A 69,703-nucleotide genomic window follows, 5' to 3' on the forward strand; every position below is an offset into this window, starting at 1 on the left:
CACTACAGGCTGGGGATGGAGTGGCTGAGAGAAGCCAGGCAGAGAGGGACCTGGGGGTACTGGCAGATAGTAGCTGAAGATGAGCCAGCAGTGTGCCCAGGTGGCCAAGAGAGCCAATGGCATCCTGGCCTGGATCAGCAATAGTGTGGCTAGTAGGGTAAGGGAGGTTATTCTGTCCCTGTACTGGTCAGGCCACACCTTGAGTGCTGTGTCCAGTTCTGGGCTCCTCAATTCAAGTGAGATGTTGAGGTACTGGAACATGTCCAGAGAAGGACAACAAGGCTGGGGAGGGGCCTGGAGCACAGCCCTGTGAGGAGAGGCTGAGGGAGCTGGGGGTGTGCAGCCTGCAGAAGAGGAGGCTCAGGGCAGACCTCATTGCTGTCTGCAGCTGCCTGAAGGGAGGCTGTAGATAGGTGGGGTTGGGCTCTTCTCTCAGGCACCCAGTGACAGAACAAGGGGACACAGTCTCAAGTTGTGCTGGGGAGGTCTAGGCTGGATGTTAGGAGGAAGTTGTTGCCAGAGAGAGTGATTGGCATTGGAATGGGCTGCCCAGGGAGGCAATGGAGTCGCCGTGCCTGGAGGTGTTCAATAAAAGCCTGGATGGGACACTTAGTGCCATGGTCTAGTTGAATGGACAGGGCTGGGTGCTAGGTTGGACTGGATGAGCTTGGAGGTCTCTTCCAACCTGGCTGATTTGACGATTGGTGATACTGATAGCTACAGCAGTGCTGAGATAAAACAGTCCTTTGTTTCTAGAGCCAGGGCTACCCCATGGAGGAATGAAGTTTTTTCTGGCAGGTGCTGCACAGGGTTCCTCAGGTACTCAGCATGCCCAGCTCAAGGGCATGGCCAGTGTCACCTTGTGGGTGAGATCCCTGTGGCTGCCTGAGAGTGCTAGGGCTCTTACTGGAACTGCTGGACAGAATTCACGCTTGTCCTCCTTTTCTTCTAGCACCCCAAGAAGGATGATCTTGGAGTTCTCTTCCAACCTGGCTGATTCTATGATTCTTCATTCCAGCTAAAATGTGTACCATGTCAGGAACCGATTTAGGTAAAGAGGAAGAGAAATGCATAAAACCTCTCTGGTGTGTTGGGCTGACAGCTAAAACCTGTCTCTCTCTGCTTTTAAAACACCCACTTTTAAAACACAAGGTGATTGAGTTGCCTTTCAGAAATGAAGATGTGATTTTAAAGTTCTGCTCTCCAGGCCACTGCACGTTACAAAGAGGACCATCAGTCATTTCAGAACACATGCAGAAGGCACTGGTTTCTGTCCAGGGCTTAGCAAAGGAAAAGGCAAATCCCCTTGCAGTGGCACTGCCTTTGCCTTGTCCTTGAGCAAAACACGTGAGGGAATCCTCCCTTGAACAATTACATCACCTGTGATCGTGATGATTACATAAGAACCCAGAATTGTCTCAGCAAAGATAAGATCATTCTGAACAACCCACCTGAAATGTCATCTCTGTCCACCTACTGCCCACGGGGTGTGGTGGACACTGGACAGCAAAGAGGGGCAGAGGCTACTTGGTGCTAATCTCTGCAGGCACACAGAAAGACCCTCTGGAAGTCTCCCCTGGAATGTGGCCAAGGTGTGAGCCAGACGAAGCTGCAATGAATAAACCAAGAGCAGTATAAAACGCCTGAGTTATGCCTGTGTAAGGAGAGAGAAAATATCACTAGAAACACTACGAGCTGGAGCGATGCCACCCAGGACATCACAAGCTGAAGCAATGTCAGCCAGAGCACCAGCAGAACACTCTTCATCAGGAACATCTCTCCCCTCGTCCCCACCAAAGAAAGAACCCCGGGGTAGTAATGATCTCACTCTATCCCTCCTGCTCTGTATCTTTCTCCATTCTCTCCCTCCCTCTCTCTCCCTTTTGTCTTTCTTTGTTTTGCCTGCAAGACATAATTAACCTCACTTTGGTATATGACCTCGCCAGAGTCTTAATTTAACCCACCGAAATGTTCAAAAGAACTGTATCCCCTTCTCAACTTATGGATCGAGACACTGGGACATCCAGCCAAGAGCTAACGCAGTCCATTCTTCTTTGCAGAAAGAACAAAGCCAAAACAGGGTTAAGTTGTCTGGTGTGCAAGAAGGGCAAAAAGAAGTCTGGAGGTAGGGGCCTCGCTGTAGGTAGAAACGTCCCAGGAAGCAGAGACGTCCCAGGAAGCGAAGGCGGCCCAGGAGGCAGGGATGTCCCAGGACACAGGGGCAAACCAGGAGGCAAGGGCGTCCCTGGAGGCATGCGTCTCAGGAGGCAGGGACGTTGCTGGAGGCAGTGGCATCGCTGAAGGCAGGGGTGTCGCTGGTGGTAGGGGCGTTGCTGGAGGCAGAAGAATCGTTAGAGACAGAAGAATCACTAGACGCAGGGGCGTCGCTGGAGGCAAAGGAATCGCTGGAGGCAGGGACGTCCCTGGAGACAGCCGTCTCAAGAGGCAGGGGCGTACCTGGAGACAGGGGCGTCGCTTGAGGCAGAAGAATCGCTGGAGGCAGAGATGTCGCTGGAGGCAGGGACTTCTCTGGAGGCAGGGACGTCGCTGGAACAGAAGAATCGCTGGAGGCACGGGTGTCCCTGGAGGCAGAAGAATCACTAGTGGCAGAAGAATCGCTGGAGGCAGGGGCGTTGCTGGAGGCAGAGATGTCGCTGGAGGCAGGGGTGTCCCTGGAGGCAGAAGAATCACTAGTGGCAGAAGAATCGCTAGAGGCAGGGGCGTTGCTGGAGGCAGGGAGGTCCCAGGACACAGAGACGTCCCAGGAAGCGGAGGCGGCTCAGGAGGCAGGGCCGTCCCTGGAGGCAGAGGAATTGCTAGAGGCAAAAGAATCCCTAGAGGCAGGGGCATCGCTGGAGGCAGAGAGGTCCCAGGACACAGAGGCAAACCAGGAGGCAGGGGCATCCCTGGAGGCAGTTGTCTCTGGAGGCAGGGGTGTCGCTGGTGGCAGAGAAATCACTAGAGGCAGAAGAATCGCTAGAGGCAGGGGCACCAGTGGAGGCAGAGGAATCACAGGAGGCAGGGGCATTGCTGGAGGTAGAGATGACCCAGGAAACGGAGGCGGCTCAGGAGGCAGGGCCGTCCCTGAAGGCAGGGGCGTCGCTGGAGGCAGAAGAATCGCCAGAGGCAGAGCAATCACTAGAGGCAGAAGAATCACTGGAGGCAGGGGCGTCGCTGCAGGCAGAAGAATCGCTGAAGGCAGGGGCGTCGCTGAAGGCAGAGCAATCGCTTGAAGCAGAAGCGTCACGGCAGGCAGGGACGTCCCAGGACACAGAGGCAAACCAGGTGGCAGGGCCATCCCTGGATGCAGGGGCGTCGCTGGAGGCAGAAGAATCGCCAGAGGCAGAGCAATCGCTAGAGGCAGAAGAATCACTGGAGGCAGGGGCATCGCTGGAGGCAGAAGAATCACTAAAGGCAGAAGAATCGCTAGAGGCAGGGGCGTCGCTGGAGGCAGGGACGTCCCAGGAGGCAGAGGTGTCACAGGATGCAGGGGCGTCGCTGGTGGCAAAGGCTTCCTGGGAAGCAGAGGCAGCCCAGAAGGCTAAGGCTTCCACAGAGGAAGAGGCATCCCGGGAAGGAGAGGCAACGCTGGAGGCAGATTCATTGAGCTACACAACAGAAAGAAGGAAAACCATTGTGAGAATCTGGCCAGGTTGAATGCCTGCCCTGCTGGAGGGAGAAGCTAAGCAAGAGGCATGTGCCTCAGCCGTCTGCATCCTCCCCAGCAGCCTGGCCCTGCTATTCCATGTCTCCAGAAAAAGTGACCTTCCTTGGTTAATGTCACTGTCTGACTGTAAACTGATTTCTGATTGGGGGTGCTGGACTTGCTCCATCTTTCCTCTTCAGGAAGAGGAGACCAGGAGGTGGCAGCAGACACAAGGCACAGAATCAGCCTGTGGACAGCCAGCCGAGGAGTCAACAGCTCCTGCTCCAGGCCAGTGCCTTCACTGGGCTCTTTGTCTGCCACTTCTCTTGAAGCGTTCTTTAGGATCACAGAACGCTTTTGGTTGAGAGAGACCTCTCAGATCATCGGGTCTGACCGGTAACCCCCCACTGCCAGGTCACCACTGAACCATGGCCCTCGGCACCACATCTACACAACTTTTCAACCCCCTCCAAGGATGGGGACTCCACCACTGCCCTGGGCAGCCTGCTCCAGGCCTTGACAACCCTTTTGGGGAATAAATTGTTCCTCATGTCCAACCTAAACCAGCCCTGGTGCAACTTCTAAGTTCAAAAGGGAAGAGCCTCCAGGAAATACATCTTTGTGGAACTCCTATCAAATCCCTTCTGCTGGTTCCTGCTTGTGTAGTTCATCCAAAGAGTGCCCCTGGGAGTGCTGCAGACCTGCCTCTTCAGCTTCAAAATGACTGACCTCAGATGCCGAGATTCTGGCCGAGTCATCACTCTCCCCAGAGCTTCCCCTAGGCCTGAAGTCAGGATGTTCTTTGGCAGCCATGCTGTGGGTGACTGCCTCAGAGCCCATCAGGAGCCTGGTGCAGAAAAGAGAGCATAAAAGCCACTCAACGAAAGCAGAGCAGAGCTGGGCTCAGAAAAGCTGCCAGGTGCTTCAAAAGCCTTACCTATTGCTTTGTTTTCCTCTCTCAAGTAGCCTGCTTTCATTTCCTCTGTGCTGTTTGGAGGGGTTGTTACACACTACGGGGGACAATACCTTCCTGACCCAGCACAGCTACCAGCTGCAAGGCCACAATCCCAGCTCCTGCCCCACTACCAATCCTCACTGCTCTGTGCAATGTTCAGACCTAGCTGGAGGAAACGACTGAGCTGCTGTGTTTGCAGACACGAGAGGCAGCTCTGAGGGGTGGTGGCAGCTGAGTCCTCCTTAGGGACTCCCATACACTGCACTCACGTCCTGGTCCCTGTGACCAAGAGGCAGCTCAAGACCGACTTGGTCATCAGGAGTAAGTAAAACAGTGAGTGCAAGGCAGCAGATGGCCGAACACCACCACAGGTCTCCCCAAGGCAAATTCATTCCTTCACTCAGTGAAGGTACCACAGGTACCAGCCCCTCTCTAAGAGGCTGGATGGAGATGTGCATGACGAGGAGATCTCGGAAGGTGTCAATCACAGGCTTATCCTGCCCAAGATTCATTTCTAAGTGCAGGTCAAGCCAAGATAAAGGAGTGTCAAAGCAAACAGACTGCTCTAATGCATGGAGAACCCAGGCTGATTAGATGCTATGTCAGCAGCAGGCAACAATCTAGAACAAGTTAGAGAGAGGTCACTCACTGCTGCCAGTGTGAATTATGCCAGGCTGTTCTGCTTTATTAACTTCCAGAACACATTCAGGTGCAGATGGAATGATTGCTTAGACAGAGACTGCACAGTGCTAACAGGCTGACCAGGGGAAGTTACAGCAGGACTGCACTGAGCCCCAGTCAGAAACCAGAGAATAAAGTCTGGCATTTCTTGCACACAGCTTAGGCAGCTCCAAGGAAGTCACTAAGGAGAGGCCACAGAATTCAGGCATCGTCACAGAATCGCAGAATCATTTCAGTCGGGAAAGACCTTCAAGATCATAAAGTCCAACCATTCTCTAACTCTACCAAGGCTAGTGCTAAACCAGACTTTAGGGCTGGGTGATAGTTTGGACTGGATGATCTTGGAGGTCTCTTCCAACCTGGTTGATTCTATGGCCCTCAGCACCACATCTCTGCCTCTTTAAAACAACTCCCTGGGGTGCCTGTTCATATGTTTGAGTACCATTTCAGCCAAGAAGTATCTTCTAATGTGCAACCTAAGCCTCCCCTGGCACAACTTGAGGCCACTTCCTCTTGTCCTATCACTTATTGCTTGAAATAGGAGACTAGTTCTCACCTCACTCCAACCTCCTTTCAGTATGCTGTAGAGAGCAAGAAGTTCTCCTCTCAGCCTCTTTTTCTCCCGGCTAAAGAACTCCAGTTCCCCAAGCTGCTCCTCACCAGACCTGTTCTCCAGACCCTCCACCAGCTTTGCTGCCCTTCCTATGAAGGGGGAGTCCCCTTCATATCTCCTCGTCCATCAGGTTCAAGTGTCTCTCCTTTAAGGTGTTTTTACTTCAGTCATTGAACTCTGCTTTCATCCCCTGAAGCTCTCCCTGAATTCCTGCTGGCCTACTGTTTCCCACAGCTGCTTAGCTGCCTGACCCTCATCTCCAACCACCTCCTGTTTGAATCTTTGTGGCATTAGACCAAACAACTGGACTGTCTCCTCATGATTCTTTTTTTTCCTTCTCTAACTCCAAGGCAGTGAGGCAGATTGTTTCTGTTATCAATGCCTTTTTGCTAACCTTCATTTTCATCCTGCAAGGAGCTTTTGCACCTATAGAGCAAAGTAGACTAGTAACAGGCCAGGCTCTATCATCCTTTCTACAGCTGCTTTCAGAGAAGTTATGACACAATGGATACTAAATTTATAATCCAGCATCGAATTTGTTCCTTCTTCTGACACCTTGGCAAGGCTCACTTCTAAGCTCTTTCATCATAACTCTCATGACTCCTAACAACAGAACAGGGACAGCTCCAGACAGAAGCAGTTTCTAGCTGATGATGTATCCTGGAAGCCATGCAGAGGTCTGGATCCCCGGGCAGGTTTTACAGCTGTTTGTCTGATTTGTTCAGGTTCACATTAACACACCACATGCCCTTTGCCCCATCACACTCACAGGCTGAGCCTCTCCACCACACTCTGCTGACGTTTGGGTGGTGCGGGTCTGATCTTAGCAGCTGCTTCGATCTCCTGTGACAGGCGGTAACTGCAACACAGAAGCCACTGGGTTAGGATTTTTACAGGCAATGTTTCCTGCTCTATCTCTCAAAATAGCAATATTCATGACGTTCAAGAAGCCTTCAGCAATTCCCACTTCATAGAAGGTTGCAACTCCACAAAGAGGAGCACAGCATCATTGTTTTGCTTGGAAAAGACACCTAACAGCACTGAATCCAACCATTCTCTAACTCTGCTAAGGCTGGTGGTAGCCATGGCCCTCAGCACCACATGTCTACACCTTTTAGACACCTCCACAGACAGGGATTCAACCACCTCCCTGGGCAGCCTGTCCCAGTGTTTGAGAACCCTTTCAGTGAAGTTGTTTCTTCAAACATCCAACCATAATCTCCCTGTTGTAACCTGAGCACATTTCCTCTCTTCCTATCACTACAGCTCTGTCTATATTTTACCACACTAAAGGGGATCTTTCACCTCTTCCAAATGCTTTTTTGGATGACACCCATGGTTTTATTTTAAAACCCAAGAGAATAGTTCATGTGGGTCTTGGGTAAGCCAACTGGCCTGTTTCACTGTGACTCCATGCAGTGCAAATTATGACTCAATATGATGCTAATTAACTGCTGCTTCAATTAGCAGAGAGATGGTCAAAGCTTAGTGGAGATAGCACAACGCTGTCAGTAAATGCTCTTGGGATCCTCTTGCAGCACAGAGCTCAGCTCTTTGATGAAAAACCTGCCCCAAACACCCTGAAGACATCGATGTGGTGAGCGCTCAGCAAGCTCCGCATTGCCTTGGCTACCTGCCGCCCACACCCACCAGCCAAACAACTCAGTGATCTTGATCTCCCTTAGGACTGACTTCTGAGCCTGTGCCTGCACATACAGACAGCCCAGACACAATAGACTATCTCATTTCAAAGTCAAAAGCCTGATTTCCCATCTCAAAACTCAGTGCTCAACAGGTTTCCTCCAGCTGGTTAGCAGGAGGCAGATGTATTTCCACTGCCCCTGAGCAGCAGTACACACAAGTTCCTATAAGAGGACAGACAAGGGCTGACCTAATCTACCTGCGGGGGGGAGTGGGGTAAGACAAGCCTGCTTTGCCAGCTGGACTAAGAACTCACCTCTCCTCCTCAGTTAAGTGCTCCTGCTTCCTGAACCACTGGATGAATTTGTGGTTGGGCGTCAAGAAATAGCTCTTACACGCAGACTGAAGCAGCTTAATTTGGGAAATCACCTCAAACTCCTACAAGAAAACAAATAAGCAAACAGGAATTCTGATCAGAAAACAAGATGAAGGCAAACAAACTCATCCCTATACTAAACACATGACACAACAGCCCCAGGACAAACCCAGTCTGGCCTGAAGTTCAGTTTCAGTTGAGTGACTATTTCAAGAGCCACTCTGTCAAACAGCAACACTTCTCCGTCTCCCCAGCAGACCTCAGATGAAAAGGAAAGGCTCGGGTGGAGGACAAGAAACAGGTGGTTTAAATGGAAAAGGATCCCCTGCGGGGTCAGTGCCAGTGGCAGGCATCACCAGGTTGGGACGGTGCAGGAATACCACTGTCGTATCGATCAGAGGGCTCCGGTACGGCGAAAGCACCTTCGCGCCTGCCAGCGCGGCCTCTGCTCAGCCGGAGGCCGCAGCTCAGCTGCGACTTCGCCCGGCGCCGCCTTCGGCACAGCCCGATGGCAGCCGGGAACCGGGGCTCTGGCTGCCGCTAGAGCTGCAGCTGCTGCGAGAGCCGCCGGCGTTCCTGCAGCCCGCAAAGGCGCCGGCAGGGGAAGAGGCGCCCCCCGCGCCGGGACCGCGCCGCTCGGCACCGTGCCGGGGCTCTGCGCTGCCTTTAACCGAGGCTCCAGCTCAGAATTAGTTACTCGCCGCACGGGCGACCACCCATTTCTGCGCCCATGTGTCCCGCACTGCCCGCGCTCTCCGCCGCCCTGCTGCCGCCGGTGTGTGCGCGGGCGCGGCAGACCGAGACTGCCTCACTTCGCTCTTTGCCCGAGGGAAAGGGCAGTAAAATCATAACGCTCTGGCTGGAGTGGAGATGAAAACACAGACAGGCTGTATCTAGAGGTGTGCAGGGAAAGACACAGCACACCTGAATCCTTAGCACCTGATACAGGAGAAACTGCCCCCAAAATCTCCTCCCCCAAAAAACGCCACCCAGAGCCCAGTGCTCATTTTCTCCCATTGCCATTGCCTCCCATTCCGGCCCCCAACAGGCCGAAATCCACTGCAGGCCGTGGCCTCGAAGGCCGCTGGGCTACAGGATACCTTCTACGTGGTTACTTAGTTACCCAGAGGAGTTCCTGCAGAGGCAGGGAGAGAAGAGATGGAACCGACCTTGCTGCTTACTTGGAAAGCACTCTCAGGGTTATGGGACTGAATAACATCACTGCGGTGCCTGGGGACAACCAGCTCATCCCCTGGGGCAGATCTTGGTCTTTGGAGTGTTCTGGGATAACCTGGAACCCCTCAAACCATGACAGGTAGCAAAGGTTTGCAGGTTCTTCATCTCTTTAGCAGACCCTAACCACTCTCCTCTGATGGCCAGACCAGCTCTGAGAGAACAATCCTGCTGGTCCTCAGGGGGTTCTCAGGCAGCAAGCAAGGGTAAGAATTTGGGGGGTGCCTGCCATGCAAGCATTGTGGTCCTCCCTGGCTTTGCACATTGTGCAGTCACACTTGGCCCAGAGGAACATATACTGCTGCCCTAGGTGTATGTGACTAGAACACTACAAGAGTTCTTACAAGACCCTTAAAAGCAGGTTATTGACTCAGGAATGGAGTGAAATCCTTGGCATGGTTCAGAGGGCAGCTCTGTTCATACAAAGCTGGGCTGATGACCATGGAGAAGCTCACATATGGTATTAATGGTATCCCAAGCCATGCTGCCAAAGGTGCAAGGCAAGTGCAAGCAGTGGTTTGTAGAGCTGGGGGCAGCTAAGGGAAGGAAATGGCTCTGTCACAGACAAATCCAAGTCTGCTTTTGAACCCCAGAAGGGAGATTTGGCAGGACTTCACTTGGACAGGTGTCACTCTAGTACCTTTTCTCCTACACAGCATTACTTGTCTCTCTCTGACCAACGAGGCTCAGGCTGAAAGGGACACCTGAAAGAATTGATTTCTTAGTCCCATTTACCTGGCTTGTTCTCTGCAGCCTTTTATCTACTAATTGTTTACTGCAGCAAAAGAACAAACTGTATCTGTGTGCCACCAGGTCTGATTCAGCACACTGGACACACACGACATGTATTCCCACGGACACCAAGTGGAAGGAATGACCATGCCCTGAGGTAAATCCCAGGGAAGTCAGTGGTCCAAAGCTCTTCATCCCCTCCTGCACACATCTAAATCAGGCTCTCTCCCTCTGCCACCCCACAGTGTTTGGCAGGGCCTCAGGGCACTTCAGAGATGCAGTTTTCCCTGGCAAACTTGCATTACAATGAATGGGTTTGCAGATGCAAAGACAGGTACCCTTGGCAAGAGAAGGCTCCAGAAGGAATCACAGAGCAGCCAACTTACCCTGCGCCTCTTCTCGAAGTTCAGCAGCCCGCCCTGTTGGGAGCAAAGGGAAGGGATCAGAGCAGAAGAGCAGTGCTCAGCTGAATGCCATCACAAACAGGATGAAGCAGTAGGACTGATGTAAAGCACAGACCTGCCCTGAACAAGTGCCTTATGAAAATACTTGCTCCCAGACCTGCTGTAAACCCCAGCACTCATGCAGCCAGGTCCCCAAAGGACATCTGTCCTCAGGGCCTACATGGCCATCTGTCCAAGGAGAAAAGCCCAGCACAAGAACACTCATAGAAGCTGTGCTGAGATCAGGCCTGGAGAATGCTGGTGGCACTTTGCATGCAAGGAACAAGCTCAGCTTTGGTCTGCTCTGTGAGGCTCGAGTTCAGCAGTGCTGCCACTGACTCTCAGGAACGCCAGCTGAGCACAACCCATGGGCAGAAGGGAAACGGCCAAAAAGAAAACGGACATCTAACAACCTTACTGATTTAGTGCAGTCTGGCAAAGCAAATGACAGCCAAAGAGACCAGAAGCTATTGCCAGCCCAGAGAAATGTGTAGCACCAGGAAAAGGAAGGCTGAGTGCCTGCAGCATGGCTCCTCAAGTGTCTCCATGAAAAGGGCCACGTTTCAGAGGTGTTTGAAAACCTTTCAAACAAACACCTTGGTAAATTTGCCCTGTCTTCAGTCTCTGCTAAGAAACCAGACTCTGGCAATTCTTTTTAACTTCCTGTGCCAGATTGGTTCCCTCTGCTTGTTCAGCTTAAAGAGAAAGGGAAAAAACAAGTCTTTAAATCATTTCAGGGCTCAGACACACCTGAGCCAATACTGAGGCACTTCAGTGATCAGTCTGAAGAGCTGAATTCCTGATCCTGGGTAAGTTACCAATTATGCACAGAAATCCTTACAACTGAAATGCTGCTTTCAGAAAACCAAAACAGAATACTGGAAAGCCTCCTGTCCTCCTGTTTTCAGCTTAAGGAAACAATCATAACATCATAGAACCATTTTGGCTGGATGACTCCTTTAAGATCACAGAGTACCATCGTTAACCCAGCACTGCCAGGTCACCACTAAACCAGGTTCCTCAGCACCACATCTCCATGGCTTTGAAATCCCTCCAGGGATGGAGACCCCAAAGCTACCCTGGGCAGCCTGTTTGATGCTAAGGTTGTCCCTTGAGATAACTGCACACAAATTCACATAAGATTCTTGTTGCCGAGACTACTCTTCTTTGTGATAAAAGATTTTCATGAGCTGCACCAGAATCCAGCAGAAGATACAAGGAAGGGCAGACTCAGAGCTGAATGATTAGGAGGATATTTAGGATTCAATGATAATCACCCCAAATTACCTCCACAGAGTCTCGAAGGGCTGTGTCGAGCATGACAAGATCAGTGAGGAAAGCACCGAGGTAAGGTACCAGGACTTGCCCTGTCCCCTGCAGAAGATCAGAGCAAGAATAAGGACATGGAAGAAGCAGGCAGTGGTCTTGTAAACCATGTTTTCTTTCATTCCATCATCCTCAGTATCTCATCTAGACCTTAAATCAAAGTCTGAACAGGATGTTCTCACCAATATTGCCACCCTACCTTGATTTCTAACAGTGGGTCACCAGGAAACCCTGCTGGGGGAAGAAACCCTGGGGAGGGGCAGGGTCCCTGGTTACCTGCTGCCAGAGAAGGAGCAATTCACTCCCCAGCCATTCCCTTCATTTTAACAGTAGTGATTCACATTTTAAACCTTCTAGGCTACTAGAAGCTGCAGTCTGAGCTCTACAGTTTGTGTTTCTACACACTTGTGAAGCAAAGCCTTGTCTCCACCAGCCAAAAGGATATGTATTTTCCCCAGTCAAATAAAAAATTCTGCTCAACACTTTTGCCTCCCTATTCCAGAATTCTCTTCCCCTGTCCTTTGCCAACTTGGAGACAAAAGCCATTTGCATCAGCAGACTGGAAAGTGGACACATTTTATGAAGCCATCTCTGGAGAAGTCTGTGTAGCTTTCAAGCTGGTACATCAGAAGCTTTGTGACCTTGTTCAAAAAGATTCTTGCTCTGACTAGAGCCAATTTTCTTTATCACAAGAATTCCAATACTTACAGTACCTACTTTACTACACAGAACTGTCTGGGCTTCCACCTATTTCTCTTTAGCAAGAGCAGTTAATGGGATTCTTTCGTGTAGGGCAGAAAGTAGACAGCTGAGCACATGTTTGTATTCATCAATCGTTCCACAGAATCACAGACTGCCTTGGATTGGGAGGGACCTTTAGACCTCATTTAGTTCAACCCTCAGCAATCAGCAGGTTGCTCACAGCCCTGTTCAAAATCACCTGAAATGATTCCAGGGATGAGGCATCTACCACCTCTCTGGGCAACCTGGACCAGCATCCCACCACACTTTTAGTGTGAAAAGTATCCTTGTAGCCAGTCTAAATCTCTCTTCTTTAGTTTAAAACCATCACCCCTTGTCCTGTCACAATAGGCCCTGATAAAAAGTGTGTCCCCAGCTTTCTGACTGGCCCCTTCAAGTCCTGAAAGGCCACAAGAAGGTCTCCCTGGAGCTTCTCTTCTCCAGGTCGAACAACCCCAACTCTCACAGCCTGGTCTCACAGCAGAGGGCTTTCAGCCCTCCCATCATCGCAGTGGCCTCACTCCAGCAGGTCCATGTGTCTGCTGTGCTGAGGACTCCAGAGCTGGCCCTGGCACTGCAGGTGGGATCCCAGCAGAGTGGAGCAGAGGGGCAGAATCTCCTCCCTCCACCTCTTGGTTCTTTGAGGAACCACAAAATCACCTCTCAGCCCAGGAGAAAAGCCTAAGCCTTACAAGAAGAGCTTTGGCAGTTGGTTAGAGAAAGGGCTAAGCTCAGCTGTGATTGTGATCACAAGCACTGCAATTCAAGCTAAGTCTCACCTTTGCCACCAGCTCCTTAGCTGCCAAGTAATTGTTACGGTCTGCAAAGGTATGGGCCAGCTCCTCCAACAGCAGCACTGCCTTTCTGTAACACGGAAAGATCCAATCCTTTGTGTCAGCAGTAAGCTCTAAATCAGACCAGATCACTTTTTTTTCACTATGGATCAGTTGGGCATATAAAAGAGGACACCACCAAAATGTATCCAATGAGATGCTGCATGTCTACAAGAAACCCTGCTGGGAACTTTTGGTGCCCCAAATAAATTTAGGCTTTATTTTACACCATCACAAGGAAATGCCATATAGGTATGCCAGGGATCTCAATCACACTGCAGGGGATGAGACTAAGCTTGTTCTAAGAAGGTGGTTAAATGGATTTGAAGGAATAGAAAAATAGCAGAGAGAGATTCTCTCAGGTGCCTTCCAAGTCAAGCCATTCCATGATGGTCCTACGATTCAAAGGAGAGAAGACAACAGGCAAGCACCATGGTGCCCTTGTGCTGGCCTTGTGAGAATGGTGGGCATGAGCTGGGTGAGTAGCTAGTCCCACAGCTGTTCAAAATAGGTTGTGGAAGACCCAGAATGCTACAAAGGACAGAAGAGAGCTGGTACCCCCAAGGGCAAGTTGCCCCCTTGGTATGAAAGAGGAGCTCACATCTTAGCCTTACAGGAATGTCTGTGAAGAAGCAGGACAAGATGAAAAGACAGAGCACTGAGTTTTAGCCTTTCTTTGGGGCTAGGCACAGAACGGGAGACTTACTTTGGAACACGTGCCCAGGAACTCTTGAGCCGAAAGACAGCACAGGATTGCAGTGCCGAAACAATGGCCCCCAGGGCAGAAAAATTCTTCAGCACACGACACTCCTAGGAAAAGAGTGGTCAGAAACACAGCAGCTTTAAATGTCAGCATCCCCATTGCTCAAGTGCTCTTCTGTGAGAGCGCTGTCATGCCTGGTGCACCTCCCCACTGCTAAGCAGGCAGCTGTACAAATACTGAGCATCAAAAACATCACTGCCCATCCTCAGGCACCAAACATTTTATGTGCTTTGATGCTTAGATGTTGCTGCCCTCATTTTCATGCCTTTGTGCTACAGCTTCCAGTTCTAGAGAAAAGAAAAGTGGAACAGAGAACTACTTGAAAGGAGGTTGGAGCAAGGTGGGGTTTGGTCTCTTCTCCGTGTTAGTAAGTGATAGGACAAGAGGAAATGGCCACAAGTTGCACCAGGGAAGGCTTAGGTTGGACATTAGAAGAACCCTTCTCCTTGGAAGGGACAGGGAGGTGGTTGGATAACTATCCCTAGAGGTGTTTAAAAGAGGCAGAGATGTGGTGCTGAGGGCCATGGTTTAACACCAGCCTCGGTAGAGTTAGAGAATGGTTGGAATTTGATTCATATTAAAGGTCTTTTTTCTAAGCAAAGCAATTCCGTAATTCTGTGGTGTATGTGAAGGTATGAAAACAGAAACACTTGTGCTGTCCTCTGCCACACCTGATTTCAGCTCCCACTGCATTCATAGACACAGCAGAAGGAGCACGATGCTCATGGACTGAATGTTAATGGCCCAAGGCAGGTGACCACAAGGCTTATTCTGCCTGCACCACTGCCAGTCCAACTCCACTCTTGTCAAATGCTCCTCTGAAAGCAGGTCTAACCTCTGGATGTTGTTAACTACCATGTCACTTCTTTCACTGCTAGCAGGGAAGTGGTTGAATATACCTGTGTCTTCCCATAAATGTATTAGCAAGTGTACAGCACTCCCCATTCACCTCACCCATTCATTAGAGATCCCAGCCCTGTGAAGACCAGCACCAACCCCCATTTCCATGGTGGGGAAGGAACAGAGGAGAGGAAGGGGAATACTTCACCTGATAGTACACAGAAAGGCAGTCAAAAATAGAAAGATTTAGCGCTAAGATGTTCACTGGCCTGGGACCAGTGCACACAACCCTTTTCTTCCCTCCACCTCCCACACCAGAAACACTGAAGAATACAAAATAAAAGCTTTACATGGGCAATATGGATCCATCTCTCCATGATCCTGGCTCTCTGATGTGTCTTTAGGTCCTTATTCTTCACGATGGTACTCACAACGCAATTGCAAATGGCGTTGAATTGAGTGATGGTGGCTCTGATGCTAAGCACCAGCTCTTTGTTTTCATCCCTGTCCCTTCGTGACCAAATGCTCCCCAAACAATGCTGGGAAACAACTTTCTGGAACAATTTCTAGAATGAAATAGAGATGAGTTAAGTCAGCAGGACTCTCCTAGACCTATGCTGTCCACAAGCAGTGGACAATCTTTACAGTACAAATTGGATCTAAATCTAAGGCAATATTAAAAGGTAAAGATTTGTTTTCTCTTAGTTTAAAATATACACTTTGGCACATTATTTATAGGCTTGATGCCCTAGAAAAACTGTCAGCTAAACAGTCCTGGGAAAAGAAGAGACAACTTCAGATCAGTTGCAGGACCAAGGGGAAACAAAAGTAAAAAAGATCAAGTGATACTCTGAAGGAGGTTAATACAGACAAACCAAACCGGAACGCTACAGACTACCTGCACATCTTGAGGCCAGGCAGCAATCTGGTCAAAATGTCCTATTTCTCAGGTGTCAAACTCTGAACTTTGCCAAAAAGCCTACACAGATTTACAGTCACACCTTAGAGAAAACCAACCAAAGCTTCACAATGACTGAAGGAAGAAAGCCCAGTGAAGGAAGCTGGTTTGGATAACCAAGTAGAGCAGTGTTCTGTGTCCCAACAACCCAGGCCATCCCAGCATGGTGCGGGCTGGGAGGGACTTCTAGAGCTATCTAGTCCAACCCCCCTGCTAAAGCAGGGTCATCCACAGCAGGCTGCCCAGGAACACAACGTTCACGTGGATTTGGAATCTCTTCAGAGAAGGAGACTCCACAACCTCTCTGGGCAGCCTGCTCTTGGGCTCAAGCATCCTTACAGCAAAGAAGTTTTTCTTGATGTTGAGATGCAACCTCCTGCACTCCCATTTGTGCCCACTGATCCTGGTCTTATAAATGGGCACCACTGAAAAGAGTGTTCTACCTGTTGTGCAACACTATACTTATACAGACAGAACTTTAAAAGAAGGGAGTGCTGCAGAAACCCAGCAGAGTTTCCCCTCTACGTACAGAGTCCATGTAGGTCAGCTGTTCTGCTACAAGGGCCTCAGGGAAAGAAGAAAATTTTAGTTCTTCATATTGGACCTCCAGGACATGGCAGCTGGTATTAAGGAATTCATCACCTGCCCAGGACAGAAAACATAACAGTAAATGTGTGCAGCAGGCAGTGAATGAAAGCACTTTGGGCACTCTGCTGCCTGACTTCGTGGTCCCGCAGTGCTGCAGGTTTTAGCAAGAAAGATGTTGACCTGTAGATTAAATTGGCAAAGAAAAGGTGCAAGAAAAAGAAACAGTTAGAATTGAGCTGTTCAGGGATTCTTAGCAGAGAAATGGCTTCATCCATTTGCTAACCTTTCTTCTGCAAAAAGAACCACCACCACCCCACAACAAAAATTCCTCATTAGCACTGCTGAATTTCACTAATCTACATTTTTGGTCTTTATACACTGTTATAATCTGCAAACAACAAAAAATAAACTGTAGAGGAATGAGATTGCAGTTATATCCCCAAGATACTGCCTTAGGAATGCTCTTAAATCCAGATTTCATCTGACACAGAGATTTTGGGTTTCAAAAAGAAGGAAATAAGAAGGCACTGGTGAGCCTCTCTGTAGTGTCCGTTAAGCAGCAGAGTTGATGAAGCATGCTCCACACACCCCCCTGTGGTACCACACAGTCTGGCAGAGCAGAGAGGCAGAAGGTAACTCACAGTTGTTCTCTGTTCCTTCACTCTGGAATTTTTCCAAGAGTTTCTGGGCCTTCTTCTCTGTGTCAGAGCCAGGCAGGTTCCTGTTCAGGTAGTCCAGAACCTTCAGGAGAGAAGGGTAGTTGGGAGGCTCTCGGAAGTCCTCGGAGCACTGACTGAGCCAGGCACTTAACACTGATGCTACAGCCCTAAGAGCAAACAGAGAGAAGACATGGATTGCACACAGAACATATGGATGCAATCAGATCTTCCTGCCTCTCACACAGCTATAAAGACAGCGAGACAGTCACAAACCACCTGAACCCACTGAGCAAGGAAGTTAATTTGTCCTTTTCATGTATGCAATCTTATTAAGATACTACTCAGGTTTTGCCAGAGACTTCAGTGAAGCTGACCCTGATTTGCACTCCCACAAGTTATAGCCTCCCAAATACAAACTAACAAAGAACCAAATCTATGTAAGCTATATTGAGATCTTCCTACTGAATTCAAGACATCAAATCATGATGGCTAAGGCAACTACCACAACAGAATAGCTTACTTCAGTTGGAAGGACCTGCACTGATTATCTAGCCCAACTGCCTGGCCACTTCAGGGCTGGCCAAAACTGAACGCCTGTTGTTAAGGGCATTGGCCAAATGCCTCTTCAACACTGAAGACTCAAGGCATTGACTACCTCTCTAGGAAGCCTGTTCCAGGGTTTGACCATCCTCCTGCTAAAGAAATGCTTCTGAACGTCCAGTCTGAACTTCCCCAGGCACAGCTCCAAACCATTCCCATGCATCACAGAACATCAGTGGCCAAGCTTTTACCTGGAGCTTTGGGACCATTACTCTCAGCCAGGACAGATGTCACACAACAGCCAGTCCAGCCCCACAGCCCAAGGTGCAAGAAAGGCCACCAACAGATGTGTGCCCACAGAGAGGCTACCAAGCTCCCACTCCACCCTCTCCTTTCCTCACACTTTTAATCATCTTTTCCAGCTCAGCACACATCCAGCACCCTGTGTCACAGCACCATTTAAAAACATCACTCTCCTATGTCCAAAGTATTTCCATCTCTTTCCCTTTTCTCTCCATCAGGCTCCTTAGGGTCCATAAGTTGGCTGTGAAATGATCTTTCACATCCCCAATATAAATCCTTAATCTGTTTTGCATGACTGGACTGACTGAGACAGGGGGAGGTCAAATGGTTTGCTCAGAGTTGGGGGTTAGAGGAGACCCTAGAGCTCATTTTGGATGGGAGTGTGGGAACCCACTGGCTGTCTGTTGTTGCCTCTACCTACTACATTATACTGTCTTCTTGCTGCTTGTGGCCAAGTTTTAACTACTTGCCCTTCTTTGATGAGTTCTCATGTTAAAACAGGAGGAAAAGGCTCCAGGGAGACCCAAGGAAGATCTAAGGAAGAAATCTTTTAAAGGTGGTGAGACCCTGGCTTAGGTTGCCCACAGGGGTGGTACATGCCCCATTCCTGGAATCAGTCCAGGTCAGGTTGTTTGGAGCTCTGAGCAACCTGCTCTCCTTGCAGATGTCCCTACTGACTTGCAAGGGAGTTGGGCTAGTTGACTTTTCAAGGTGCCTTCCAACCCAAACCATCCTGTGAAAATAGTCATAGCTCTCTGTTACACCAGCCAGGAAAGAACGGAGGAGAACTGAGCTCCCTTGTTGACTCTCACAGGGCAAGAGAAAGAGCCCAAATCAGCAGAGCTTGCAGCTTTCTATCCTGCTTTGTTTCTAATTAAAACCGTTGAGAATCCTTTTACCATTTGCAGACATTAATTAAGCTCTCCTGCAGAGACAGCTACTGAAATACTCATAGCCAAGGAGCTTCCACCCATTGCTCTCTGGGGGTTAAACACAACAGATTCTTTGCAGGTTCTTTGTCCATTCAGGCAATGGAGACAGAAAGGTGTCTGGTATGCTAATGGAAACCATTTAATGCCAGACTTAAAATTCCCTTATCCCAACACACAAGCCATCAGAAAAACATGGGGGTAAGCAGAAGACCAAGAAAAATGTGCATGGAACAGAATGTGCTATGAGTCGACAGCCTGCTTGAACTTCAGGAATGGCAATGCTGTAGTGTACTGCTCAGTCTTGACTGCATCTCTTGATAAGGAAACTGAACGCTTTTCTTCCATCTCAAAACTAAAGGTGGCTTCCTCAGGGACAGAGAAATCAGTGCACTGGCAAAAAAAAAAACCTTAAGCTTTTCCTAACTGGTGGAAGTTGAGATAAATTGTTAGAAAAACAGTCTTCAGAAATGCTGAAGAAGATCCTATAGCCAAATGTAGTGATGCCACAGTGCTGCAAACCACAGATCCCACAGGTGTCAGGCACTGATTACCTAAGGCACTGATTACCTAAGGCACATTTTACACCCAGTGTCTGAAGATAAAAACACATATTCATATGATGCTATGAGGTTAACCGAACTACTTTCCCCTTGCATTTCAAAATAGCTTTGCTATCTCTCTTGAAAATTAGGATGACTTCCGACCAAGAGCAGCTGTAAATCACAGAGGCACTAATGGAAAAGACTCATGCATGCAGATGTTGCCAGAGACAACACCAGCTTTGGTTTGCAGACACTGCTGTAAGGCACAATAAAAACAGTCACAAGCAATAACCATTTACTGCCATCGATAAGGCAGGGGAAACAAACACTCCTTGTCTGTTTCAACAAAATGCTGGCCTAGATGTGTTCATCTCATGTTTAATTCTAAGATGATTTCTCTGATGAGAAGATCTCTGGGTTATATTATTGTCAACCTGCTCTAGGTGAATCTGATCACCAAATGTCCCTTCCAAACCCCGGTATTCTGTAACTCTGTGTGATCCTCTGATATGAGACAGTTTAGGCAAGCAAACAGCACTGTGGCCTTTGAAAAGGAACAACATCTCTGATGCCCATGTGCTCCCCGACAGCAAGTCCTGGCCAAAGCCACACTTACGTTCTAGGCAGAGCTTTGTGCTCGGAGCAGTTCTTGCTCTCTGTCTCCTCGAAGGTTGGGGTCTCCAGGTTCTCCTTTCTGAAAAATGAGATGGGTGTTTAGAGAAACCTCTACTGAATATCCCAACAGCAGAATTGATAAACTACTACCATAAACACCTAAAGAGTGTTTCTAGCTCAAAATACAAATCTGTTGAGATTATTTCATTTAGGAAGGAAAAAAAAACAGAGGCAGCAGTGGCTGGTTTCTTCCAACCTAATTTATGTGAAGCAATCCATACATGGGAAGAAGCAACCCAAATCATTTGCTCACAGCTCCAAGGCAGGCAGGCTTTGGCCACCATCACCTGTGGGACACTTCAGTGGTCTCCTCTGGGCACCCAAAAACCTCCCAAAGCTTCCTCGGGCCATTGTGGCCAGTAAGCAGTGCTGCCAGGCCAGCTCAGGGACTGAGGTCAGGCTGGATTTGCCATTGTGGGCATCTTTTCTGCCCATTTTCCCTCCATCCTTTCCCAGAGCAATGTTCCAGTGACACAGTGACTGTAATACAAGCACTTTCTCCAGCACAGCTTCTGTTTCTGCAGCACCTACAGGATGGCCAAGGGATCAGACCCAGCCAGCATGGGTTTAGGAAGGGCAGGTCCTGTCTCACCAACCTGATCTCCTTTTATGATCAGGTTATCTGCCTGGTGAATGTGGGGCAGGCTGTGGATGTAGTCTACTTGGACTTCAGCAAAGCCTTTGACACTGTCTGCCACAAGAAGCTCCTAGCCAAGCTGGCAGCTCATGGTTTGGACAGATTCACTCTGTGCTGGATTAAGAACTGGCTGGATGGCAGAGCCCAGAGAGTGATGGTGAATGGTGCCACATCCAGTTGGCAGCTGTCACTAGTGGTGTTCCCCAAGGATCAGTGCTGGGCCCAGTCCTGTTCAATATCTTTATTGATGACCTGGATGAGGGGATTGAGTCCAGCATCAGTAAGTTTGCAGATGACACCAAGCTAGGAGCAGGTGTTGATCTGTTGGAAGGTAGAAGAGCCCTGCAGAGGGACATGGGCAGGCTGGATGGGTGGGCAGAGGCCAATGGGATGAGATTTAACAAGGCCAAGTGCAGGATTCTGCACTTTGGCCACAATAACCCCAAGCAGCGCTATAGGCTGGGGACTGAGTGGCTGGAGAGCAGCCAGGAAGAAAGGCACCTGGGGGTACTGATAGATAGTAAGCTGAAGATGAGCCAGCAGTGTGCCCAGGTGGCCAAGAGAGCCAATGGCATCCTGGGCTGGCTCAGGAGCAGTGTGGCCAGTAGGACAAGGGAGGTTATTCTTCCCCTGTACTCAGCACTGCTCAGGCCACACCTTGAGTACTGTGTCCAGTTCTGGGCCACTCAATTCAAGACAGATGTTGAGGTGCTGGAGCATGTCCAGAGAAGGGCAACAAAGCTGGTGAAGGGCCTGGAGCATAAACCCTATGAGGAGAGGCTGAGGGAGCTGGGGTTGTTTAGCCTGGAGAAGAGGAGGCTCAGGGGTGATCTTATTACTGTCTACAACTACCTGAAGGGACATTGTAGCCAGGTGGGGGGTGGCCTCTTCTCCCAGGCAACCAGCAATAGAACAAGGGCACACAGTCTCAAGTTGTGCTGGGGTAGGTATAGGCTGGATATTAGGAAGAAGTTCTTCACAGAGAGAGTGATTGGCATTGGAATGGGCTGCCCAGGGAGGTGGTGGAGGCACCGTCCCTGGAGGTGTTCAAGAAAAGACTGGATGAGGCACTTAGTGCCATGGTCTAGTTGATTGGATAGGTCTGGGTGCTAGGTTGGACTGGATGATCTTGGAGGTCTCTTCCAACCTGGTTGATTCTATGATTCTATGATTTGTCATCCCTCCTGGCTCCAACTGTGATTTCACAGAGTTTTCTAGGTGGCAAGTGCCCACTTGTGCCAAAGCTACCGAGGCAGTTGTCACATATGAGAATAGCCTGTGGAGCTGGGAAAATGCCACTGGGAAAGAGGAAAACATGGGCACAACTCCAACAGAGCAAAGCAGCATCTCTTACCTACATGGGCAGAGCATGTACCTTGAAGGTAGGACTATGAATTTCATTTTCCACAGGACAAGCAAATTTGGTTTTAAACTAGAGAGTATATTTAAACTGGACATTAGGAAGAAGTTCCTTAATATGAGGGTGGTGGAACACTGGAACAGGTTGCCCAGGGAGGTGGTGAAGGCCTCATCCCTGAAAACATTCAAGGTCAGCTTGGGTTTCCTCAGCCTTGAGAGTGCTGGTCTAAGAACACTTGCATCATCTGAAACTGCTCATTTCAAAGTAGCTCTTGCTGCTTCGACTGATGGCTCAGTTCTCATCATAAATGGGCTCTTACCGGTCAAGGAGAAGCTCCAGGACTCTCTTAGTGGATGTAAATGACTTGTATGTTGAGAGGAAGATGTCTGTGTAGGCAAAATCATGGTCTCCAAAAGATGTCAAAAGGTTTTCCACAAGCTTCTCCAGCGTGCCAGCTTTAATTGCCCGGATCTTGGTCACCTCCAGCTGGCTGACAGCATGTTTTGAAGACATGGTCCTCTGCTCCTCTTCTATCTACAACGTTAAAGCAAAAGCAAACTGCAAAAATCAGAGAGAAGTCAGACTCCTGACACAGCTTTCACAATAGAATAAATTCAGTGCCATCCTTTCAAAGCCACAGTCCACCTGCGGTTACTGAACAAGTCTGTCTTTTTGTTTCTCCACATTCTTTGTCTCTTCAAATCAAGCAAGGGTTTTAGTAAGTTTATCTTTAGGATGTTCCTCTGACACACCCCACAAAACATTTCACAGTCTGGCTGCTATCAAGTTATCTTATGATCCCATCATGGATTGGAATCTAAAAGGACAATCCCGCAGAGAATACTGTTACTGCAGGGAACAAGAGTGCTCATTCGGTGTCCCACTTCAGCTCTGAAAAAACATGAAAGCCAATCCACACCTTCAGCAGCAACACTTGTGATCCCTCTCCTGAAAGTACCCATTTTGAGTTGCCACACAGAACCTAAAGTCACAAACACATTTGGATTTGCAGCATTTCAGGATACTCTTGCAAGGAGGGTGTCAAAGTCATCCTCCAAACATATAACATGTCACTGTCACATTACAATGTCTCTTACAGTTTCTGTTTGGCACAATATTTGCCAACAAAGTCAGGTTTGGTGTTGTGGCTCTGTGTGGGTTTTAAACATCTGGTTTTAATACTTACAGCCTGTTGTATGCCTAAAATAACCAGAAACACTCCTTTGAATTGGGTCATTATTTTAGAGGACAGCTCAGACAACTATTTCTGTGACTGGTCCTTAAAGTATTTACTTCAGTGAGTGTGAAAAATGGAATTACAAATACAAAATATCAGTAAGAGCAACCTAACAAAATTTCCCTCAGCCTTTTGAGTTGGCTGTCTCCAAGAAGGAACCCAGACCTAACATTTGTCTGTCTCTGAGCAGGAACCCTGACCTAACATTTGGCTGTCTCTGAGCAGGAACCCAGACCTAACATTTGTCTGTCTCTGAGCAGGAACCCAGACCTAACATTTGGCTGTCTCTGGTATGGAACCTAGACCTAACATTTGGCTGTCTCTGGTATGGAACCCAGACCTAACATTTGGCTGTCTCTGAGCAGGAACCCAGACCTAACATTTGGCTGTCTCTGGTATGGAACCCAGACCTAACATTTGTCTGTCTCTGAGAAGGAACCCAGAACTAGCATTTGACTGTCTCTGGTATGGAACCCAGACCTAACATTTGTCTGTCTCTGGTATAGAACCCAGACTGAATCTAAGACCACTAACACAAGAAACATGGAAATGTGCTGTGACACACCTGCTCTTTTCATAGAACAGAATCATAGAATGGTTTGGATTGGAAGGGACCTTCCTGACCTTGAGTATCTCCAGGGATGGGGCCTCAACTACCTCCCTGTGCAACTTGTTCCAGTGCTTCACCACCCTCATGGTAGATCACTTGTTCCTGGCATCCAATTGAAATCTTCCCTGACTTTCAAACCATTTATCCTTGTCCTATCACTGCAGGCCTTTGTAAACAGTCCCTTTACAGCCTTGTGCAAGTCCCCTCAGGTCCTGAAGGCTGCTATTAGGTCTGCCCTAAGCCCTCCCTTCCCCACCAGGCTGACCAGCCCCAGCTCCCTCAGCCTGTCCTTGTAGCAGAGATGCTCCAGCCCACCCACATCCTTGAGGCCCTCGTCTGAACCTGTTCCATCAGGTCCATAGCCTTCCTGTGTTAAGGGCTGCAGAGCTGGACCTTGATTGTAATGATGTGACATGGTTGATTACTATTTAATCATTATAATCACATATAACCAGCACTAATAAAACTCCAGTAACAAAAAATCATTTTCTTTGAGAGAAATGAGTGTATGAGCCTGATCAAGCTTCTATATACAGGAGGGAAAAGAAAAAACAGGAGTTCTGAGAATTAAGGTCATTATGCAAAGGAAAAATCTGGCCATTGTGAGCTATTTCAAGACTATGTGAAAAAAACATCTTCAATCCTCTTAGGTTAGGTAAAAAAAAAACAAAAACAAAGAGACAGCAGGTAAGCAGAGGTCTTAGGGTACTTGCAGCCACATCTCAATTGTAAAATGACATAATTTCAGATTGAATTTAAGCCAGTTAAGCTGGTGGAATTTACAGGAGCCCAAAAATACTAGTATTTTTCCTGGCAGAAGACAGCAGGCAGACTGAAGACTGGAAGCTGCCATTGTGGTGCCCATCCACAAGAAGGGTCGGAAAGAGGACCCAGGAAATCACAGCCCTGTCAGCCTGACCTCAGTGCCATGCAAGATAATGGAACAGGGCACCTATAGGATGGTCAGGGCATCAGACCCAGCCAGCATGGATTTAGGAGGGGCAGGTCCTGCTTGACCAACCTGATCTCTTTTTATGACCAGGTGGATGTGGGGAAGGCTGTGGATGTAGTCTACCTGGACTTCAGAAAGGCCTCTGACACTGTCTGCCATAGCAAGCTCCTAGTGAAGCTGGCAGTTCGTGGTCTGGATGGGGGCACTCTGTGCTGGGTTAAGAACTGGATGGAGGGCTGGGCTCAGAGAGTGGTGGTGAATGGAGCCACATCCAGTTGGGAGCTGTCACTAGAGGTGTTCCCCAGGGATCAGTGCCAGGCCCAGTCCTGTTTAATATTTTCATGATCTGGATGATCATGATCTGGATGAGGGGATTGAGTCCAGCATCAGCAAGTTTGTAGGTGACACCAAGGTGGGAGCAAGTGTCAATCTGGTAAAGGGTAGGAGGGCTCCGCAGAGGTACCTGAACAGGCTGGAGAGATGGGCACAGTCCAGTGCCATGAGTTTTAACAAGGCCAAGTGCCAGAGTCTGCCCTTTGGCCACAACCCCATGCAGCACTACAGGCTGGGGACAGCGTGGCTGAAGAGCAGCGAGGCAGAGAGGAACCTGGGAGTATCGGTTCACAGACGACTGAACACGAGCCAGCAGCTTGCCCAGGTGGCCAAGAAGGCCAGCGGCATCCTGGCCTGCATCAGCAGGACCAGGGAGGTAATTCTGCCCCTGTACACAGCACCGGTTAGGTCACACCTTGAGTGCTGTGTCCAGTTCTGGGCTCCTCAGAAGATTTAAGAAAGATGTTGAGGTGCTTGAACATGTCCAGAGAAGGGCAACAAGGCTGCTGAGGAGGCTGGAGCAAAGCTCTGCGAGGAGCAGCTGAGGGAGCTGGGGTTGTTCAGCCTGGAGAAGAGGAGGCTCAAGGGGCATCTCATTGCTCTCTACAACTACCTGAAAGAAGATTGTAGCCAGGCAGGGGTTGGTCTCTTCTCCCAAGCATCCAGTGACAGAACAAGAGCACACAGTCTCAAACTGCGCCGGGGAGGTTTAGGTTGGATGTTAGGAGGAAGTTCTTCACAGGAGTGATTGGCATTGGAATGGGATGCCCAGGGAGGTGGTGGAGTCACCGTCCCTGGAGATGTTTAAAAGGAGACTGAATGAGGCACTTGGTGCCACAGTTCAGTTAATTAGAAGGTGTTAGGTGACAGGATGGACTCAATGACCTCAAAAGTCTTTTCCAACCTGGTTAATTCTGTGATTCTGAGATGGGTAATCTGCCACTCAAAGGAAGCAGATTTGAAATTATCTGTTCTGATTACAACTCAGTGTACATCTTGGAACTGTGGGAATGCAGAATGCATAAGAGCTGTGTGGGGCAGGTGCAGGACTGCTGTGGGAACAGAGCGAAAAGAAGAGACAACAGGCAGATCCTTGTAATAACAGCCCTTGGTTCTCACATGCAGCCGGATACCTTATCTCAGCAGGGGTAGATAACAGACCTCGCTAACGAGAACAACAAGGTGTGTACTCATGCAGATGTGCTGGGTCGTCCCTGACTGATTATGCTAATGTGTAGGCCTGTGCTCTACTGGCTGAGTGTATAAATTCAGGCTGTCATGATCAATAAATGGCTTCAGCGTAATTCACATTTGGATCTTTCTGGAGCTCAGGCAGCTCACCCGAACCATCCTGGGTTATGGGCCTGTTTACCGCTGTCTCGCCGGCAAGCAGTGATAGCAGGCACGCAGCCTGCAACATTGAACCATGGGACGGGGTGCTAGTTTGAAGCAGGCTAGAATGTTTTGGTGCAAAGAACTAGCTCATAGGCTGTGAAAGGAAAACAATGGTGATGTCTACTCCCCTCAGAGTCTTGCTGAAGAAGAAAGTAAACATTAGATAACACTCTCACCATTTGGTGGCACTTTCACACTCTGGCTGGGCACTGACTGAGCTGCAGCTCCCTAACCTCACCTTCCACTCACCTTTGCTTCTTAACCTCTTGGCTGAACCTCTATTCTTCCTTAGGACTGGGGTAAGGTTGAGAGGGGCAGGGGGAAGGTGCAGAGGTGGTTGAGAGCCCCTCCTGGGGACTCAGGTTTCTGGGAGGGGAGTTGTGCTTCTGTATTATTTTTACCTTGTATATTTCTGTATATCATAGTATCATAGTATCATAGTATCATCAGGGTTGGAAGAGACCTCACAGATCATCGAGTCCAACCCTTTACCACACAGCTCAAGGCTAGACCATGGAACCAAGTGCCACGTCCAACCTATATAATTGTATATACTGTGAATATCTGCTTGTATATTGTGCTAGCTGTAAATAAATAGCTTAATTTATATTCCCAGAGCCGGCTGAGTCTAGTTGGGTAATTTCTAAAGTGTGGGGGGCAGGGAACACCCAAACCATCACAGATGGGGAGATTGTAAGCACCATCTATATGCAGGAGAGACTATGCTTAGTTTTTTGGACTGGTTTCAGCCCTGCTGTATTGCTTTTATGTCACAGAACACTACTGGAAAAAAATGTATATAAACCTCCAAGCACTTCTAAAAGTCTTTAAAATACCAACCTGGACACTACATGAAAACAAGTTCTGGTTCTACTGCCTTGAACCTTGAAGAAAATATGTAAACAGAAACTAACATGGAAGCTGCAGCCACCTCCTAAAGATCTGGCTCTAACTCCCACAGCCACAACAATTCCACCAAAGCGAGGGCATTTTTTATCAGCTGGGCACTTGGTCTGACAAAGGTGAAGGCACTCAGCAACGAGCCAAACTGAGCATGTGTGCATTGAAGCTCATTTTACTTACCACTAAAGCCTCCCTGCTTTGAAATAGATCGTTGAGAAACAACAGGGAGTGTAATTCTTGCAGAAAAAAAGTGAATGTCTCTGCTGGCTGAGAAAGCAATACAAACATAAGAGCCAAAAGCTTTGAGGGAGTTTCTGCTAACTCTGCAGAGCCCATCACTAATCTAAATGCCACAGCTACTGGTTTGGGAGCTGTGAGAGAGGCTCCTAGCAGCAGAAATGAGCTACAGCCCAGTCCAAAAGAACTGTTAAATGTTCTGGTTTCTCGGGCCAGAAGCTAAGTGCTATTTCTGCACTAAGGAACACCTGAGCCATGGCCACAACTGGGAGCATCTTTTTCACGAGTCAAGAGGATGGGGCAACACAAGGAGAGAGTTATTTCAGACAACCCTGACAGATGACTTCAGTGGTCAGTTTTTAAATAGTGAGCCAGTGAGAGCTAGAAGTGGGTGTTGTAATGACTGGTGTGGAATTCAGCTCCCTCTAACGCCCACGAGCAGCCTTCCCAAGTGCCAGCACAGCAGCCTCACTTACCCCAGATTCTCTTGCTGCTGCGTCGGCATCCTCCTCAACCTGCACTGTTTTCAGGGTGACACGGTAAACTGCCCCGTCTTCTACTTCCTCACCTGCATCTTGTATTATGGTCTGCCAAGGCAAGGGGAAAGAAAACACGTAAGAGGGAAAGGAACACGCTCCCTCTTCTGCTAGCCACAACCTAGCCCAGGTGTTCTACCGCTGAGGGCAGGAGATGGACTGCACACCGTAAACGCAACAATCACGACAGCACAGGACTCTTTCAGATGGAGGGAACACTGGAGATGTTCTCGGCAAGCTGTCCTTTCTTGTGGCATCCAGATACCCTGACTTCCCATTCAACCATTTTTCCTAGGCTAGCACCTAAATAGTTGTGTAGACTCCTGCAAGGAAATAGGTTGGTTCCTCTTCCCTCCCAAACCCACTCTCACCCGCCTCCGCTTTTCCAAAGCAATTGATGTCTTCGATCTTTTATTTACATAATAACAGCGCTTTTAAAAGCTAATTACTTAGGCAAGGCAGCCTTTAAACTCTGAAGCTACCAAGCACTTCAAATACAGGGACCCTTTATTTCTTTTGCCAGGAGGGATCTAGAGGGCTTGTGGTTGGCTTTTCCAAAATCTTTTAAGCTACAAACCAAACGCCCAAACTTGCCAAGGTCGAGGCTTTAAAACGCACAGCTAATCTAAAGTGGATGAAAAAGACAAGAAAGGGGAACGGAAGCCTCCCCAGCGTTAACCGAAGATGTGCTGCAGCAGTGCCTGCTCACCGCCGAGATGATGAACCGAACAAGAGAGCACAAAGCCGCTGCAGCACGGACACAAAACAGGCTGTGGGTATCTCCAAAAGGCAACCAACTTCCCACTCTCCACCCGCCTCTGGGCGACAAGCACCGCTGGGGAAGCGATGGAGAGCGGCGAGGCTCCGGGGAGCGGCGCGCCCGGCCACCAGCACCCCGCGGCAGGGGCAGGGCTGGCTGGGACAGGGACACGGCACGCCCGGCTGCCGTACGAACTCCCCATAGCAGCTTTGTTACGGATGCGTTCCCGGGCGCCACGGCAGGGTACGCTGCCCTCCGCCATAGCCTCACCGCTCCGTCCAGGCCGGGCAGGGCCGCGCCGTGCGGCCCCGCGGCTTCCGAGGGCGGGCAGCAGCGCCAGGCGCCGCCGAGCGGCTCTCTGCGGGCGGCAGCCGCGAAGTCGCCCAGGGCTCGCTTGCTCCGTGCCGGGAACAGCGGCGGGGACGCAGCTCGCTGCGGGGGACAGCCCGAAGCGGGGCGCGGAACCACGCTCGTCCCGGGTGTCCCTGTGAGGGGAGCAGGGCTCCAGCGTCCCGCCCGGCTCCCGGTGGGCCGGGCACGAAGCAGGTGCCACCGCCTCCGGCCGGCTGCGGCCCTGCTGCAGGCCCCAGTACGGGAGCCGGGAGCGGGCAGGCGGTGCAGGGTGGGGCACTGAGAGCCGACTGCCTGCCGGCACACTGCCAGCCTGAGCCCGGGGGCACGGCAGGCGGCAGCTCCCAGCCGTGTGTGACTCTAGAGCCTCCTTTCTACGGTGTGAAAGTCAGCGTTAAAGGAAAGCCGACACTGCACCGAGTGCTAGTCCTGCCTCTGCAAGAGCCTGGCTCTGCCTGCCCACCGCTTGCGAAGCTGTGAGATAACCTTCCTCAGCCCCCACCTCCTGCCCCTGCCAGCCAGGCTGTCCCCCTTGTGCTGGCCGGGGGTCTCCTGCAGCCTTCTGCAAGCCTGTGACCACCATCGCCTGGCCGGGAAATGCGAACAGCCGGGACAGGGGTGTGTGATAATGGAGCTTTGGCTTTCGCACAATGAAGTATTCACAGCACTTATTAAGCGGTAAAATAACGAGAGAGACGGAGATGTTAGGAGCTGCCAGCGCGTCCAGAACCGAAGATAAGGGCGCTGCAGTGAGCGTCGGGAGGATCCAGGAGGCCCCGCTGACTGATGTGCGAAGGAAACACAAGAGGGCAAGTTCACCTTGTGAAGAAGAGCAGCTGTTGTTTTGATGGAAAGGACTAAGGCGTGGGGGCTAAGGGGGGTTAGGAGTAGTGCTTAAAAGACATGTAAAAGAATATTCATGAGTATGTGTCACACTCATACAGTGCTCTCTAGTCCTTATCCTATATAAGCATTGGCACATGTTGTTAGTGTGTGCCTCTAGCAGTGTTGTTATTTGCTATGCACCCAGCACTGTTTGCCTTTGTTTATAATAAACCTGTTACACTTAAATTTTACACTGAGTTCATTTCTCACAGATGTGCAGCTGTGTAGCAGCAGGTAAGAAACAGGTGATAAACAGAGGAGCCGTGAGGAGCAGAGCCATGGGCTGTGAAGTCAGGGATGGGAAAGAGAACAGGGCTGAGGTCCTGGTCTGAGGACATGGAAAACAGGAGGCAAGGGGAAAGCATTCCTACACATTTTACCATTAGCAAACAAATGCTGAGTATTTTTACCTCTGGAATAGGAAGAGAATGACTCTTCCTATTCCAGAAGAAAAGGTTCTTATATGGCTTTTGTAACCAAGAGGTTATGGCCCATTATATTTCCCACCTACCTCCTTGGACACAGACTAAACCCACAACCCTTTCTTTTTCTTCTGTGGATTTCTTTGCTCACAGACAAGCCTGTATGAGCCATGACCACCTTCTCAAACAGGCTGTAGACATCAGCATGTGACCATGAGGATCTCAAGCCAAGTGGTTTCAAAACCACTTGCTTTCTGAGCTATATCCATAGTTCAGGGTTTGGGTTTGGGGAGAGAAGTTGAGTGCAGAGATTACCATTCAAGGAGTAAGGCTTGGAGCAGAGAGTTCAGACCTGAACCTCCATGCTAACAGCCAGTGCATTACATATCTACACACAATGCGTTCCTACCAGTTATCTCAGGAGATGGGCTGGCTCGAGAGGCTGTTACCACTTGCAGCTGTTAACATGAGGAAGCATGTGAAAGCAAGGAACGTTATTTTAAGCTAAAAAACTAGGACTGAGCTGATGGTTTGCCCCGCCATGCACTTAGGTTGTCTAAACCAAAATGTGCTGAAACAGAGAAAGGCTTTCAGTCTGACTGACACGTGTCATAGCAAACAAATCAAGGTCTAGATTTTCCAATCTCTTGATTTCTCCTGTGAAAGTGAGCAGAGCAGTTTGAATGCTTCAGATTTTGCAAAATGCCTTTCCACGTCATAATTTTGAGGTGCAAAACTAGAATAGCCTTCACTGAATTCATGTAGCTAGCCCAGCAGGCATGTGAAGCAGTTCCAGAACAAACTGCTGTTGAAAAGGACAGACATGAAATGGGTATCCCCCCACAAGGAATGTAACACCAAAGACAAATCTTCTGTGTTGAAGTAAAAGCTTTATCGTGGTGTGGTGCACCAGGGCCACTATCATTACATGGGATGGTAGTCTCCAAAGAAAAGTTCTTGAATAAAAAGAAGAAAGTGGCAGTAACTTAATGCAGTGGGATACAGTGGGAAAGAGCACATGCATTTGACTCAACTGGAGTTGTTTTTACTGCTCCTGCCTCTGAAATACCCCACACTCTGACAGACCAGCCTGTGCAATGGTGACTTGCCTTCTCCAGCCTCGATGGACACTCCTCTTCTTGCTGCAGTTCTGCTGCAGTCTTCTGCCGTCCTTTGTGAGGCCTCCGCCACCACACCTTCCGTGGCTGTTGGAAAGCAACCCACTTGAACCAATGTAGATCAACACTTGTTAAAGACTCCCTGTTGCTATACCTGCACCTATTGTGCGCTATGTTGATTCAGAGCCTGCCTGTCTCAACACGGGGAGATGAAATGCAAGCTGATAGACCACGAGGTGACCATGGCCACAGATGGGCCAAAGGGGCCTCAAACTGTGGAACCAGCGGCTATTTATTGAGAGGTTTATACACACTTCACTTTCCCACAGCCTACTGACCCTCAACCCTGCTGCTTCATCTTATTCCAACAGACAGTCACTTCCCCAGCTGCTTTTCCCATCTACTTCAGCCATGCAGCACTTTATCTCCACACTCCCATCCTGTCTCACGTCTCCGAGGTACAACAAGACCTCCCATCACTTACCACTCTTTGGGCTCCCACACAGACGTGGAGGCCAGCTAAATATTCCCATAACTACTGCCTTGGGTTCCCTCCACTCCCAGCTTTGGGGCGAAGCATGCCCCAGCTAAACAGAAATCCCTCTGACTACTGCTCTTGCTACTTGGCTGCTCTCATAGTCTCTGTATGAATTCCTCGAGGAAGTGCTGCTTGTGATCAGAGTTGTCATTTTTTTGACTCTTTGTTGGGTAAAAAGGGAAATAATTCAAGTGAAGCAAGAATTCAGCTGATCTCCTGCTTTCCTGAATGCTACACTCATTTTAACTGATTTCACCAAATCCTGCAAGGATTTTATTACCCTGCTACAGAGGAAAGTAGGCATCACCAGATCAGACTCCTACTGCCACTTTCTTTTGAGTGCTGTTTAGATTTGCAGAGAGGAGAAGAGAATTGTAAATAAATAGGGGACAATTAACCTTAGAAATAGATCAACTGGTCCCCATATTATGTTTTTTGAATCATACATTCCACTGAAACAATTAACATTCCAGGGCTTTACTGCCTACCACAGCAACCTCTAAATGAGATTTCTATCTTTCAAATGCAATGAAATCCAGGTTTGGGGAGGCTGGGATCTGGGGGGGTGGGGAGGGGCTGAGTTGTTTGTGTGCTGGTTTGAGTTGTTTTTGCTACTTCTGCCTCTGAAGTACCCCAAACTCCAACAGACCAGTCTGTACAATGGTGACTTGCCTTCTCCAACCTCGCTGGACGCTCCCTGTCTTGCTCAGGTGTTGTTATGCAATGGAATATCTTCCATGGCTGTTTGAAAACAAATATGAAATGTAATTAGCAATACATTGACTTCTAATGTCCATTATGTTTCTCTGTTGTGAAGCACAGTGACAGGATAAGGCTTATGCTTAGTCAGGTTCATTAGATGCAGTGCAGCCCCTCACAACCGCAGCATGGTGGCACACACCCAAGCTCCCTTTCTAGTTCACTTGAATTCCTCTTTTCTCTGACGTTAGAGCTGTAGCAGTGTGCTAAACCAGTAATCTAGGCAGCATGTCTGCTTCTCCTGCTTGACTACACTACACACCCAAAGCTCCCTCAACGAGGATACCTGTAGATGAAGAAAATCGGTGCTGCAGGTGTTTCTGGACATGACCTAGTTCAGTGCCACACCCTTCAAACCTAACCCCCAAACCTCAGTATCTTCCAGTTACCTCCTGTGATTAATTCATTTGTTGCCATTAAGCCAGTTTCTACCAGTGAAATACAAACAGTCCACAAGTTACAACCACGACTGCAGCGGGATTGTAGCTTCTCGGCTGAGGCAACTGCAGTGGAACCTAGGAGTTACTCTAAATTCCTCCTGCCAGGAAGGTGGTTAGTGCTGACACAGGAATAAAGCTTTGCCACCAGACGTTTCCTTAACAATAGGGGGGTTATGTACACATACATATGTGTATGTGTCTGTTGTGTGCTGTTTGTTGTCTTTTCTTCCTAGGGCTGTTGCCTTCCATTGAGAGAAGCCTCACAAAGCTCTGTAATTTTCTGATGAGTAAGAAATATCTAATAGGATAACAAAGGTTGCAGGGACCTACACAGCCCAAAGGTAACTTGAAAAAGAAGCTCCTGTCCTTTAAAGCAGTGCTTTTGTTTTCACTTGGTGAGTCAGTAGAGAACCACAGACAGGTTTGGGTTGGAAGGGACCTTTAAGGGTCAGCTAGTTCAATCTCCCTGCAGTCAGCAGGGGAGTCTGCAACTAGAGGAGGTTACTTACGGCCCTGTCCAACGTGACGGGGTTCCAGGAATAGGGTATCTACCACCTCTCTGGGCAACCTGGGCCAGTGTTTCATCACCTTTCTTGTTAAAAAAATGGCTGAACATCCCCAACTTTCTCAGTCTGCCCTCATAGTAGAGGTGTTTCAGCTCTCTGATCATTTCTCATGGCCCTAAATGTATTTGTTACTATACTAAAGGTCTTCATTCCCCCAAACCCAGACAAACTCCTCCGCAAGAGGCAACTAAAACAAGACCATGTTGTTTCCCAGGGGTTCCTTCCCAGGTCACGTTAATTGTGTATAAACACACTGGTTCATTTTGTAACATCAGTGCTTCTACTACTTTTTCACTCTTTCTGGAGTCACAAATGCTATGTACCTGACTAAAAATGTGACAGTAGCTTGGTTCTCGTCATGACCTTAAACACCCCTCACCTCCATGTCAGTGCTTCTACTACTGTTTCACTCTTTTTGTGGACACAGATGTTATGTACCTGACTTCTAATGTCCATTATGTTTCTCTGTTGTGAAGCATAGCAACAGGATAAGGTCATTACACAAATAAGGTAGATGCTCAGTCAGGTTCATTAGATGCAGAGCTCGCAACCAAGGGCATGGTGATACACACCCAAGCTCCCTTTCTAGCTCTGGCAACTTAAATTAGTGGTTTCAAAATGTCTAATTTAACTTGCCTCCTGAGTTGTATCCATAGCTCAGGGTTTGGGTTTGGGGAGAGAAGTTGAGTGCAGAGATTACCATAAAGGAGTAAGGCTTGGAGCAGAGAGTTCAGACCTGAACCTCCATGCTAACAGCCAGTGCATTACATGTTTATACACAAAGTCTTACTACGTTATCTCAGGAGAGGGGCTGGCTCAAGAGGCTGTTACCACTTGCAGCTGTTAACATGAGGAAAGCAAGGAACATGTGAAAGCAAGGAACGTTATTTTAAGCTAGGAAACCAGGACTGAGCTGTGCTGTCAGGAGTGAACTGACCTGGTTGTTTGGCTGCTGTGCATTTAGTTTGTTTGTCTAATACTGAAGTGATCCAGAATGTGCTGACTAAAAGCATGAGAGTTGTTTGGTCCTCATCATGACCTTAAAAAGCCATCACCTCAACAGCTGAAGGTTTTTAAGAATGGGGCATTCTTAGCTGTCTTGGGCAGCCTGCTCCAGACCTTCACAACCCTTTTAGGGAAGAAATTTTTCCTAATGTCCAACATAAACCTCTTCTGGTGCAATGGGAGACCATTTCCTCTTGTCCTATCATTTGTTCCTGGCGAAAAGAGCCTGACACCCACCTGGCTCCAACATCTTTTCAGGGAGTTGTAGAGAACAAGAAGGTTTCTCCTCAGCCTCCTTTTCTCCAGACTAAAAAAAAACACAGTTCCCTCAGCTGCTGTGACCAGGACCTGTTCTCCAGACTCTTCACCAGCTTTGCTGACCTTCTATGGACCTGTTCCAGCACCTGAATCAGATGCCTGAGAGCCAAGCTGCTCCAGAGATTTCAGGGGAATTCCCAAAATGCGTACACAAAAATGGTGAGAGTTCTAAATCATTTGTAAAGTCACTTCTGGGAGTTAAAGGCTTGAGTTGGATACTTTGAATCCCATTAAGACTTCTTAGTATAACATGAAGGGAAAATTCTATGTTATAATGATTCTCCTATGTTAGCAAGGGGTTGGACTGTATGAGATCCCTTCTCACCCCTATGATCCAATGATTCTGTAACCTTGCCTGGCACAACTTGAGGCTATTTCCTCTTGTCTTATCACTAAAATGTTACCCAATTTGATCACAAGAAGCTTTCTAAGCTGAGAGTTGTAGTGAGGGGTGTGTTGGTCTCTTCTCCCCACTATGAACTGATAGAAGGATAGAAAATGACCGCACCAGGGGAAGTTCAGATTGGCTGTTAGGAAACATTTTTTTACTGAAAGAGTGGTCAAGGCTTGGAACAGGCTGCCAGGGAGGTGTTGGGAGTCACAGTACCTGGAGGTGTTCAAAGAACGTGTAGACATAGCATTTTGGGACATGGTTTATTTGGCACAGTGGTGCTGGGTTGACAGTTGGACTTGATGACCTTTGAGGTTTATTAGCAACCAAAATGATCCTGTGATTATTACTTTACTTTGTCAAAAAGTACAGAACCAGTTATGTACTGTGGTTTTGTTGCTTGGTTGGTTTATTTGGTTTACAGTCTAGTAGTAATATAGTGTTCAGTCTTCTAAATCCAGGACTAAACGATACTTACTAACCACAGGGCACTGTACTGACACTCTGTTGGGTGATATGTGAGCACTTTGTGCCCAGAAAATCATGGGAGAGGTCAGCAGGGTCCTGCCTTGCTCATACCTTTCTGAAAAATGAGCCAATGTTGAAGCATGACATCTTGGCTTGGGACTGGTTGCGCAGAAGTTGCTGCTAGGAGATGCTGGGTTCCAAAAGATGAAAGTGGACACCAGCACACAGACTTCACACAGTGAGACTGCACAGGTGAAGCTGGGCTCAGGCCAGACAAATCACCTACCACAAACCATAAGAAGCCACCACAAACTTCAGAAACCACAAACCTCCAAACCACTCCCCACACACCACCAAACTCCACAACAAATCACAAGAGACCACCACAAACCACCAAACCACTCACCACACACCACCAAACACAACAAACCACAAACCACTGGCGTAGCACTCACTACACACCACCAAACCTCACCACAAACCACCAAACCACTGGCAAACCACTCACCACACACCACGGAACCCCACCACAAACCACCAAACCACTCACCACAGAAACTCACAACAAACCAGCAAACCCCGCGGCAAACCAAGGACCAAAGCCCGCCGAAAAAAGCCACTCGGGAGCACCGCAAGTCAAGCCCGAGCAGCACGACGCCGCCAGGGACGCTCGCAAGCAGAAGCCCAGACGGTGAAGGCGTTACCGGTTTCCCTGGCAGCAGTAGCCCCACCCCAGGCCAGTGACGCACATCGCGGCCGACCAATGGCAGCTCGCCTCGCGGGTGCGTGCGCGGCTCCGCCGTTGGCGGCGGTGGGTGCGGCGAAGTGTGCTATGTCGGCGGCGCCGTGCTGCCGGGCGGCTGTGCATGAGTACGACGAGAAAAAGTTTGTGGACGAAGAGGAGGGAGGTGAGGGGCAAGCGGGACCTGCGCTGCTGCCTGGTATGGGAACGTCCGTGCCCGGAACGGGGCCGTGGCCTGACAGGAGGGTAGGCAGCGATTGAGGCTGATTGAGGCAGTGATGGAGGCAGCGATCCAGGGCTGGCAGGAGAAAGGGCTATAAGGCTGAAAGGGGAAGCGACCGGCACTGAGAGAAGGAAGCCAGCCTGGCTTCCTCTCCATCACGGCGGCCCAGGGCTGCCGTATGTGGGAGGGGCAAGAAGGATAGAGGAAAGTTTTTTCCCGGGGAGGAAAGGAGTGCTCCATGTGCCCGCCGCTGGCTTCCTTGCCTGGCTGCTAGCTCTTGCCGACAGCCACTGCTAAGTTGCTGTCCCTGAGGCCTGATGTGGAGGGCTACGAATTGCAGTCGTGGTGGGGAATGATATATTTTACCTGGATCCTCGAGCGGTGAAAAACTTAAGAGGTATGCTCCAACACTGGAAGTGTGCAGCTTCTTTCCGGTGCTGCTCCTTCCTCAGGTGGCCTGCTGATTGCAGCCTGACAGTGCTGTCTGTGTTGGCTGTTGAGGGAATCATTGCAGCCACTGAGCCGTTCAGTATTTTTAGCCATACAGAAGCCAGCAACAGGTCCTGCTACCCTGCAGCTGCTTCTGTTGCTTCCTAAATACTTGGTATCTGGTCCTTAACCATTTATCACCATTTATCACAGGGAACATGATGGCTGCACTACAGGCATCTCTGAAGAACCCTCCCATCAACAGAAAGAAACAGGCAGTGAAGGTGAATAGGGACCAACTCACTCATGGCTTTACACCTTGTCCTGATTTGAGCTAGAACAAAACCAGTTCTCACTTCAGTGATCTTTTTTACAGCCTTAACCCCTGACACTCCTTCCAAATCCTTTTTTGTTTCTATAACCCCACTAACCTTGCCAGGTGTGACTTTAAGAAGCCAAGGAAGTTAGGTTTAGGGTATTCCCTGATGTTAAAACATCTGTGTCCTTTGTTGATTTAATCTTGCACTTTAACTTGGTGCCAGATCAGGTTTTGTGTGTTCTCCTACCTGGGCTGCTGGTGTGTTGTTGTGTCCTGGCTAACTCCACACATCACCAGGTGCCTGTGTCTGACCCAGAGCTGGCAGCATGTAGATGTAGTTGGCACTGAACTACTGAGGAGCCACAAATGCCGTCATCACCTTTGACTCAGGAAGCTGCTAGCACAGCCAGAGCCTGAACCTACAAAAAAGGGAGAGCTGTTGGTTATCACATCCAATTAAAGCTAAGCTGTGTGACTTGTAGTGTAAAAGGTGGGAAGATGCTCATTTGAAACAGCCAGGAAGGCTTTCTGATCAGTGGTTTCAGACTGTAGGTACCTTGACCTGGGGTAATTCCCATGTTTCTGTTTCCAGCTGCTGGAGGAGTGGGGTCTGTCGTGTGCATTCTGAGTGCCAGGAAAATGGTTCAATCCAGTAACGAGCAGCTGCTGCCCTCCAGGGCCTGGGAAGTGCCGGTGCAAAACCCAGAGGGCCAAATGCTGTTGCTGCCCTGTAGGCAGTGCCCGTCTCTTGCCTCGCCTTCTCTCTGCTGCTGTTGAATCTGACCAGTAGTGCATATTGTGATCTCTTTTTATGTTCTCTTTTTGTTAAATTCCTGAAAATGATGAAGGTGCAATTTTGTTTCTATCAGGAATATTTGGTACTGATAAGCATTTCAGGGACAGCATCTAGTGATGGGTACAGTTTTGTCTTTAGGGTGATTGGCATTTGTGTGCAATTATGGCTGATTTCAACCTCACTTTCCAAGCAGGTGCTGAGGCACTGAGGGCAATGTCTTAATTCTCTTTGCCAGCCAAGCAATGTCTTGCCCTAAGATCTGTATTTGAGAAGTGAGTCAGCTGTTAATATAGGTAAGGGGGCTGTGCTTCCCTTGGTCAGCCTCTGAACCTACAACCTTAAACAGGACAGCAAGCAAAAACTCCTTTCTGACCCCAATTATCATTCCAGAGAGATGGGTATTTTTCTTACCCTCTCATCTCACAGCCTGCTCAGGTTCCTTTGTGATCAGTCAGGTTTCAGGTCCATAGCAGGGAGGTCATAGTTCTCCATCATGCAGCTGGGAGGATAGAACTTAAAAGGCTGATGGTCCATTTATGCTGGAGCCCAGCCCAGTGGAAGCAGCAATCCTGAAAAGAAGGAAGAGCAGCTCTCACACAGCAGAGTCCTTCAGCAACTTGGTAGGGAGTTATTTTTCTCAAGCACAACAAAATGGCTACTGGTGTCCACTCTATCCCTGTAGAGCTCTCCCATGTTTTGTTTTCTAGTGTCTTAAGGGACACTAGAGAGTTCACATTGCTGTTGGCTTGAGCCACAGTGTGTTAGCTAGAGGGCAGATTTGGTTCCAAAATAGAGGAATACCTCACCAAGAACTGGGAAAGGCCAGGACATCCAGTGCCAATGGCATCCTGGCCTGGATCACGAACAGTGTGGCCAGCAGGACAAGGGAGGTTATTCTTTCCCTGTACTCAGCATGGGTTAGGCCATATCTTGAGTGCTGTGTCCAGTTCTGGGCTCCTCAATTCAAGAGAGATGTTGAGGTGCTGGAAGGTGTCCAGAGAAGGGCAACAAAGATGGTGAGGGGCCTGGAGCACAGCCCTGTGAGGAGAGGGTGAGGGAGCTCTGGGTGTTTAGCCTGGAGAAGAGGAGGCTCAGGGCTGACCTCATTGCTGTCTGCAGCTACCTGAAGGGAGGTTGTAGCCAGGTGGGGTTGGTCTCTTCTGCCAGGCAACCAGCAACAGAACAAGAGGACACAGCCTCAAGTTGTGCCATGGGAGGTCTAGGCTGGATGTTAGGAGGAAATTCTTCACAGAGTGATTGGCATTGGAATGGGCTGCCCAGGGAAGTGGTGGAGTTGCTGTCCTTGTATGTGTTCAAGACAAGACTGGATGAGGCACTGTATAAGGTTAACTCTCCAGGGGGAGTAACCCTGAACCTGACCCTAGGTGGTCTTGACCCCTCCCCAGGGGTGGGTCTGAACACTACCAGGTGATGGTTATCTCACTCCCCCTTCCTGTCTAAAGAGCCATAAAAGCAGGGGGACTTCCTGGTTCACTCTCTCTGTGCTCCCTGCTTGCCACCATCACTATCCTGTTCCTGGTTTCTCTTTTGTTTCACCACGTGGCCATCACCATCACAATGGGATTGTATTTATACCTTTTGTATTTGCTTTCCCTTCCCTGTACCTTTGTAACTTCCCTACCTCAGATACCTTTTTCAGTTATTGTTAAACTTCTCTTTTTAACTTCCAAATGGAGTGAGATTCATTTATTTGGCTGTGCTTACCTTTCCTCTCTCTCTACTTCTAATCCCTTTCTTTTGGGAAAGGAGGGGGAAGAGGGAAGGGCACTCTATAAAAATTGTTACTGGTTCTATCAAATTTATTTGAGTCTCTGGAAATTTAAATTAGAACCGAGACAGGCACTTAGTGCCATGGTCTAGTTGATTGGATAGGGCTGGGTGCTAGGTTGGACTGGATGATCTTGGAGGTCTCTTCCAACCTGGTTGATTCTATGATTCTGTCCCAGACCTCAGGTGACTGTAGATAGTTTAGGGCCAGGCCTGAAACACCTATTTTCCATTCACCATTTTCCTGCAGTTCACTTGTGTAACACTGTTGGGGAACTTGGGAAGTTTTTCCTGTTTTCTTTTTGATACCTTTTTTTTTTTTGGTAAAAATAACAAAGAGCAGACAGTAGTCACTGAATAGTTACCTGGTGTCTGAAGTACCTTCAAGTTAACTATGGGACTGACCATTTTCAGCAGGCTGCTGTTCCAGGATGGATGACACTAAAAACAAAGCCCTAAAACTTCTATTATTTTTTTGTGATAGTTTTGCTTTCTAGCTGTTATTTGTAGCTATGAAATGGTACAGGAAACTTTTGGATGAAAGGGGTGCTGTGATCTTAAAGGGCAACTCACCCAGACACAGATTTTATCACCTTCCCTGCCTGCCTTGGCAGATCAGAGCACTTTGGGTGGTAGGCTTGCTTGCTATTTAAAGCCTTTCTCACCTGTTCAATTTCTTACTTTATTTGGCCTCTGCTTGTTTGCTGTGTAGTGACAGTGCTGTTCTGTGCCCAGGAAGATGATCAACAACAGAACCTAAAATATCAAAGTGTTTGTTAAGGTTTGGGACTGCTGACAAAGATTTTTAGTAAGCAACTGTATGCAGTAGTGTATCACAAAGCAGATGTCAATAAAGCACCTCTAAATGCTTTGTTTAGATGATAACCTGCTGTTTCCCTAATTTATTCATGATTTTCAAGCATCTTAATGTATATAGCACACACCTGCCTGTGTAGTCAGGCACTGGGTTTGTATCATATAGGTGGCAAAATTCGTGTCAGCAACTGCTTTCTGCTGGTATGGATGAATGGAATTGCTCATTTGAAAGTGCCCCACAGTGGAGCACTTCAAAGAAGCAGCTGTGTTGAACCTCAGCTGTAGAGGTACTCTGGAACTGGGAAGACTTCGCTCTTTCAACTGCAAATCTCCCCACTTTTGGAGTAGGCACTTGATACAAGACCATGCTCCTACTGCAGTGCTACAAGGGAGTAGTTGTTTTTTTCCTCCCCGGAGCTGCCAGAGGCTGCTGTGTTTTCCTTCTCCAGACACGGCGTGTTTGCTCCTGCTGGCGTTGTCTTGCTTCTTGTAGCCCTTTGTCCTTGTGATGGATCTGTGAAGCTTGCCTAGCTCCTTGCATGGGACTTGTGAAATACAGCAAATGGGAGATGAATTTCTCTTATGTAGCGTTTCTTTAAAATTTAGTGCAGAAATCTGCCCGTTTCATATATGGAACGAGTAACATAGATTGTGAGGGCGTGAAGCTGCCCCTGGCCCCCACCCTAGCATGAGGCCTTTGCAGTCGATGTGTGACGGCGGGCACCGGTAGGGCCCCGCTCTGGGAAAGGGCCCGTGGAGCCGAGCACCCCGAGGCCTCCACGGGCAAACTGAAGCAGTAACGCTTCGCTTTTCCCTTGCGCCTTCACACAGAGCCCCTGAGCAGAGACCACCGCCTCCGGCAGCCCGCGCCCCGCTCCCCTCACGGGGAGCCGCCGTGCGGCAGCGACAGACCCGCGCCGGGACCGTGCGGCGTCTTCCCGCCCACCGCGGAGGACGGCGGTGGCGGCGCCGTGGCTGCGGTGCGGGACGTCGATGTGGACCCCGAGGGAAGCTTCAGGTAGCTCCTGGTGCGCCTGGAGGAGCGGCGCATAGTCTGCGGCACCAAGGCGGCCGAGTTCCACAGTGCGCGACGGGCGGTGGGAGCGGGGCTGGGGAAGCGGCTGTCGGCGGCCCCCCCTTCGCTGGCTTCTCCGTTAGGGCGGGACGGGGCGGCCGATTCCCCGGGGAAGCTGAGGCGGAGGGCAGCCCCCAGCCTGCGGGGACTGGTGCTTAGAAGTTTTGTGCCCCCTTTACAGGTGCCCCACGCGAATGTGCGGAGTGGTCCAGTGTCTGTCAGGTGTTCTTTCCAAACTCGATAGAGCTTATCTGGGAGAGTGAGATCTGTTAACCGAGCGAATTGGGCGGGCAGCTTAGCTAGAGAAGCTGTGAATGCCCTGTCCTTGGAGCTGTTCAAGGCCAGGGTGGGTGAGGCTTTTAACAGCCTCATCTAGTGGAAGGTGTAGGTGCCCATGGTGGGGGGGATTTGGAACTAGATGATTTTTAAGGTCCCTTCCGACCCAAACTGTTCTATGATTCTTGGTGAAGAAACAGAAGAGCTTAATTACAGCTTTGCTATGTCTGTCAAGACAAACCTCCCTACCTTGCAGGTGAAAGGAGGAGGAAAATGAATGGACAACAGCTTGAAGAGCGCTTGGTGCCCAGTGTGTATTCTAATGGCTCTAATCTCTTTTCTTCTGCAGATCACATATTTGAGAAACTAAATCTTGAAATGGAAAAGCTGGGGTATTAGTGCAAGAGCCTTGGAGGAAGGAAAGTTGATCATAATAGCAAAGACAAGAAAATTAGGGTAATTGGGCTCTCTACAGTATGTGCATCTCCAATATTCCTTCAAATTCTTTTGTCTCTGTCCTGTTTTTTCCCCCCTGTAGTATGGTGGTTCTTGGGAATTTGAACCACAGTGCACTTGAACCACTGGAAAACTTGTCTGGCTTACTTGTGAGCCTGACTTTCTGTACATGTCTAATGAGCACTTGTGCTTTCCTGCAGGGCTGTGGAAAAGCAGATCTCTCTGTGACTCTGGAGGTACCGAAGAAAGTGTACACAGGTTATAAAATCACTTGGGCAGATGACAAGAAATACATCAACTACTTCTGAACACATCAACTACTTCTGAACACAGGCGGTTCAAACCTGGTAACTGTGTGAGCTCTACTTTGATAAATAAAGCTGCATGTGTCTATGCTACTATAAATCTGGAGTAACTGGACTCTACTGTAACTCATCATACAGTTGCTAATTCCCAGATCATTTTCAGAACGTGTCTTTGTGCAGAATTTGCATTTCTAAGCATTTTTTCCTCTGCTTTTGGTATGCCATCTAATTAAACACACTCATACCTTACTTCTATTGTGTTTTCATCCAGTCCTGTCTCGCAGGTGTGCTGCAGGATACACCAGGATTTTGCCATCGGTTTATACACCACAAGCTCCAACCTATTCCCTCATTATTTGACTGTACTGCTTTTGGTTTCCTTTATTGCTCTTTTGGCTTCTCTGCTTTCTTATCCACATTTAGAAATCTTGGGAGGGAGGGAAAGGTTGACCTACAGATCTTCATCAATGATCTAAATCTGCAGTTTACTCCATAGATTGGAAAACTCCGTCACATTCCACACAAGTAACAATCCTATGTTCTCTAAGACTCTTCCCTAGAGCAGACTGATTTCAATGTCAGACTCTTGTTTCATTCTCATTCCCCTGTACTACTTTTATTCCCTGTGAAGATAATTATGTTTTTCCCTTTTTTACAGCAATAATTACCTGAGTTAATGACCTTCCAGCCAGACCCAGTACACCTAGGCAGTGCCTGAATTAACTTAGAGCACCTGCTTCATCCCGTTGTGATGGAATGTTGCTCTGCATTTGCTGTGAAACTATTTGCTGCCCTTGTCTCTGGTTTGTTTCCCAACAGCCTGCTGAATGCTGTTGTGGTTTCCAGTGTGGTACCATTTATTTTTATGCTTACATTGCTGACTTGCAGTGTTTAAGATGTGTTTGCATATAAAGCCTGTTCTCTTTTCCATGACTTCTGTTGCACTTACATGCCAGCATCTGGTGCTATACAGTGGATTTTTCCTTCAGTGTACCTGTGACTCCTAAAGTACATAGTGTAAATATTAGGAGGCTTCAGTCCAACACCTAGCTGCCTTATTACACTAATAATTCATCTTACATCACCCTTTTTGTGTCTGTTTTTATTGCCTGGGCAGAGAGGGATTTCCTTCGCTCATCCTCCAGTCCTTCAATCTATTCCTCATTAGACTCCATCAGTAATCACCTAGGAGCAGGATCTCTTGAGCCTGGTGCTGCAGGTCTCTTGGTTGATACCTGCTTTCCCTCATGCAGCTTGAAGTTTCCTCTTCAGCACTGCATCTGCTGTTGGTGCTTCTCTTTAAGCTCTTGTGCGATGATCACCACTTAGAATGCTATACACTGATGGCAAATTTAGTTCTTGTTTTCTTAAGAAGGGCTTAATTTCAGAACCTTATTGAATGCCTGTGTACTGAGTAACCAAGAGGAGCACACTAGTTGATAACTGGGAAATTGGGCACTCCCCCCTTCAGTTTTCCTCATGGGCTTTTTTCCCAAAGCTTAAGTAAAATAACTGTAAGGGATTTGAAACTGGGAGAGCCTCATTTCCCAGCACTAGAAAATAGTCTTTCAAAGGGAACTCAACGGTTAAGATTGTGCCGGTTAAAACAAGAAGCTTTTTAATTTAGTTTCCTGAGGTGTTTAATGACTAACTTTCAAGTTCCTCTCCACAATACTTACAGGAAAGACATAGTTTAAACAGGATTTCTTAATGTGATGACTCTCAGAAAGTGAGGGGAGAGAAGGGATGATGAGTTGGAATGAGCTGATAAATTGAGTTACCCCACCTTGTGTGTGGGGTGTGTTTTGTATATAGAGGAAAGTGGGCCTGATGTAAAGGTTTATTGTTATCAAAGAATACTTTGAGGATCTTCCCAATTCTGTGTGTTTTTTTCTAGTGGAGTGTCCTTTGAGGGAATACTGATTTCCATAGCTATTAAGTAATAAGTGAAAGCATTACAAGTGAGTGGAACATTTTTATTCCAGGCCATAAAGAGAAGCAGGAAACTCATTGCTAGGGTGGTGGTGGTTTAGCAGTTAGAGAAAGCCTTGATGTAGATTAGGGAAACAAGTGTTGATGTTGAAAACACCAACAGAACAACCAGCCTGCAGACCTAGATGTGGAGTTCTGCTTCCTCTCAGCATTTACCTGCTGAATTTTAAGGACAGAACTCACCAGGAATATTGAAAATCCCAGTGCTAACTTTACTGATTTCACCAGAGGAAAACATTCCATTTCACTATTAATGAAGGGACATGACCTAAACAATGTGATCCTGTATTTGTAATAATCAAATAAGGATGCTGAGGGAAGCAATAGTATATTAAACTCAAGCCAGTGAGTTTGGTTGTAGAGTATTTTCAAGAGGAAGCATTAGGGTGGAAGACTAAGTGCTGCCTTTACTCATTCAAAAATATATCAGCTCCTTGTTCCTAACCACATTCACTCTCATAGTGTTAACATTTGTTACTGCAGGCACTGCCCTCCAAAACAGCCCTAGAACCTTGCAGCTGCAGAAGCTATTCAGCCATCATTTCTCCTACCATTAAGGTTTGAAAAATGGCCAATGGCTGCCACTCTCATACTCATAGAATGGTAAGGGTTAGAAGAGACCTCTGGAGAATTAGCCCAGCCCTCCTAATGCAGGTATGCCTCCATCTATCCCCAGTTCTGTTTAAAAGCTTCTTCCATGCTTTAAATGAACATTACCATCCAATTTTACTCTGCTTTGTTTCCAGCTGGGTAGCAAGAGATCAAAGCTGCCTGGGTCTCTATTTCTGTGGTGGCCAAAGCAGTTCACTTCTTCATCTGGATGTGCCACTTTCTGGTCAGGGCTGTCCTTTGGAAGAGAAATAGTTGTATCACAGTATCACCAAGGTTGGAAGAGACCTCATAGATCATCAAGTCCAACCCTTTACCACAATTCTCAAGGCTAGATCATGGCACCAAGTGCCACATCCAATCCTGCCTTGAACAGCTCCAGGGACAGCGACTCCACCACCTCCCCGGGCAGCCCATTCCAGTGTCCAATGACTCTCTCAGTGAAGAACTTTCTCCTCACCTCAAGCCTAAATTTCCCCTGGCGCAGCCTGAGGCTGTGTCCTCTCGTTCTGGTGCTGGCCATCTGAGAGAAGAGAGCAACCTCCTCCTGGCCACAACCACCCCTCAGGTAGTTGTAGACAGCAATAAGGTCTCCCCTGAGCCTCCTCTTCTCCAGGCTAAACAACCCCAGCTCCCTCAGCCTCTCTTCGTAGGGCTGTGCTCAAGGCCTCTCCCCAGCCTCGTTGCCCTTCTCTGGACACGCTCAAGCATCTCAGTGTCCCTCCTAAACTGGGGGGCCCAGAACTGAACACAGTACTCAAGGTGTGGTCTAACCAGTGCAGAGTACAGGGGCAGAATGACCTCCCTGCTCCTGCCGACCACACCATTCCTGATGCAGGCCAGGATGCCACTGGCTCTCTTGGCCACCTGGGCACACTGCTGGCTCATGTTCAGGCGGGTATCAATCAGCACTCCCAGATCCCTCTCTGTTTGGCTGCTCTCCAACCACTCCAACCTCAGCCTGTATGTCACCATGGGGTTGTTGTGGCCAAAGTGCAGCACCCTGCACTTGGAGCTACTGAACACCATCCCATTGGACTCTGCCCATCTGTCCAGGCGGTCAAGGTCCCACTGCAGAGCCCTTCTGTCCTCCAACTCAGTCACATCTGCCCCCAGCTTGGTGTCATCTGCAAACTTGCTGATGACTGACTCCATGCCCTCATCCAGATCATCTATGAAGATGTTAAAGAGGATGGGGCCCAGCACAGATCCCTGAGGGACACCACTAGTGACAGCCACCAGCTGGATGTGGCACCATTCACCACCACTCTCTGGGCTTGTCCCTCCAGCCAGTTCCTAACCCAGCACAGAGTGTTGCCATCCAAGCCGTGGGCTGACAGCTTAGCCAGCAGTTTGCTGTGGGGGACAGTGTCAGAGGCCTTGCTGAAGTCCAGATAGACACATCCACAGGCCTCCCCACATCCACCAAGCGGGTCACCTGATCATAGAAGGAGATCAGGTTGGAGAGGCAGGATCTGCCCTTCCTAAACCCATGCTGGCTGGACCTGAGCCCTTTGCCATCCCTCAGGTGCGCAGTTATCGCCCCCAAGATAACCTGCTCCATCAGTTTCCCTGGCACTGAGGTCAGGCTGACAGGTCTGTAGTTCCCAGGTTCCTCCATCCCGACCCTTCTTGTGGATGGGGACCACGTTGGCAGTTTCCAGTCTCCTGGGACCTCTCCGGTGAGCCAGGACTGCTGGAAAATGATGGAGAGCAGCTTGGCCAGCTCAGCTGCCAGCTCTCTCAGCACCCTGGGATGGATCCCATCTGGTCCCATGGACTTGTGGGTGTCCAGGTGGCTCAGCAGGCCCTGAACTAAGTCTTCATGAATTTCCAGGGGAACACACCGCTCCCTGACCCCATCCCCCAGTTCAAGAGGCCACTTGCCTCCTTATCCTCCCTCCTTACTGCTGAAAACTGAGGTGAAGAAGGCATTCAGGACCTCAGCCTTTTCTACATCATCAGTTATAGTGTTCCCCTCCTGCTCCAGTAAGCAGTGGAGGCTCTTCTTGCCCTTCTTTTTAGCATTGATAAATTTATAAAAGTGCTTTTTATTATCCTTCACAGAGGTGGCAGCCTAAGTTCTAGCTGGGCCTCAGCCTCTCTAATTTTTCTCCTGCATAATCTGGCTACCTCCTTAAACACATCAGGAGAAGCCTTCCCCTCCTTCCAGAGGTGATACACCCTCTTCTTTTCCCCCAATTCCTTCAGGAGCTGTTTGCTCATCCAGGCTGGTTGCTTTCCCCTCTGGCTCATCTTTCGGCACATGGGAACTGCCAGCTCCTGTGCCTTCAAGAGCTCCTGTTTAAAGTAGGTCCAACCATCCTGGACCCCTTTGTTCTCAAGGACTGTGTGAGCAGACTCTGCCACAGTGTAGTTGCTGTTTGTGCAGTGAAGCCTTTAGTTCTTGATTTTGAAATGATGGCAGTGGAGACAAAAAACCTGACAGTGCCAGGGGAGTTTAGCATGTGTTGGGTTAAAGGTCGAGGCTGTGCTCCCTGTAAAAGGCTTTTGGTGTGTGTTTGTGTGGTTTTTAACATCGTTTTACTTCTGAGATGTATTTAATGTGCCTTCCTTTCTACTTTCCAACTGCAGAGCTGTTGCTTCTCACTTGCAGCACACTCTCAGAGGACAGGTAACTGGATTTTGTTTCCGTTCCAATGGTCTGTTGTAGCAGAAGGAAGCTGTGGCTGCCTGAGCCTGAGACTCAACATCTGGGAGAGTTGGGAGATACCCTGGATGCCTGTGAGGGTAAAGGGATCTGATACACATCTTAGGGCAATGTGTGTAAGTATCTGCAGCATTCCTGAAAACTTGGTGCTAGTTAAAGCAGAGAGAGCAGTACTGGATGGTTTGTGCTGAGGGCCACGAGGATGATCAGAGGGTGGGAGCAGCTCTGCTATGAGGACAGACTGAAAGAGTTGGGGCTGTGCAAGCTGGAGAAGAGGAGGCTCCAAGGTGGCCTTCTTGTGGCCTTCCAGTATCTGAAGCCCCCTGTGGCCTACAAAAAAGCTGGGGAGGGACTTCGTAGGCTATCAGGTAGTGACAGGACTAGGGGGAATGGAGTAAAGCTGGAGGTGGGGAGATTCAGACTGGACGTGTGGAGGAAGTTGTTGAGCATGAGAGTGGAGAGAGCCTGGAATGGGTTGCCCAGGGAGGTGGTTGAGGCCCCATCCCTGGAGGTGTTTAAGGCCAGGCTGGATGAGGCTCTGGCCAGCCTGCTCTAGGGTAGGGTGTCCCTGCCCATGGCAGAGGGTTGGAACTGGATGATCTTTGTGGTCCCTTTCAGCCCTGACTGATTCTCTCTGCTATCCAGCTGCATTCTGCAATCCCTCTAAGAACAGATGCTGGCTTTGTAGAATGTCTCTGTAGGAGGTGTGAAAGGAATTGGGATTCTCATCTGCCTGGACACAGAAACTCTGCTGTCTTTCGCATGGCAGGGGAGTGATGATGCAGCAGAGGAGCAGGTGAGTGAGGCATGGGGCAGCCTCCTGAAAAGGCTGCTTGCAGCCTCAGATGTTTGCAATGCTTGAGAATCCTTGGCAAGCATTAAAAACATTAAACCCTGTAAGTGTTAGCCTGTGGTGTTCCAACAGATCAAAAGCTCTCCTTTTTAATCTAGGTATACAAGAGTGGTATTGGTGTGTAAAAGAGACTTGGAAATGCCCCCCCATCTCCTCTATGATATGTAAAGGCTTCTAGAAAATAAAACCAACTCCTAGGTTGAATTATGAAATATAACTTGTGTATATGTAAATTGAAACCAGTGGATTTTCCTTTGTGTGTCTTGGGTGTTTGGAAAGTGCTTGCCAGCAGGAGTGGGAAATAATGCTCATTAAACTTGAAAATGAAGTTTCAGCTTGCCCAGCTGCCTCTCAGCATTGCTGTCCCTACTACAGAGGGGTGGGCAGGCTGCATCCCTCTCTGGAGGAAGGGAGGGGTGGCTTGCTGTGCTTCAGAGCCTACAAAGAGGGGACTCTTGGACTGAGATGACCTTCAGCAGCAGGACAGCTGCGCAGCAGTGCTGCGCACCTTGCAGTTTGTACCTAGCAGCAGGTCTGGCAGCCCTGTGCTATGCCTTATGCCTTATCCCCAGAAGGGATTTGCTAGGTGAATTGTTCACGTTCTTTCCCCATGTCTCAGTTTCCCTGACTAGAAAATGAGTCATGAAAGGGCAAACTGCTGTGCTATGCTCCAGCAAAGAGCAAAGGCTGCTCACCCTCCAGAGCCAAACCGCCAGCCCATCACTGCCTTGCATACACTTCTGTCACCAGCTCCTCCTCAGCCCGCTGGGCTTTTTGTCACTCAGCAGGCATTGGGGCTTGTTTTGTCTGCTGCGTTCCCTCAGCACGCCCACCCACCTACTTCTTCCTGACTGCTGCATAATGGGCCTGAAAACACAGACCTGAAATGCACATCTGACATTGAATTTGGACATGAGAGTTTAATGAGGCTGTGGCGGTTCTGCCACTCACAGCCTCCACATCCTGCACCTTGCACTCGCATTTCCTTAATGACATGTGTCCCCACCACACGTGTGTGAGTGCACACTTAACATGCACGTGCTCCCCAACATCACCCACCCTTTGCAGAACCCTTGCTCCCAGCTGCTCTCTGCAGGGGTGTTGGACAAGATGAACTTGGAGGGCTCCTTCCAACCCGATGCAGTCTGTGATTCTGCAGACTGCTCTCTCTCTCTGTGCCTCCTCCCAGGGTGCTGAGGCCATAGGGCAGATGCGACCGATAGAGATTCAGTCTCCACATCTAGTAAATCAAAAACCTTCTGTGCTAGTTTGAAGCAAGCTAGAATGTCTTGGTGAGAAGAACTAGATCATAGGCTGTGAAAGGGAAACAATGGTGTTGTCTACGCCACTCAGAGTTTTGCTGAAGAAGAAATGAAAATATTAGATAACACTCTCTGCCTTGGGCTTCTGACTGAGCTGCATCTCCCTAACCTCACCTTCTATTTGGACTAACCCACCTTTGCTTCATAACCTCTTGGCTGAACCTCTATTCTTCTTTAGGACTGGGGTAAGGTTGAGAGGGGCAGGGAGAAGGTGCGGCGGTGGTTGAGAGTCCCTCCTGGGGACTCAGGTTTCTGGGAGGGGAGTTGTGTTTCTGTATCACCTTTTACCTTGTATATTTCTGTATATAACTGTATATACTGTAAATATCTGCTTGTATATTGTGCTAGCTGTAAATAAATAGCTTCATTTATATTCCCAGAGCCGGCTGAGTCTAGTCCGGGTGATTTCTAAAGTGTGGGGGGGTGGGGAACACCCAAACCATCACACCTTCTCACACAAAGATGGTCCTGGAAATGGGAAAGAGCAGCAACTTAGTAAATTGAAGCACAATTTTCTTCACTCCCATTAACCACTAAGCTTGGGTTCCTCCCACATGCAGCTCTGAGGAGCATGCAGGGGTACAGACAAGAGAAGGACAGCAAGAGGCAGGGTCTTCTCCTGGTGCCCTGAGGGTCTGCCCCTGTCCAGCAGTGTTGTTAAGCTCAAGTTTGGGTCCTGTCTGGCCTCCCAGCCTTGGGAGTTTAGTCTCTGCAGGCTCAAACTCCTTGCTTGTGGCCTGTCTCCCTGAAGTTTTAACTCCAAGCCCATATAGGCTCCTTCTCAGATTCTTGTCCCTGCAGTGACCCTGAAAAATGGACATCAGCACCTCTTCACTCGCCTTCTTCCTTTCCCTGGGTCAGACCCCCCCAGGACCAAGGTCAGGGCGTCTTTCTGGACACAGAAATCTCAAGCCCAAGCATTCCTGCAAGAATTCTGGGGCTGCAGGAAGAGTAAGGAGCAGCTGCAGCTGAAAGTGCCAAGCAGGGGGAGAGATGGGAGCTGCAAGCTGCACCAAAGGACCTGGCCCAAACACCAGAAGTGGCTGTAAGGAAAAGGTGGAAGGTGCCACAAAGCTGCTGCTGCACCCCGAGCAGGAGCCAGCATTGAACACTCAGAGGGGCTGATGAAAGGCTGTAGATTCCCAACCCTGCACTCCAGGAGCTGTGCAGGCTGAAATAGTCCAGCTCTGAGTCAGACCCTGGGACTCAGCTAGCTGCTCCCAGCCAAAGTAGCTGGTGGACAGGGCTCCCTCCTGGGGGCAGATGCTGGCCAAGAGGTCAGTGTTGCTCCTGACTGCAAGAGACTACAGTATCACAGTATCACAGTATCATCAGGGCTGGAAGAGACCTCACAGATCATCAAGTCCAACCCTTTACCACAGAGCTCAAGGCTAGACCATGGCACCAAGTGCCACGTCCAACCTTGCCTTGAACAGCCCCAGGGACGGCGACTCCACCACCTCCCCGGGCAGCCCATTCCAGTGTCCAATGACTCTCTCAGGGAAGAACTTTCTCCTCAACTCGAGCCTAAATCTCCCCTGGCGCAGCCTGAGGCTGTGTCCTCTTGTTCTGGTGCTGGCCACCTGAGAGAAGAGAGCAACCTCCTCCTGGCCACAACCTCCCCTCAGGTAGTTGTAGACAGCAATAAGGTCACCTCTGAGCCTCCTCTTCTCCAGGCTAACCAATCCCAGCTCCCTCAGCCTCTCCTCGTAGGGCTGTGCTCAAGGCCTCTCCCCAGCCTCATTGCCCTTCTCTGGACACGCTCAAGCATCTCAACGTCCCTTCTAAACGGGGGGGCCCAGAACTGAACACAGTACTCAAGGTGTGGTCTAACCAGTGCAGAGTACAGGGGCAGAATGACCTCCCTGCTCCTGCTGACCACACCATTCCTGATGCAGGCCAGGATGCCACTGGCTCTCTTGGCCACCTGGGCACACTGCTGGCTCATGTGCAGGTGGGTATCAATCAGCACCCCCAGATCCCTCTCTGTCTGGCTGCTCTCCAGCCACTCTGACCCCAGCCTGTATCTCTGCATGGGGTTGTTGTGGCCAAAGTGCAGCACCCTGCACTTGGAGCTACTGAACACCATCCCCTTGGACTCTGCCCATCTGTCCAGGCGGTCAAGGTCCTGCTGCAGAGCCCTTCTGCCTTCCAACTCAGTCACATCTGCCCCCAGCTTGGTGTCATCTGCAAACTTGCTGATGACTGACTCCATGCCCTCATCCAGATCATCTATGAAGATGTTAAAGAGGATGGGGCCCAGCACTGATCCCTGAGGGACACCACTAGTGACAGCTGCCAGCTGGATGTGGCACCATTCACCATCACTCTCTGGGCTTGTCCCTCCAGCCAGTTCCTAACCCAGCACAGAGTGTTGCCATCCAAGTCATGGGCTGACAGCTTAGCCAGCAGTTTGCTGTGGGGGACAGTGTCAAAGGCCTTGCTGAAGTCCAGATAGAGCACATCCACAGGCCTCCCCACATCCACCAAGCAGTCACCTGATCATAGAAGGAGATCAGGTTGGAGAGGCAGGATCTGCCCTTCCTAAACCCATGCTGGCTGGACCTGAGCCCTTTGCCATCCCTCAGGTGCACAGTTATCGCCCCAAAGATAACCTGCTCCATCAGTTTCCCTGGCACTGAGGTCAGGCTGACAGGTCTGTAGTTCCCAGGTTCCTCCATCCGACCCTTCTTGTGGATGGGGACCACGTTGGCAGTTTCCAGTCTCCTGGGACCTCTCTGGTGAGCCAGGACTGCTGGAAAATGATGGAGAGCAGCTTGGCCAGCTCAGCTGCCAGCTCTCTCAGCACCCTGGGATGGATCCCATCTGGTCCCATGGACTTGTGGGTGTCCAGATGGCTCAGCAGGTCCTGAACTAAGTCTTCATGAATTTCCAGGGGAACACACTGCTCCCCGACCCCATCCCCCAGTTCAAGAGGCCACTTGCCTCCTCCTCCCTCCTTACTGTTGCAAACTGAGGCGAAGAAGTCATTCAGGACCTCAGCCTTTTCTTCATCATCAGTTATAGTGTTCCCCTCCTGGTCCAGTAAGCAGTGGAGGCTCTTCTTGCCCTTCCTTATAGCGTTGATAAATTTATAAAAGTGCTTTTTATTATCTTTCATGGAAGTGGCAGCCTAAGTTCTAGCTGGGCCTCAGCCTCTCTAATTTTTCTCCTGCATAATCTGGCTACCTCCTTAAACACGTCAGGAGAAGCCTTCCCCTCCTTCCAGAGGTGATACACCCTCTTTTTTTCCCCCAATTCCTTCAGGAGCTGTTTGCTCATCCAGGCTGGTCGCCTTCCCCTCTGGCTCATCTTTCGGCACATGGGAACTGCCAGCTCCTGTGCCTTCAAGAGCTCCTGTTTAAAGTAGGTCCAACCATCCTGCACCCCTTTGTTCCCAAGGACTGCTGCCCAGGGGACTTTGGAAGTAAGTTTCTTAAGCAAATGGAAGTTTGCCCTCCGAAAGTCCAAGGTGTAGGTTTTGTTGTAGTGCCTCCCTACCTCCCTGCATATTGAAAACTCCACTAACTCATGATCACTACACCCCAGGCAGCCTCCCACTGCCACATCTCCTACCAGCCCTTCTCTGTTGGAGAGCAGCAGGTCAAGCTGAGCTTGACCCCTAGTAGGCTCACTTAACAGCTGGGTCATGAAGCTGTCCTCCATGCACTCTAGAAATCTCCTGGACTGCCTCCTCTCTGCTGAATTAAGTTCCCAGCAGATATCTGGCAGGTTAAAGTCACCCACAAGGACAAGATCTGATCTTGAGACAGCCTCCAGCTGTTTGTAAAATATCTCATCTGTTTCCTCATCCTGGTTGGGTGGTCTGTAACAGACTCCAACCAGGATGTCAGATTTGTTAGTCCTCCCTCTGATTTTAACCCACAAGCTCTCAACCCCTTCGTCCCTCACCTCAAGCTCAGTGGCATGGAGTGACTCCCTAATATACAGAGCCACCCCTCCTCCTCTTCTCCCTTGCCTATCTCTCCTGAAGAGGTTATATCCCCCCAGTGTAGCAGCCCAGTCGTGCCTGTCATCCCACCAAGTGTCTGAAATGGCAACTATCTCATAGTCACCCTGGTGGACCAGGACTTGCAGTTCCTCCTGCTTGTTACCCAAGCTGTGTGCATTGGTGTAGATGCACTTCAGCTGGGCTCTCGATTCCTCAATTGTCCCTAGTTTCATTCCAACTCTCTCCTTCTCTGAGAGAGAAATTGCCTTACCCACCCCCTTCAGACCTAGTTTAAAGCCTGCCTAATGAGCCCTGCCAACTCCAGTGCCAGGACTCTCCTGCCCCTCCTAGACAACTGCACCCCATCACAATCAAGTAGGTCCGGCGCAGTAAAAGTTCCCCCGTGGTCAAAGAACCCAAAGTGCCACCGCTGGCACCATCCCTTGAGCCATTTATTGATGTCATAGGTTCTGCTGTTCCTCTCTCTGAACTCCCCTGCCACAGAGGGAACTGAGCAGAACACCACCTGCACTCCTGCCCCATCTATCAATTTCCCTAGGGCCTTAAATTCCTTTTTAATTGCCCTGGTCCCCCTCTTTTCAATTTCATCCCTGCCAGCCTGTATTACCAGCAAGGGGTAATAATCAGAGGGCTGGATTAGGTTAGGGATTCTCCTGGTGATGTCCCTAACCCGGGCACCAGGAAGGGAGCAGACCTCCCTGTGAGATGGATCGGGACGACAAATGGGTCCCTCTGTCCCCCTCAAGACGGAATCTCCAACAACTATGACCCTTCTCTTTTTCTTGTTTTTTGTGGAGCTGGTCACCACAGTTGGTGGGGACTGCTCCACCCTAGGCAATGTCACAGTTCCTCTTCATTCAGAGCTGGGAATGTTCTGGTGGCTCAGTGGCTGCCTTGTCCAAGGCTGATCCTTTGTGCCAGGTGAGTGGAAACAGCAGTGGGGGCTGCTGGAGAGCCACCCTCAGCAACAGGAGATGATGGATCTCCTCTTCTGAAGCTTTGCCCATGAAGTACAGATTTTAAGCAGTGTTTGTTTAAAATATTCAGCCTGCCAGTTAAAAAAGAATACTCCTACACACCAGGAATGGAGGGAAAGATGGGGGATAGGGGCTGCATTCCCTGCTTGGAGGAGGGGGAGAGAAGCAAACAGGAGAAAGGTGTTTCTTCAGCATCCCTCCTGCTGGATGTGCAGCCCAAGACGTGTGCCACCTGCACTGCAGCTTTGCCTGCCTCTCAGGCCCCACAACAGCCTTCAGGAGCGTTTTGCACCCTCCATCCCATGTGCAGGTCAGCCCAAAGACAGCTTAGGTGCTCAGAGGGCACAAAGAAGGTGAGGAGGTAAGGAAACACTCCCGTCTACGCCCACCTCTCCTTACCTAAAAGCACAATCCTTTCTCTAATTAAGACTTCATCTCTTCAGCTAACGTGGCCAAGGGGCACATCAGTAGCAGGTGAAATCCAGGAGCGGTGGTTGAGATCTCCCTCATCAATGACAGATGCATCACCTCTGCTCTGGGCACATCCCTGCCCTGCCAGTCACCAGCCCCTGGATTGCCACCTGATGCTGAAGAGGCAGGTAGGCCCTGGCTGCAGTACAAAGAGATTTCTCCTCTACCTTGCAGCACTTTCCAGGCTAAGGCAGGTTTTCACTGTCTTCTGAGGTGGGTGTCAGGTGGAAGAGACTGCAGGTAGCACTGGTGAAGAGAGAGGACCCGGCTGCCCAGGGAGGTGGTGGAGTCACCGTCCCTGGAGGACTTCAAGAAAAGACTGGATGAGGCACTTAGTGCCATGGTCTAGTTGACTGGATAGGGCTGGGGGATAGGTTGGACTGGATGATCTTGGAGGTCTCTTCCAACCTGGTTGATTCTATGATTCTATGACTCAGCATGTCCTGCCCCAAGAAGCTCATTCAAATAATTGGATACATCTCACAGCAGGGCACAGGTTGCAGTGGGATGCTCAGGAAAGCACAGCTCTCCCCCCCCCCAGCAAACAGACACCAGAAGGGTGCTGCTAAGCACACATGGTGCCCTGGGCAGCTTGCTCTAGTGGAGGTGTCCCTGCTGACTGCAGGTAGTTGGACAAGATGACCCTTGAGGGTCCCCAAATCTGAGTTTGGGGAAAAATGCAATGAGGCCGATTTAAAAGTTATTAAATAATTTATTAATATGCACAAAATAATTCCTCCAAACTTATTTACAACTCTCCACACAAGTTCTTGGATGCTGTTAGCAGAACTATTTTACAGAATGCCTCTGTACAATGGAATTTTGAAAGGCTTCAGAAAATGTCTTTAATAGAGAGCCTGGCAGCTTCATTCACCACTTGTGAGGTTGATTAAAATCCTTCAGTAACTTGAACAAAGAATGAAGAATACTCACTAGTCCTGATGGCCGTGGCCCAAAACATAAGCAGGAAAATACTCAACAAAAGTCCTGTGGCAAATTCCACGTGGGCTGCAAAGTGGAATCAGCTGCTGGCTGAGGTGGCTGAGGTGAGGGGTGGGCGAGCGGCAGGTGAGCGAGGAATGAACGAGCATGCAAGCACCTTATTCACCTGTTCAGCCCCATTGATAGGGTAATGGCTGAGGCTAATGGTCTCATTGGCCACACAGTCACCCAATCACCTCTGGCAATCACCCAAGTAGACCCAAAAATGGAAGAACCCACAGGCTGTTGTCTGCCAAAAATGGGGGGCGCATAGGCCTTGCATGCGACAGGGGCATGGTCCCCGTGGAACCCCTCTCAGGCAAGCAGACTAAACCAGACAGGGTTCCCTGGGTTTCTTTGTCCTGTTTTCCCGCCTCTGGCTGCAATGCAGACAGGCAGGTAAATAAGCCAGGACATGCTTAAGCCCATTTTACATCCTTTGGGACTATTCAGCACACCAGGCACAGGGGCAGGCAGTAGCCCCGAAGCTGCTCAGTGTTGCTGCCCCTCTTAAGGGGGTGTGCGGGCCCCTAAATTGGGTCTGGCAGCATCCAAAGGGCCTGGGGATACGAAAGGTGGGGTGAGAGGCATCCAGAGGGCTGTGGGGCATACAGAGGCATCTGTAAGCCTCTGGATTTTCCCCTGTGGACTCCTGGAGGTTCCCAAAGGATCTGGGCAGTGTCTCAGTGAAGATGTGTGGCCTCTGTGGGGTGTCACAGGATTTGGGCGGGATCTGAGTGGTTCCCGGTGACCTCTTGAGGGGTCTCTGCGGGGTCCCCCCACAGTACGTGGGCTCTGCTGTGGAGTCTCAGGGCTTGGGGAGCTGAGGATTTGGGGGTCTGGACCCGCCAGCCATTGCCCTGCTGGCATGTACAGGTGATCTGAGGGCATCTAAAGGGGTTTTGGGAGCAGCAAGGGGGTCTGAGGGCTATCGAAAGGTCTTTTGGGGGCATCTGAAGAGGTCTGGGGGCATCAAAATGGGGTTTGTGGGTATCTGAGGGGGGCTTGAGGCCTCTCACTCTTCCCCTGGGGGCTCCTGGGGGTGTCTGGAGGATCCCAGAGGAGTTGGGGGTGCTCTCAGTGAGGTTTGGTGTTCTCTGTGGAGCCCTCACAGTATCTGGGCTCGTCTGTGGAGCTGTGGGGTGTTGTGTTTGGGGTGCCTCAGGATTTAGGGAGGTCTTGCTCTGTATTTCAGTGTCCTCTGAGGGCCTGGGACCTGCAGCCATGCCCTGTGCAGGGTGTCAGGGCAGTCTGGGGGTGTGCAGAGGGCCTCTGAGGGTGGCAGAGAGGATCTGGGTCCTTGTATAGGGAGTCTGAGAGCATCTGGAGGGGTTATGGGCTCCCCAAAAAGGGTCTGTAAGCCTGTGAAGGGGGTCTGTGTACATGTGAGGTGAGTCTGGGGCTATCAAAGTGGGATCTGGGTGCATCTAAAGGGTTCTGGTGTCATATAGAGGTGTCTGGGGGGGTCTCTGGGAAGCTATGCAAATGGTGTACGTGTCGCTGCTGTGACTAAGGGCAGCTACGCAAGCGGCGTAAGTCACCGCTGTGAATAACAACACTGCTCAAACTCCTCCTTTTTCCTTTTTTTTCTTTTTTCCCCTTCTTTTCCCTTTTTTTCCTTCTTTTTCCTTTTAAAATAAGTTTTCCTTCTTTTTCCTTTTTTCCTCCCTTTATCCTTTTCTCCTTTTTTAAATCCTTTTTTCTCATTTTTTCCCTTTTCTTTTTCCCCTTTCTTTTCTCCTTTCTTTCCTTTTCTCTTTCTTTGCTTTTTTTCCCATGTTTCTTTTTTTTTCCTTTTCTCTTTTTTCCTCTTTTTTTTTTTCCTTTCTCCTTTTTTCCTTTTTTCTCTCTTTCCTTTTCAGACAAGCACAAGCTCATCCAAGAGGAGCAGATCTTGAGGAACATCCCCCACGAGACGCAGGGGGCAAAAGAGGCTCAGTCAGGTAAAGCTTTCTGTAGAGTTTGTGCTCCTTCTGGCAGTCAGTTGGACATATTCAGATGAGTAGAAGCATGGAGTTGTTCCTGTTAGAGAAGAGCTTCCAAATCATCCAGTGCAGCCCTTAAGCCAGCACTGCCAGGTCACCCCTAAACCATGTCCCTGAGCAGCACAGCTGTAGGACTTTTTGCTCCCCCCATGGATGGGGACTCCAGCGCTGTGCTGGGCAGCCTGTTGCAGGGCCTAAGAACTCTTCTGGGGAGGAGACTGTTACTCCTGTCCAATCTAAACCTTCCCTGGTGCAACCCGAGGCCATTTCCTCTCATCCTGTCATTTGTTAGCTGGGAGAAGGGATCAAGCCGAGCCTGGCTCCAGCCTCCAGAGAGAGGGCGTCCACGACCTCCCTAGGCAAGGTGTGCCAGTGTCTCCCCAGCCTCTCTGTGAAGAATTTCTTCCTAATGTCCGTTCTGAGTCTCTCCTTTTCCAGCGTCAGTCCCTTCCTTTTTGACTTCCTTACCAGAGAAAGGCTACTTTTTTTTCCCACGGTGTGAGCAGATCAAGAGGCTTAAATGAACATTTCTGCTCTGCTCCCCAAACTTCAGTTTGAACTCCATAAACGTGGGGACCAAAGCCCCCAGCGGTCAGAAACTGAGGCAGTAATCCACCCCCGTCTCTTTGCTTTCTTTCAATGCTGTTTTTCTCTTGTTTTTAGTCTGGTGAAGACTCTTCAGCTTCTAGGGGGACATGTCTGAAGCTGGATGTGCATGGAAAGCGAAGTGAGCATGGCCGGTCCTCACGGTCTGCCCCTGCCGCTCATCCCCTTGCTGCAGTGTGGAGCGTGGCAGCCAGCAGGGTGAGTGCAGCTTGGCCTTTTCCAGCTGGCAGGAGGTGGAGTTTGTCCTTCCTTGTGTGGAGCTCCTAAGTGCGTAGGACACAGGTTTGCTGCATGGCAGCACTGGAGAATGGAAGCACGCTGAGGCTGTCAGACTTGCAAGCATCTCTGCAGTCTGTCTGTGCCGGTTTGCCATGGTTTGGAGCTCTGCCCCAGAGGGTTGTTCTGAGCTGCCTTTGAAGAGGTCTGCTGCAAATGAAGCCCTGCAGCTGAGCAAAGGCAGAGGCCACCAAGCTCAGCAGGAGCCAGCAGTGTGCACTTGTGGCTGAGAAGGCCAGCAGGATGCTGGGGCGCGTGCTGAGTGTGAGCAGCAGGTTGCGGGAGGTTCTCCTGCCCCTGTGCTCGGTCTTAGCGAGGCCAGCCCTGGGATGCTGAGTCCATTTGTGGGCTCACCAGTTGAAGAGAGACAGGAAACTACTGGAGAGAGTCCAGTGGAGGTGCCAGAGGTGCTGAGGGGCCTGAAGCAGCTGTGTGAGGAGGAAAGGCTGAGAGCCCTGGGGCTGCTGAGCCTGGAGAAGAGCAGCCTGAGAGGGGAGCTGATGAACGCTCAGGAGGAGTGAAGGGGTAGGGGCCAGGAGGATGGGGCTGGACTCTTGTGCGCGGTGCTCAGTCACAGAACATGGGGCAGTGAGCTCTAACCTGACCCCAGGAGGTTGCAGCTGAATGTGAGAAGAGACTTCTTTGTGAGGGTGCTGGAGCCCTGGAGCAGGCTGCCCAGAGAGGCTGAGGAGTCTCCTTGTCTGGAGGGATTCCAGCCCCAGCTGGCCAATGCTGGGCAAGCTGCTGTGGGTGCCCTGCTTTAGCAGCAGGATTGGACCAGAGGTTCCTTCCAACCCTAAAAATACTCCAAGGCAACAAACAAAAACCCCTCCAAAATGAAACTGCCGATAGTGCCAAAAAGGTGAGAAAGTGATAGTTTTCAAGAGCTCCTCACTCTGGAGTGAGGTGGGGGTTGGGCTCTTCTCTCTATTACCCTGAGACAGAAGGAGAGGAAATGGCCTGAAATGGTGCCAGGGGAGGGTCAGGCTGGAGATTAGGAAGAATTTGTTTGCCACAAGAGTGGTCAGGGATTGGCACAGGCTGCCCAGGGAGGTGGTGGAGTCCTTCTATGTCCCAGCACACATTCTCAGAGTTGTTTCATGTTTCAGAAGTATTCCCAAATATGGTTAGATTTCCAACAGAATTCAGAAAATCTGCATGCACCTGCATAGGCAAAGTCTTAGAATATTCCCAAACCATACCAATCATTATCCAGAAAACATGGTTGTCTCGGTTCTAGTTCAAATTTCCAGAGACTCAGATAAATTTAATAGAACCAATAACAATTTTATAAAGTGCCCTTCCTTCTTCCCCTTTTCTTTCCTAAAAGAAAGGAATTAGATGTGGAGAGAGAAAAGGTAAACACACCCAAATAAATGAATCTCACTCCATTTGGAAGCTAAAGAAGAAAAGTTTAACAATAACTCAAAAAGATGTCTGAGATAGGGAAGTTACAAAGGGTATAGGGAAGGGAAAGCAAATACAAAACGTATAAATACAACCCCATTGTGATGGTGATGGCTTTGTCTGCCTCATGGATGCGGTAAAACAAAGACAAACCAGGAACAGAATGGTGATGCTGTGCTGGTATGCAGGAAGCAGGAAGTGCAGAGAGAGTGAACCAGGAAGTCCCCCTGCTTTTATGGGTCTTTAGACAGGAAGGGGGAGTAAGCTAATCATCACCTGGTAGTGTTCAGACCCACCCCTGGGGAGGGGTCAAGACCACCTAGGGTCAGGTTCAGGATTACTCCCCCTGGAATGTTAACCCTATACAGTGATATGTTATGAGTTTACAAGTCCATGACCAAAATAGCCATTCAAATGCTTGAATGATTAAAACTCTCAAAACGTCCATTTTTAACTTCCAAATCTTGTCTAAAATAATTATTTTCTATCTAGCCCCACGTTGAGATGTCTTGGTTCTAATTTAAATTCCCAGAGACTCAAATATATTTGATAGAACCAAATAACAACTTATAGAATGCCCTTCCCTCTTCTCCCTTCTTTCCCAAGAGAAAGAAATTAGATGTAGAGAAGAAAAAGTAAGCACACACAGATAAATAATCTCACTCTGATTTGGAAGTTAAAAAGAAGAAAAGTTTAACAGTAAATTAAAAAGGCATCTGAGGTAGGGAAGTTACAAAGGTATAGGGAACAGAAAAACAAATACAAAATGTGTGAATACAACAGGGTTTGGTGGTAATGGGTTTGTCCACCTCGTGAGTGATGGCCACATGGTAAAACAAAGAGAACCAGGAACAGGATGGTGATGCTGGGAAGCAGGGAGGCAGGGAGCACAGAGTGAGAGAGAGAACAGGAAGTCTCCCTGCTTTTATGAACCTTAAGACAGGAAGGGGGAGTGAGCTAACCATGAATCACCTGGTGGTGTTCAGACCCCTGCCCTGGGGAGGGGTCAAGACCACCTAGGGTCAGGTTCAAGGTCACTCTCCCTGGAGGGTTAACTCTGTAAAACTTCCTACTAGACCAGGCTGCTCAAGGCCCCATCCAACCTGGCTTTCATTGAACAGAATGGTTTGGGTTGGAAGGAGCCTTAAAGGCTATCTAGTTCCAACTCCCGTACTGTGGGTGGGGACGCCTCCTAGACCAGGCTGCTCAAGGCCTCATCTAACTTGGCTTTTACAAACCAGAATGATTTGGGTTGGAAGGAACCTTACAGATCATCTAATTCCACCACCCTCCCCTACCCTGGCCATAGGCAGGGACACCTCTTAGTAGATCAGGCTGCTGAAGGTCCCATCCAAGCTGCCATTGAACATTGCTAAGCTTGGAGCCTCCTTCGGCAGCCTTTTCCTGTGTCTCACCGCCACAGCTGCTCGGTATCACCAATGAGAGTTTGAGCTAATGACTTCCTTAAAGATGGAATAGTTTTCATCCTATATTACCAAGAAATAGTTCATTCTCTTTCTCTTGGTCATCTTCAGATGCTTGGAGAGTACACCCCCTCAGTGCTGTGCTGTGATCATGCTTTGCAGGGGTCTCATGACCTTTGAGGGTCCCTTCACAGCCTGATGCATTCTGTGGTAGAACTTGGAGCCTTCTGCTGTGAGGCCAGGCTGAGATAGCTGGGGTTGTTCAGCCTGGAGAAGAGAAAGCTCCAGGGAGACCTTCTGGTAGCCTTTCAGCCCTTGAAGGGGAGTAGTTACTTAAAGCTGGGGACAGAGTTTTGAAAAGAGCCTGTTGTGACAGGACAAGGGGTGATGGTTTGAACTAAAAGAGGGAGATTTACACCAGATAGAAGTAAAAACCTTTACACTGAGAGTGGTGAGACCCTGGGGCAGGTTGCTCAGAGAGATGGTGGATGCCCCATCCCTGGAAGCATTCCCATTGAGGTTGATTGGAGCTTTGAGCAATCTGCTCTAGGATCATAGGATAGTAGGGGTTGGAAGGGATTGACAGAGATCACTGAATCCAACTCCACTGCAGCTTCTCTGGGCAGTCTGCTCCAGGGTTCCACCACCCTCCCAAGAAAGAAGTTTTTCATTCATGTTGGGGTGGAAGATGGTGGAGTTGCAGATGTCCTTGCTGGCTGCAGGAGGAGTGGACTAGTTGATCTCTAAAGGTCCCTTCCAATCCAATCCCTTCAATGATGTCAGGAAAATGGAAGCAGAGAAGGATAAAGATCTACTTGAGACTGGAAAGTGACCTAATGCCAGCACCAGAACATGTGTCTGATGGATTTCAACCATTGATGGATCCACTGGTGAGTGCTGGCTGTGGAGCAAGGGGGTTTGATTCACCACTGATGGCACAGCAGAAGTGGTCAGGGCCGCATGGATGCCATAAAAAAAAACAACTCTCAAACCCACCATGGTGGCACCCATGCTTGCCCTCCTCACCCTGCCTCCTTTCCTCCCACCCATCATCTGATGCCTTCTGAGAAGATCTGGGGTTTTTTGGAGCTGTTTATGCCTTTAGACCAGAAACGGTTGCGGTGCCAGAGAACACCAATAGCAGTAACACAAATGAAAAGCAACTGCATGAGGCAGGGAAGAGGAAGAGTTTTGGTGTCAGCACTGAAAGAATGAAGATGCTTTGGAAGAATCAGAGAACAGCCTAGGTTGGAAGGGGCCTCAGGGATCATGTACTCCAACCCCCCTGCCATGGGCAGGGACACTTACAACAGGTAGCTCAAGCCTTCATCCAACCTGGCCTTGAACACCTCTGGGGAGGAGACATCCACAATCAACACCCCCAAGGCTTTTCTTTCAGGGCTGCTCTCAACCTACTCTGCACCCTGCCTGGATTTGTGCCTTGGGTTGGTCCAACCCAGCTGCAGGACCTTGCCCTGTGTCTTGTTGAACCTCATGCAGTTGGCACTGGCTCACTTCTCAAGCCTGCCAAGATCCTTCTGGGTGGATTCTGTCCCTCAGGTGAGTCCCCTGCACCACATAGCTTGGTGTCATCAGCAGACTTGCTGAGGGTGCACTCAGTGCCACTGTCCTTGTCACCAACAAAGATGTTAAACAGCTCTGGACCTAGGCCAGACCCCTGAGGAGCTCCACCTGGACATGGAGTCATTGATCACAACTCTTTGACTGCAACCGAACTTCTCTTGCTAGTCCGAAAAATGTCATCTCCTGATCCCAAACTCCTGGATGCTGTGTGGCAGGTTCAGGATGGCTTTTCCAGAGCTTCTGGATGCTGTGTGGCAGGTTCAGGATGCCCCCCTCCCCATCTCAAGCATCACTTATAGAGGTGTCCTTCTGGATTGCTACAGGTGGCCTTGATTTCTTCAGGACCAGCTGGCTCTGGTTGGGTCAATGTGACTCTCTTGAGAGCAATGACCCTAAAGTTTGTCCAGTTCTGGGGTTGCTTTTGTTGTTGTATCTTTTTTTCCTCTTAGCTATCTTAGGTGTGCCAATATTGAGTCAAACAAAGCACATGGCTCCCTGAACACTGAGGCTTCTGGAGCTCCCCTGTCCATTTGTGGTCATCTTGCTCAAGTGTAATGGTTGGTCACCTGTGAAAGCTAACAGAAGGTTGTTCTCCAGATATGGTAGTGGCTTAGTAGCAGTGCTGGGATTGTGAGCTTGAGGCAAGACTTGGTGAACTCAAAGGTCTCTTCCAGCCTGAACAGAGCTGTGGTTCCATGATTCTGAAATGACAATCAGGAGAGGGCAGTTAGTGCCAGTAACTGCATATCACTTAATATTTACTTATTTACGCTCAAGGAATCTGCAGAAGGCTGCCCTGGGAGGTGGTGGAGTCCCCATGCCTGGAGGTGTCCAAGCAGCGAGATGGAGGTGCACCCTCAGCAGGTTTGCAGATGGCCCCAAGCTGAGGGGTGCTAGAGAGAAAGCAGAGTGACAGGATGGCATCCAGAAACCACCTGGGCAGGCAGGAGAGCTGGGCCCAGGTGAAGCTTGTGAGGTTCCAGGAGAGCAAGGGCAGGGTGCTGCGTGTGGGCAGGAGGAAGCCTGCCTGTCCCTGCGGGCTGGGGGCGGAGGCGATAAAGAGCAGCCCTGGGGGTGCTGGGGAGAAGCTGTGTGCGAGCAGATGGTGTGAGCTTGCAGGCCAGAAGAAGTGTGTCAGAGGTCTGTAGGTGTCTGCAGCGGTGTGCAAGCATCTGTAGAAGTCTGCCCAGGTATGTAGCTGTCTGCAGGGGTCTTCTAAAAGGTCCTGAGGCTTTTCTGAGTCTGCAGAGGTGTCTGGGGGTCTGGATGACTCTCTGGAAGTCTATGGGGTTCTCTAGGTGTCTGTGGAGGTGGTTAGGGGTCTTCAGAGGTGTCTGTGGTGCTGTAGGCATGTCTCAAAAGTCTGTAAAGGTCTTGAGGTGTCTGTAGAGGTCTTTAGGGGTCTCCAGGGTTCTCTAGAAGTCTGTCGAGGTCTTTGTGGGTCTCTAGGGGCCTCTTAAAGATCTGTAGGGGTCTGTTGGGGTCTTGAGGCATCTGTGGGCATCTGCTAGAGATCTGTAGGTCTGTGAAGAGGTCTCTAGATGTTTGCAGAGGTCTCTAAGCAGCTTTGAAAGGTGTGGAGGGCAATGTCGGGGTCTGCAGGGGTCCCTAGAGGTCTCTAGGAGACTGGAGGGGTCTGTAGATTTCTGGAAGGTTCTGTAGAGCTCTGTAGGGGTCTGCAAGTGTCTGTAGGATTCAGTAGGTGTGTGGAGGTCTGCAGGTGTCTGCAGGCATCTTTTAAAGGTCTGAAGTGGTCTCTAGAGCTCTGTCAGGCGTCTCTTAAGTGTCTACAGGAATCTGTTAGCCTGGAGTGGCCTGTAGGGTTCTGTAGAGGTGCAGAGGAGTCTGTGGGTGTGTGTAGACACCTTTGAAGGGTCTGAAGTTGTCTGCAGAGGTCTGTAGACATCTGTAGATGTCTGTAGGGTACTGGAGGGGTCTGCAGGCACCTATTAAATGTCTGGAGGGGTCTGTAGAGCTCTGTCAAGGTCTGTAGATTTTTTTCAGGGTTCTGTAGAGTCTCTACAAAACTTTTAAAGGTGTGGAGGGGTCTGAAGGTGTCTGTTGAGCTTTGTCAATGTCTGTGGTGGTGTGTAGGTGACTGTAGGTGCCTGCAGAAGTGTGAAGGGGTCTGTAGCTATTTGTCAGGGTCTGAAAGAGTCTGCATAGGTCTGTAGAGTTGAGTAGATGTTTGGAGGTTTCTGTGTGGGTCTGTAGGTGCCTGCAGGCATCATTGAAGGCTCTGGAGGGGTCTGTAGATGTGTGCAGGGGTCTGTTAAATATCTGGAGGAGTCTGAAGAGGTCTGGGGAGCTCTGTAGGGGTCTGTATGTGTTTGCAGGCATCTGTAGGGATCCGTAGATGCCTGTAGGGATTTGCAGGGGTCTGTTAGTTGTCAGTAGAGGTCTGCCTGGGTTTGGAGGTGCCTTTTAATGGGTCTGTGGAGGTCTGGAGGGTTCTGTGGAGTTCTGCAGTGGTCTGTTAAAGGTGTGGAGGGGTCTGTAGGTGTTTGCATTCAATTAAGGAGTTCTTTGGCTCCAGGGCACTTTTGTCTAATGTCTCTAAACTGTGACCGTAGCAAGTGAGATAGAGGTGCACTGGCAGCATGTTTGCAGGTGGCCCCAACCTGAGTGGTGCTATAGAGAACTCAGAGGGACAGGATGGCATCCAGAAAACACCTGGGCAGGCAGGAGAGCTGGGCCCAGGTGAAGCTGCTAATGTTCAACAAGAGCAAGTGGAGAGTGCTGCAGCTGGGCGGGAGCAAGCCTGCCTGTCACTGCAGGCTGGGGGTGGAGGTGATAAAAAGCAGTCCTGAGAAGGCCTTAGGGGTGCTTGGAAGAAGCTGAGTCTGAGCAGACTGTGTGAGCTTGCAGGCCAGAAGGAGTCTGTCAGAGGTGTGTAGGTGTTTGCAGGCTTCTATAGAGGCATATGCAAGTGTGTGTAGAAGTCTGTGCATGTCTGTGTGTGTCTGTAGGGGCCTGTTAGAGGTCTATAGGCTTCTATAGAGGCTTGTAGATGTCTACGTGGGTCTAGAGGGGTCAGTAGTTAGATTTTAGGGGTTTGCAGGGATCTCCAGATATCTGTAGGCATTTGTAGGTGTTGTGAAAGGTCTTTGAGTGTCTGTAGGCACCTGTTCAGGTGTTTACAGGTGTGTAGAGTTCTGTAGATGTCTGCAGGGGTCTCTTAAAGGCCTGTAAAAGGGTCTAGGGTCATGTTTGGGCATTACAGGGTCATCTAAAGAGGTATGAAATGAGGTTTTGGGGACATCAAAAGAGTTATTGTGGGCATCTAAATTGGTCTGGGGTCCTCTGGGGGCTCCTGAGGGGTCTCTATATTTGGTGGCCACAAGGCAGCAGGCATCCACAGGCCGGTGCCTCACTTTATGTTCTGTGACTCTTGGCCAACCAGGAAGCACAGGGGATGGGAGTTCCAGCATGAAATGGGTTAAAGGATGAGGCTTCCTGTGAAATGCCTTTGGGTTTTACTTAAAACTGTCTCACTTCTTTTTTTCTCTTGTTGATCCCTGCTCCCCTCCACCTGCTTTTTAAGAGATCTTATTTGCTTTACCCAAAATCAAGTTGGAGAGATGTGTGGAGCCTCAGCCACAGACCCTGACTGTTGGGGGGATGCTTTCATGGCAGAAAGCGGAGCTGTTCGAAACCCAGTTCCTCCTTGCAAGTGGTTAAGAATTGGATTCCCTTTGGAAAATGGGGACAGAGACATCTCTCTGGTGAGTTGCTGTGAAGTGCCAGCCTTGGGGAGTGATCTCTGACCACCTTGAACTTCTTATTTGGAGGAAAGGAATTTCTTCTGTAGGCTTGTTACCTCCTGCTCTGTTAGCCCCTTTTGTGGAAAGGAGAGGAGTTGGATTAAAAGCCCTTCTGGACAGTTCTGCTGTTCAGGAAGTGTTTTGTATTTCTGTATTAGTTTTATTACTTGTTGATGATTGTCTGTATTTGTAAATATCTGTATACATGCTTGTGTATTTGTGCCACACTGTAAATACAGCTTAATTCCTTAACTTCCAGCTGCCTGAGTTCGCCTGGTGAATTCGTGGGGGGAAGGGCAGGAAACTCCCAAATGACCACATCTGTACTTAATGTAAGTTCCTTTCTGCTTTCCAGCTGGAGAGCTGTTACTGCTGATTTGCAGCAGTCTCTTAAAGGGCAGGGGTGGGTCGAGGTCTTAAATCCTTGCTATAAATAGCATTTATGGGTTTAGAAACCTCCTCGCAATTACATATTAGATTGTGGGAACTTTTTTTGTTAAAATAGAAAGTATTTACACATATATATTACATCTTTTTTGTTGAATTTTGTGGCTGTTCTTTTCTCTTGAACAGAGAATGAAGATTATGGAGGGAAAAGTGAGGTGACTTCAGAGCAGAGAAGTGATATTGCAGAGGAAAAAGCTGAACAGGTCTATTGGGAAGAAAACAAACTCTGGAGGAAAAATCTGAGGTAAACAAGAGGACACAAATGACATTTTCTTTTCAAAAAAGTGAACAAGTCTCTAGGTGATAAAAATGAAGATTGTAGGAGGAAAAAGCTGAGGTAATTAGGTGGGACAGAGCCGACATTGTGAATGGAAAAAGTAATGTAATCCATAGGGGAGAAAATGAGCATTTTTGAAGGAAACCAGGCCCTATGCCTCTGAAACCCTGGGGCCAGACATACCCACAGCGATTACAGGGCAGTTCCCCCCTTGAACCTCCTGCGAGGTGACGCAACACAGAGCCCTACTTACAGGGTGGCTGCTCTCACATCAGCACTCCCAAAAACAACTACAAAGCACCAGCCCCTAGGCTCCTGTACTCGGGGGTTGTCGCAGCTTTTGTCCTTTGGCCACCCATGGAGGACTTCGGTGTCCCAAGGGCTCCCTGAGCCCCACACAGTCTGGCGGGGCCAAGTCTGACCCTCTTCTCTCCTGCTCCGGGGTAAGGATGGCTGTCCCAAGAGTGGCTGCCCAGAGCTTGCTCCCTCTCCTGGGAAGAGGTGTGTGTGCGCCCCCCCCCTTGCCTCTGTGTGTGCGTGAGCGTGCTTGTCATTGAGGTTGCTGTGAAAAGTGCTGCAGCTTAGCTTAGGCTTCCCAGGAGGGAAAGAGGGGCTCTG

General features: G+C 49.4%; 2 protein-coding genes, 1 long non-coding RNA gene and 1 pseudogene across 3 annotated transcripts; 2 read left to right on the top strand and 2 right to left on the bottom strand.

Moving 5' to 3' along the window:
* Window positions 1-4,279: 4,279 nt before the first annotated feature.
* On the bottom strand, window positions 4,280-8,761 carry LOC135186290 (ral guanine nucleotide dissociation stimulator-like 1). Its single transcript, XM_064163928.1, has 6 exons — window positions 8,610-8,761; window positions 8,324-8,405; window positions 8,082-8,237; window positions 7,853-7,974; window positions 6,665-6,754; window positions 4,280-4,493 (listed from the first exon to the last, which is right to left on the bottom strand). Exons 1-6 carry the CDS (start codon window positions 8,759-8,761, stop codon window positions 4,280-4,282), a joined length of 816 nt encoding a protein of 271 aa, XP_064019998.1.
* Window positions 8,762-10,127: 1,366 nt separating this feature from the next.
* LOC135186291 (ral guanine nucleotide dissociation stimulator-like 1) lies at window positions 10,128-36,992 on the bottom strand. The gene is made up of 12 exons (XM_064163929.1): window positions 36,946-36,992; window positions 29,251-29,644; window positions 28,161-28,271; window positions 22,337-22,551; window positions 19,962-20,039; window positions 17,011-17,195; window positions 16,311-16,423; window positions 15,174-15,389; window positions 13,927-14,030; window positions 13,167-13,251; window positions 11,608-11,694; window positions 10,128-10,296 (listed from the first exon to the last, which is right to left on the bottom strand). The coding sequence occupies exons 1-12, from the start codon at window positions 36,990-36,992 to the stop codon at window positions 10,147-10,149; spliced, it is 1,785 nt and encodes a 594-aa protein (XP_064019999.1). The 3' UTR covers window positions 10,128-10,146.
* A 44-nt stretch (window positions 36,993-37,036) lies between these two features.
* Window positions 37,037-44,550, top strand: LOC135186286 (14 kDa phosphohistidine phosphatase-like; annotated as a pseudogene).
* Window positions 44,551-48,343: 3,793 nt separating this feature from the next.
* Window positions 48,344-49,830, top strand: LOC135186343 (uncharacterized). The gene is made up of 2 exons (XR_010306828.1): window positions 48,344-48,854; window positions 49,384-49,830. It is a non-coding gene; the product is annotated as an uncharacterized LOC135186343 (long non-coding RNA).
* The last annotated feature ends 19,873 nt before the right edge of the window (window positions 49,831-69,703 follow it).

This window comes from Pogoniulus pusillus, chromosome 24 (genome assembly GCF_015220805.1).
Source record: "Pogoniulus pusillus isolate bPogPus1 chromosome 24, bPogPus1.pri, whole genome shotgun sequence".
Lineage (NCBI taxonomy): Eukaryota > Metazoa > Chordata > Aves > Piciformes > Lybiidae > Pogoniulus > Pogoniulus pusillus.

Bases quoted from the DNA above. Each gene is read 5' to 3' on its own strand.
- LOC135186290 (XM_064163928.1), bottom strand. From the start codon at position 8,761: ATGATTTTACTGCCCTTTCCCTCGGGCAAAGAGCGAAGTGAGGCAGTC. The intron at 6,755-7,852 runs GTGAGTTCTTAG...TCTGTGTTGCAG, and splicing joins CACTTAACTGAGGAGGAGAG to TTACCGCCTGTCACAGGAGA. The intron at 4,494-6,664 runs GTGAGTGTGATG...TTTCTGCACCAG, and splicing joins GTGGTGGAGAGGCTCAGCCT to GCTCCTGATGGGCTCTGAGG.
- LOC135186291 (XM_064163929.1), bottom strand. From the start codon at position 36,992: ATGTGCGTCACTGGCCTGGGGTGGGGCTACTGCTGCCAGGGAAACCG. The intron at 29,645-36,945 runs GTAACGCCTTCA...CCCCGGGCTCAG, and splicing joins TACTGCTGCCAGGGAAACCG to GCTGGCAGTGTGCCGGCAGG. The intron at 15,390-16,310 runs GTACGTAGAGGG...ATTTCATTCTAG, and splicing joins AGCTGACCTACATGGACTCT to AAATTGTTCCAGAAAGTTGT.